Source organism: Cupressus sempervirens, chromosome 8 (assembly GCF_028749045.1).
Source record: "Cupressus sempervirens isolate cs-2001-9-10 chromosome 8, ASM2874904v1, whole genome shotgun sequence".
Lineage (NCBI taxonomy): Eukaryota > Viridiplantae > Streptophyta > Pinopsida > Cupressales > Cupressaceae > Cupressus > Cupressus sempervirens.
In genome coordinates, this window is record NC_143125.1 from 572,773,027 (window position 1) to 572,845,115 (window position 72,089).

The window sequence follows — 72,089 nt, forward strand, 5'->3', positions numbered from 1 at the left end:
TAAGTACTTTATCCTATCCTCATTATCCCTTTTCATCTCCATATTGTTCCCAAATAATTTGTTGAATGGTTGACTTAAAAAATAAAAAAAGAAGACCTTATTTGAAACTGAATGAATGAGATCAAGCCTTTGATTCCACCTTGAAATTACTCTATGCCATATTTGGATATCCATGCATGCTTTTACCTTTCTTCCATTCATGCCAAATAAGGCCAATGATATATTTTTATAGTATATTTCAAAGATTACCCCTTCAAGAGCCAACTACAATGATAAGGTAACCTTTCAAATTTGAAATAGAATTAGGGTTAATAATTCAAAACCCTAGAAGTATAGGTTGACCTATATCGATATAGGTAAATCAAGTTGAATGATTCCCTAAGAAGGCATGTGTGTAATTTCTTTGGAAACTAAGAAATTGTGATCAATACCAGAAATATTATATATAAAGAGGAGGATGCATTCCTCAATTTTTGCATAAGAGAGAAAGGGAAACTAAGGAGAATATCTTAGGTACTACCTAAATTTCACCTAAAAGAAAGAAGAAAAAAGAAGGCGTGTGCTCCAAGTGCAAGTGTATGTTGAAAAATCACTAAATATTATCTAATACATGATAAATTTAAGTGATTCCAATTTAAGATGCCACACGTTCCATCTTCCAAGCATTTCTCATCATTTTCCTTTTCCACAATAACTAGGGGAAGTATACTTCTCTTTTACCTTTTCCTATTTCTTTTTTTGGGGATTTATAATTTGAAATCACAAGACATAATTTGTGACATATTTCATAAAAAAATGGTAGCATTCTCATATAATAGTTCCTAGGTCTTTTTCCTAGTTTTGATTGCAATTCAATGATATTTGGGAGGGCCTTACTGACAACAACATTCACATAGAATCAATAAAATTGTTTCCTTTACTTTGACTTTTTCATGTAGTTTGTATCATCATAATGCTCAAGAATTATTCTTATCCAATTGATTTGTCCCAAAAATCTAGCAAAAGTCTCAACATCCAAACCTACATCAGTATAGTCTTATTGTTGAACTCTAGTTGTCACCTATAGAGGGAAAACTAATGCTTTTCATATATGTCTAAGAATTTTTTTTTTTTGACAACTCCTCCTCAAAAATGAATTTCAACACAAAAAGGCCTCCATAGATAGCACTAGAGGTCACACTCCCCTTAAATTTCCCTCTTTCCATTTCCCATCTCCTTAGTATATTAATCATTGGGTTGGATGATAAATTTTTTCCAACTAGTATCTTATTTGTTAATAATATACTATAGTCTATTACTTAGTATTTTTGATGTGTTGAAGAATTTTGGATCCTAATATAAGATACACCTAATCTTTTAAATTGAAAATATCACCCAGAGACATTCGTGCAGAACTATAAGGATCTATGGTAATTAAACCCCTTGTTCCCTTTACATTTCATTAGTGTGGTTCATTTTTTTGGTAGGATTTTTTTTTTAATGAATAATGAGTATTTTTGAAAAATTAGTTGCCTCTTTGTTGGCCCCCTCCTCTCCAATATGGATTATGTCATTCTATTTGGTAAGTCTGCTATTTATACACTTTAATTAGAATTATAAAAATATAAATAAAATATATTACACTTTGGTAAGTCTATTTATAAACTTTGGTTGACTTCATTGGTATAAAAAAATGAATAAAATATATTACAAATGCTTTACCTATATTCCATATGTTATTGTGGATACTTATCAACATAATTATTGTATATTTAAATATAATTATTCATTTACATAACTATACAATACAAAATATTTTATATAAATATATCCAACAGTATAATTATAAATAAAATATGATAAATATATTATTAATATTATACATTAAAGATTTATGACTTCTATTTATAGTAATGGAAAAATTCCATGCATGTACATTAGAATAAGTTTCTTAAAAGGGGGGTATTAAAATAAAATCAGTACTAGACCTATTCTGATATCTATCAAAGTATAATTCACAAGTATCACTAATATCAATAGGTAAGACAAACTCATCAAGATAATCAATTGGACTTGATGTGGAAGAACACAAAGGAGCCTTAACTTAGAGGATTAGTTAAGGATTGACTTTTAATAGATTTTTGAGATATTTATTTCAAATTGAACTCTATTAGGAGCATGATCCATTTTGCAAGATGTTTTAATAAATGGGTTTTTAAAATAGATGTTTTATTAGATCAAACTTAACCAAAACATTGACTTACGTGATAAGGAGATAATGTCTAAATTTTTGAAAAGTGAAAGCCAAAGCAAGATAATATTTTTCAATCAAGGTATATTTTGTCTCAAAATTAATCAAGCTGCAACTTATGTAATATACATGACATTCTTTACCATTTTTACCATGCTAAACCAAGACAACACTCAATTTCTTTAGGGAATCTGATGAGTAAAGAAAATACATTTTCTCAATTGAGCAGGTTTCAAGATAGGAGGAATAGCAAGATAAGCTTTGAATTGTTCAAAGGATTTTTTGCAATCTTCATTCCAAGAAAGAGTTATATCATTCTTTAGAAAAAAGTGAGGGGAATAGTAATATATTATAGGTGTGAAAGAAAATTGATGGAAATTTGAATAGGTTGATAGCACGGATTTTTCATTTATGGCAACATATACTCAATATAAAGTGAGTGAAGTATGGAGATAAATATTTGGTAGTAAGACTTATAAAATTGTCTTAGTATCATGAAGATGATCTATCAACATAGGAACAATTTTAATTGGTGTGGTTCACAATGATATAATTGCCACATGGACACTTGAAGATAGATAGAAAATAGTATAAGAATTCCACATCTAAGAGCACAAGGCAGTACACATAGTACAAACGTAGTTATGATGGTTTTACTAGTTGCAGTTATGAACCATCTAAACATGACATAATTAAGGAATGGTATATTTTGTGTTAATAAATTATTTTCTTTACAAAAATAATTACTTAACCAATAAGGGATACATCCTAGATGTTAACGCTAAGTGGGAAAATTATATATTTGTATTTTGGGACATGTGTGGAAGCATAAAGTTTGACGATGCAGGATAATATGAAATATTATGGTATAAAAATATAGCTTTGGAAATGTGAAGTTGTGTGAATGTGATGAATAATTATTGTGATATCTATGCTATTGTTATGAGATACCAAATTTTTCATTAGAGAAGTAGAGGTGGTATATGCAAAGCTAGTAAAATGAGCTACAAAGATCATATTGCTACAAGCATGAATGTTGATGATATTCCTATGGGGGAGTATTGTAGATATGTTACTATGATGATATGTTGTATTCATGACTAAGTTTGTCATTGATATCAACATAGAAGTTTTCAATGGTATCTAATAGAAGAATAACAGAAAAATCAAGTTGGTAGAAACAACTAGTTGAGTATTATAACTATCCAAGGTTATGGGAGATACTTATGAGTATCTGGTATGATAAGTCTAGAAGAATTTATGTAAGTTTTGGTGATGTCTATTCTAAGATCGAGTTTACAGAGGTGTGTTTTAGTAAACTTGTTATATCTCTTAGCAGATTTGATATTATGAGGATTGAGGTTGATCACATGAAGAATGCATGTTGATGATGATGTGGCTAAGTTTTATTTTCATTATATTGCATGTACAAAAAGATATTCAAGTTGCAAGGTGGAATATTAATGTTATTGCTAAGTGCAATGTGTTCTAATGTGGTCCTATAATGATTAATTGAGAAGGTCTAATAGCTGACTTAGGGAATTATTTTGAGGACTTAATGTAAAGGAAGGATATTTTCATTATCAAGGTGCACATGTGAATGCCATGGTTCATGATTGATGATAAGCAGGAGTAAGAGACGAATGTGAAGTTAAGTAGAGCAATGTAGAAGTGGAGGAAACTTCATTGCCAAGGTTTTGCTAAGTGATCTAAGGTTTGATAGTTGGATCTAAGGTTTGTGACCTGGTCTACAAGATCTAACAGTGATTGGTTTAGTTGAAAAAAAAAGGAACAAAGAAAATAACAATAAATTGCATGTTTGTGTAGTGAGATCTTCTTGTAGTTGAAATTGCATGTCTAGGCAGTGGGCTCTTCTTGCATACATTGTACTAAAACTCCTAATAGGGTCTCTATGTACTAAATGTGTTGGATACAATTAAGTAATTGTGTATTGTCTTTGATGTTACACAAATGCCATATCAGTTATCAGACAGAGTCTACCGAGTTCTGTCGATCAGGAAAACAGTTTACAGAGTCTACCGAGCTCAGTCGGTCAGTAAAGCCTTTTGCAGTGTATACCGAGCGTTCCTGTATGTCACACAGTGAGTTAGTGTTAATCAAGTTTGCACGGTAAGCTAAGGAAAGTTTAGTTCTTACCGAGATCACTCGGGTATCAAAGGATTTTGTAGCGGACGGTTAGTGTTAACCGAGTTCACACGGTAAGCTAAGGAAAGCTTAGTTTTCACCGAGCTCACTCGGTAGTCGAAGTTAGCTTTTACCGAGTCTAGTTAGTTTCCAAAGGAAGTGGTAGGTTTACCAAATTCCTTGGTAATTGTAGTTTTTACCGAGTTCTGCCGGTTAACACAGGAAGCAGTTTTTTTTTGTTCTGTATTGACCGAGCAGCGTCGGCCAGTGAAGAATTTTGTTTTGATTGTTAGCCGACTTTGGAATATGTTTTGTCAAGTTGGTTGGGCCGACCTGGTATTATGTATAGTATATAAAGAGGTGCTCAAGATGCGGAAAAGTGTGGAATAGAGAGTGTATACGGATAGTGCAAGGAAGTGCAAGGAAGAGACTTGTGTGTGCCTAAGCAGAGTTGAGCAGAGGGAAATCTTGGAGCTGCAAAGATATATTTAATCAGTAAAGATCTTGTGGAGCTAAACTGAGATCTGTATTCAACAAGATAAGTTGCATGTATTTTCAGATCATTCATTGTTGCTTTCTAACCATTGTAACAGTGATTCCAAAATCTCCTAACAGAGTTCGTTTAACAGCCATTCCATAAATCCTTTAACAGGGTGGCAATTCAGTTGAATTGTTCTAAAGACCTCTTACAAGGCCACTCCTAACAGGGTGATTAAATCCTCTAACAGGGTCACACCTAACAGTGTGTTTTGTAACCTTTAACAGGGTTGGCTCCCAATAGGGCTCACTTCAGAAGAGTGAAAATTGGTGACTAGTTGCTGGTGGTTTTTCCCATATTGGGTTTCCACGTAAATCTGGTGTCTACTGTGTTCATGGTTACTTTCTTTTGCATGGTCGCTTATTTTAGTAAATGCTTAATAAATTAACTAAACATCTATCAATTTTTAAGCAGTAATTTATGTGTTTACTGAGTAGCAGCAGCAACTAAGTTTAAGGCATCTTTGGGACTGTTGAATTTGTTTTTGTGGTAACTGATTCACCCCTCACCTCTCAGTTACCCCATCTTCATTTTCCAACAATTGGTATCGGAGCTTTTGATGCTTGCAGGAGGAGATTTCAAAGATCTAAGCCGAAGATCAAGATGTCTTACAAGAGGAAAATCCCAAGGCTTAACTGAAACAACTTCTCAGCATGGCAGGGATTAATGAGACTTCATCTAGCTTCCATTGGTGACACTGGTCTGAAATATCTTGATGAGAAATATGTAGAACCATCAGGTACATTATCAGTCAATGACATTGCTATAAAGAAGACTTATAACATTATGATGATTGATATTGCATCTGCCTTGAGTTATGAAGAGTTTGATGATGTTAAGGACTGCACTACTACCTATAAAATGTGCGAAAGACTGAAAGAGATCTATGGTGGAGATGACAATGTCAGAAGAGCCAAAGCTGAAAGTCTGAGAGGACAGTTCGATCAGATGAAAATGAAAGAAGATGAAAATACTGCCAAATATGTTGAAAGAATTAAAGCATGTGTCAGTGCTATCAAAGCTTCTGGAGGAAGTATCAATGAAGAGACAGTCATAAGTAAAGTTCTTAGAACTCTACTTCCAGTTTATGCCATCAGGGTATTAGCCATTCAAGAAAGAAGGTGTGAGGCCAATCACAAGATAAACCTAGAGGCCATAGTTGGAAGATTGACAGCATTTGAACTAGATAATTTTGATAATTATGTTCCGGCTGCAAAGAACATTGAGTTTTCATTTGAAGCCAAGCTTTCACTCAAGGACAAAGGCAAGAAGAAGAAGGAATCTCAGTCAGAGAGTAAAGATCAATCAGATCAGAGTTTTGACAGTGACCTTGAAGTAATTGAAGCTCTACTTGCAAGGAAATATTCAAGAGGAAGAAGTAAATACAAAGGTAAAGTACCCCTAGTCTGCTTTTCATGTGAAGAAGTCGGTCATATTGCTGCAAGGTGTCCAAACAAGAAAGATAAAGATGAAAAGAAAGATAATAAATGGAACAGTAAGAAAGATCTCAAATCATTTAAGGATAAAAGTAAGAAATCATGTTTTATGGCTAAAGATTCTAATGATTCTAATGATGAAGAAGAGGATGAGATTGTTTACATTGCTGTAAAAGATGAATCTGACAATGAAGAAATGGCACTCATCTCTCACATAAGTAAGAATGATACATGGATCATTGATAGTGGCTGCTCACATCATATGACTGGAGATAAAACAAAGTTTGATCAATTTGAAGAGTATGATGGTGGCAGTGTAAGATTTGGAAACAATGAACCTTGTTGCATCAAAGGAAAAGGAAGAATCACTCTAACCCAGGAACTTGTATGTGATAATGCTTATTGGGTAGAAGGCCTAAAGCACAATTTGTTGAGTGTGGCACAGTTACTCAACAATGGACTCAAAGTAGAATTCATCCAAGGCAAAGCAAGACTGCTGAATGGTAAAGGAAAGCTGATTGGATCTGGTACTCAAACTAAAGGTAACTTGTTCTATCTTGAACTTGATGAACATTCATGTTTTATTGCTCAAGTAAAAGAGAGGTTGTTATGGCATAAAAGGTTATGTCATGTGAATTTTGACAATTTGGTAAAGATAAGCAAATTCAAGAAAGTGAGAGGCATTCCTAATTTAAAGAAACCAGAGGTCGGTTTATGCAAGAATTGTCAAATTGGAAAGATGGGTAAGTCTAGTTTCAAAAGAAAAAATTATCAGTCTAAAGATTTATTAGAAATTGTGCATACTGACTTATGTGGACCTATTGGAACTGAAAGCTATACTGGTGAAAAATATTTTATTCTTTTTGTTGATGATTATTCAAGAATGATGACCGTCATGTACCTAAGGAACAAATCAAAAGAATTTGAAAAGTTCAAATGGTATTTGGCAAGAGTAAAAAAAGAAATAGGGAAAAGATTGAAATGCCTAAGGTCAGACAGAGGTGGTGAATTTATTTCACATGAATTCAATAACTTTTGTATTGAAAGAGGAATCAAAAGATAGGTTTCAGCACCAAGTACTCCTGAACAAAATGGCATAGCTGAAAGAAGGAACAGATCCATCATGGATTGTGCAAGAACCTTGATGATAGAAAAGAATGTTGCTATCAAATACTGGAAGGAGGCTATCAGTACAGCAGTTCATACCTTAAATCGAGTACAGTTAAAAAAAGACTCATTCAAAACTCCCTATGAATTATGGTATGGCTATAAACCCAATGTAAGTTATCTGAAAGTATTTGGAAGCAAATGTTATATCTTGAAAGAATCTAGAAAAGGTAAATTTGATGTAAAAGGTGATGAAGGTATATTTCTTGGATACTCATGCAAGAGTAAAGCATATAGATGCTTGAACTTATCTACTCACAAAGTCATAGAAAGTATACATGTGAAAGTTGATGAGTTTGCAGAAAAGACTGAAGAAGAAAGTAGAAGAGAACCAGAGGATTACAAAAGATTCATCTTCAGTGAACCGGATATAATATCAACTGCATCTGAGAATTAGAAACTTTCTTCTACCGAGTCATCACTAACTGAGTTGCAGGAAACATCTACTGAGCCAACATCTACCGAGCCAACATCTACTGAGTTAGAGAATACCGAGTTAGAGATTATCGAGCCAGAGGTAACCGAGCATGTGCATACCGAGCCAGTTGATACTGAGCCAGACCAAATCGAGCATGAAGGTGAAATGCAAGAAGATAACGACAAGATTCATCCAAAAGGAAAAGAACCTATTCTAGCCAAGTATGTCAGGAGACATCATTCAGCAGATCAGATCATTGGAAATAAATCTGAAAGAACCATCACAAGAAGTAAGTTGAAAGATACTTGTTTACTTGCTGATTTTGAACCTAGAACTGTCAAAGATGCATTAGAAAATGATAATTGGATTGAAGCAATGAATGAAAAAATAAAGCAGATAGATAAAAACAAGACATGGACTCTTGTACCCAAGCCTAAAGACAAAAATGTAATCGGTACAAAGTGGGTTTTCAGAAATAAGTTGGATAAAAATGGTAAAGTATCAAGAAACAAAGCTAGATTAGTGTGCAAAGGATATTCTCAAGAGGAAGGCATAGATTATGGAGAAAATTTTGCTCCCGTTGCTAGATTGGAAGGTGTTAGAACCTTATTAGCATATGCTGCTTACAAAGGATTTAAAGTTTATCAGATGGATGTCAAGTCAGCATTTCTAAATGGTATACTGGATGAAGAGGTCTACATTGAACAACTTGAAGGTTTTATAGATCCAGATAAAAGGAACATGGTTTGCAAATTCCACAAGGCACTGTATGGTCTGAAACAAGCCCCTAGAGCATGGTATGAAAGATTGCATAGCTATCTTATTCAAATTGGATTTCAAAGAAATAATGATAACAGTAGTTTGTATATCAAGGAAGGACCAGAAAATAAGATTGTCCTGGCAGAAATATTTGTAGATGATACTATTTTCACAGGGAATGATGATCTTTGCAAAGAATTTTCAGAACAAATGAGCAAGGAATTTGAAATGTCAATGTTTAGTGAAATCAAATTCTTTGTTGGACTTCAAATTCAGCAGAACAAGAATGACATCTACATGACTCAAGCAAAATACATCAAAGAGATATTGAAAAAGTTTGGTATGGAAGACTGTAAACCAGTTGGAACTCCCATGTGTACTGGACTAAAACTTACCAAAGAAGATGATTCAAAGGAAATAGATCAGACATTGTACAGATCTATGATTGGAAAGTTGCAATATGTAGTTCATACTAGGCCAGATATTGCTCTTGCAATTGGAATTGTGGCAAGATTTTCAGCCAAACCAAGAGAAAATCACATGATGGCAATCAAGAGGATAATGAGATATCTGAAAGGAACTGAAGATTATGGATTATGGTATAAATTTGGAGGAAACCTAGACTTAAAAGTGTTTACTGATGCTGATTGGGCAGGAAACCTTGACGACAGAAAAAGAATAAGTGGAGGTGCATTCTTTCTTGGAAAGAGGTTGGTTTCTTGGACAAGCAAAAAGAAAAATTGTACATCTCAATCAACAACAGAGGCAGAGTATGTTGCTGCAGCAGTAAACTGTTCTAATATTGTTTGGTTCAAGCAATTGCTACAAGGCATGAAGATGGAAATCAAGGAACCAGTTGTCATGTTTTGTGATAATACAAGTGCAATCAACATATCTAAGAATCCAGTAATGCATTCTAAGACTAAGCACATTGCAATCAAGTATCACTTTGTCAGAGAATTGGTGCAGGACAAAGAAATCAGATTGGAATATGTCCATACAAAGGAATAGATTGCTGACATATTCACAAAGCCTTTACCTAAGGATGCATTTTTGTATCTCAGAGGTAAGTTAGGGGTCATTCCCCTATCTGAAGTTCACTAAAAACAAGTTTTAGTGATGCATCAACTCTTACAAAATTGAACAATCATCGGTTGATGCAGCAAATCAAGGAAATATTGCATATGAATTAGTACTAAAGGTACAATGAAATTCATTGAAATTGGATTGTCTTTGGCATGTGTTGTCAAAGAGGGAGAGTTTTACTCTCATATCTTTTCGAAATTTGATTATGTAATTCCTTCACAGAGGGAGATTACTGTAAGAAGGAGAGTTCTCTATCTTAGAGGGAGAATTGTTAATTGTGTTGTGTTGCTGTAGACTTGCTTTCAAATTTCATTTCTGCTATGACATGTTGTTTTGCCATCAATGCCAAAGAGGGAGATTGTTGGATACAATTAAGTAATTGTGTATTGTCTTTGATGTTACACAAATGCCATATCAGTTATCAGACAGAGTCTACCGAGTTCTGTCGGTCAGGAAAATAGTTTACAGAGTCTACCGAGCTCAGTCGGTTAGTAAAGCCTTTTGCAGTGTATACCGAGCGTTCCTGTATGTCACACGGTGAGTTAGTGTTAACCGAGTTCGCACGGTAAGATAAGGAAGGTTTAGTTCTTACCAAGATCACTCGGGTATCAAAAGATTTTGTAGCGGATGGTTAGTGTTAACCGAGTTCGCACGCTAAGCTAAGGAAAGCTTAGTTTTCACCGAGCTCACTCGGTAGTCGAAGAAAGCTTTTACTGAGTCTAGTCGGTTTCCAAAGGAAGTGGCAGGTTTATCGAATTCTCTGATAATTTTAGTTTTTACCGAGTTCTGCCGGTTAACACAGGAAGCAGTTTTTTTTTGTTCTGTATTGACCGAGCAGCGTCGGCCAGTGAAGAATTTTGTTTTGATTGTTAGCCAACTTTGGAATATGTTTTTTCAAGTTGGTTGGGCCGACCTGGTATTATGTATAGTATATAAAGAGGTGCTCAAGATGCGAAAAAGTGTGGAATAGAGAGTGTATACGGATAGTGCAAGGAAGTGCAAGGAAGAGACTTGTGTGTGCCTAAGCAGAGTTGAGCAGAGGGAAATCTTGGAGCTGCAAAGATATATTTAATCAGTAAAGATCTTGTGGAGCTAAACTGAGATCTGTATTTAGCAAGATAATTTGCATGTATTTTCAGATCATTCATTGTTGTTTTCTAACCATTGTAATAGTGATTCCAAAATCTCCTAACAGAGTTGGTTTAACAGCCATTCCATAAATCCTTTAACAGGGTGGCAATTCAGTTGAATTGTTCTAAAGACCTCTTACAAGGCCACTCCTAACAGGGTGATTAAATCCTCTAACAGGGTCACACCTAACAGTGTGTTTTGTAACCTTTAACAGGGTTGGCTCCTAACAGGGCTCACTTCAGAAGAGTGAAAATTGGTGACTAGTTGCTGGTGGTTTTTCCCATATTGGGTTTCCACGTAAATCTGGTGTCTACTGTGTTCATGATTACTTTCTTTTGCATGGTCTCTTATTTCAGTAAATTCTTAATAAATTAACTAAACATCTATCAAGTTTTAAGCAGTAATTTATGTGTTTATCGAGTAGCAGCAGCAATTAAGTTTAAGGCATGTTTGGGACTATTCAATTTGTTTTTGTGGTAACTGATTCACCCCTCCTCTCTCAGTTACCCCATCTTCATTTTTCAACAAAATGTTGCAATAGACTCCTAACAGAGTCCATCCTCTAACAAGGATTATTTATATTAATACATCGTCTCCTGGGCATCATTCCAACTAGGGTTTTCCCTCTGGTCAAGGGTTTTTCTAGTTAACATATCTAGTGCAATTGTCTATGTGCATCTTATTATGGTTGCTATTTACTTTGGTTGAATGGTTAAGTTTTTTTAATAAAATAAATATTTTAATTATCAGATAACTGATTCATTCTAACAATTGGTATTAGAGCGTCGAGTCCTTGAAGATAAAGTTTAACAACTTTTGGAAATCCATGGTGAACATGTTGAGGAAAGATAGTCTGAAGTTTGATGGAAAAAATTATGACACCTAGAAGGAAAATATTAAGACATATTTTTTTTCTATGGGTCCAGGATATTGGATCTTGACAAAATCAATGAAAACAATCATTGCTAAAAAGGATTCGGAAATTTGTATTGAGGCAGAAAGAGAGATCTTTTTATGTGCGACATGAGAGATAGAGAAGCACTATTGAATGCACTTCATAAAATTGAATACAATTAGGAAAAATCATTCGCTACTTCACATTTGATTTGGAAAGCTTTGGAAACTAGTTTTGAAGGTGATGCACATTCTAAGAAGTTGAGTCTTGAAAGTTGGATTTGTGCATTTCAAGATGCTAAAATGATGGAAGATGAATATGTAAGAACATATATAGGCATGATATCAAAAATTACTGCAAGGTATCAAATCTAAAGGAGGAATCAAAGAAGATGATGAGGTTTTGTGGATGATATTGAAGACTCTAACACCACCATTTAAGTTAGCAGTTAAGATGATACAGTTGTTGATATCTTGTACCAAAGATTTCACAAAGGAGTTATTTCTTAGAAGACTTGAAGTAGTTGATAATGAGCTTAGACAGTCTGGAGAATTGACCAAAATAGAGAAAAATTTTAGTGCCTTGAATATTTGACCTAGCCTATCAAGGAGCACAAGTGTTAGAGGAGATTTTTCTAGCAACAACAGATTTGAGGAGGACAAAAATATTGAAGGAGTAGCCCTTCTAGTAAAAGTAGAAAAAGGAGGTAAGAAAATCTTTAAATTTTGGACTTGTGATGACTATGATTATTATGCTTCTAAGTTCCCTAAAAGAGAGAAAAAATCATAAGGTTAATTAAAAATCTAGAAAAGACAGAGAGCTTTTGTATGCAAATGAAGATAATGATTCTGATGAACAAGCAATAAGTGCTAGAGATGATGAAATAGGATTTGTGGAAATTAAAGAAGAAAGTCTAGAGAAAGTAGCTTTGGTATCATAAGTTGAGAAGAAAAATAATTGGATAATTAACAATGGTTGTTCACATCACATGGTTGGTGATATGAACAAATTTGTTAACTTCAAAAATCAAGATGAAGGCATTGTAAGAGTTGGAAACAATGTAGCATGCCAAGTTAAAGGTATTGGATCTATAACTCTTGATGGTAAAACTAACTCTAAGGATGTACACTTTGTTGATGATTTAAAGCATAATATTTTGAGTGTTGGACAACTAGTAGACAATGTTTATCAGTTGTAGTTCATAGAGAAGATATGCATGATCAAAGACAAAGATGGAAAGGTAATTGGAATAGGAGCAAGATCTAGAGGTAATGTATTTCAGTTGAATCCTTCTAAAATAACATGTTTGGTTGCAAAGGTAGATGATAGTTGATTATTGTTAGGAATAAGGTGTCTCAACCTTGTATAATTCCTATTCTTATTATTATTTGTTTTGTAAAATGTATTTTTGCAAATAATATGTAAATGTGAGTGTACATGTCTAGTTTGCATGTTGATCACTTACATGTGTCGGCATCTTGAAGTGTGTGAAGGAGATCATGGCTGAAATGGTTATGACGGATGCCTATGATGCGTAAGAGCTATTTAAGGAATAAGCTATGATAGGTGTAAGAGCATCTTATGACATGAGGCCTATTTGGGCACCCAAGAATGAGTGGTTGGTGTGTGTAAGAGAATATGCCAAAAATAGGTTGGTATGACGGATTCCCTTACACTTCTCTTGTGACCGCTATTTGTGGCGGATTCTATGACAAGCTGTCATTGCCTATTCAAGGGATGGATGCCCTTTTCTTGGTATTGGATGTACATGTGGCATTGTGCATGTTTCTTGGTGGTTGAGCCATGAAAAATGTCCAACTCCTTTGTGGGTATTTTTTTGGGTCTTAAGATGTTCATAAAATGAGTATTGCATGTTGTAATGCAATAGTGTGATAGATGAAAGTTTGCAGGTACTGAGGTGTTGTTGGAGTCTTCTATTGTTGATGTTGAACTTGCATTGCAAGTGTCTTGTAATCTTGTGTTTAAGATAATACATTGTGCAGGTTCTGGAGGGGTAGGGTTGTTTTACTGAAAGGTTTTTCCTCACCAGAAAATCTTTGTGTTGTGTGTTTCTTTCTCTGTCTATTTTCTATATGCATGGTTGGCTGCTATATTGGTGTTTACATGACATTGAATCTGTAAGTGTAGAAGATTTTAAAAGGATTTGCACCATACTTTCCTTATGAGATTAGTGTAGGAAGTTGTTTCCGCACCTGAGTTTCCTTACAAGTGGTATCAGAGCTTGATCAACTTTTGATCCGAGTTGTTGGGTAGGGTTTTTTTGAGCTAATCTCAAGTTGAGTGGGAGTCTTATGCAGAGCATCCTGAATCTTATTTTTAGATTGAGATGGCGAGTTCATCATATGGAAGAATGGAGGTGGAGAAATTTAATGACACTAATTTTGAGTTGTGGAAACTCAAGATGGAAGACATGTTGGAAGATCGTGACCTATGGGAAGAACCTACAAGCACTACAAGACCAGCAACTATAACTCAAGCAGATTGGGATATCAAAGACCGTAAAGCTAAGGGTCTCATAAGACTCTGTTTAACTGATGCAATCCTTCTGAATGTTCTAGATGAGAAAACCACATATAGTTTGTGGGAAAGACTTGGGGCCATGTATAAGGCAAAATCTATGGTGAACATGTTGTTCCTGAGGAAGAAGTTGTATTCTCTGTGAATGGAGGAAGTTGGATCCTTAGTGGATCATTTAAATGCATTTAATCTACTAGTTGCATAGTTGACATCAGCTGATGTCAAGTTAGAGGAGGAGGATCATTGCTACACACTTTTGTGTTCTTTACTAGATTCATGGGACCATCTTGTGATGGCTCTCAGAAGCACATTGGTCACTTTCAAAATGGATGATGTGGTGTCTTCACTGCTATCAGAGGAGATGCGGAGAAAGGCTTCTATTTCAGAAAAAGAAGCCCTTGCTGTTCGTGGGAGATCCACAGAAAGAGGAAAGAAAAATGACAATAAGGGTAGATCCAAATCCCGTGGGAAGTCAAAGACTTCCAATAAGTCCAAAGCAAAATGTTGGAACTGTAAAAAGACTGGGCACTTCTGTAAAGACTGTAAAGAGCCTAAGAAGAAGAAAAAAGCCTCAGATTCTGGTTCTAAAAAATCTCAAGAAGATGGCAATGCATTCATCGTAGCTTTGGTAGCCCACGCTTCTGATGATGTGTGGTTGGTTGACTCGGGTGCATCTTTTCACATGACCTATCATCGAAATTGGATCTCAAGATATAAAGAGTTCGATGGTGGAAAGGTGTACTTGGGTGATGATTCTCACCTAAAGATAGTTGGACGCGAAAGGGTCACTATCAAATTTCCTGATGGATGAGTAAAAGGAATCAATGGAGTTATTCATATTCTAGGTTTGGCATGAAACCTATTATCTGTAAGTATGCTGAATGATGTAGGTGTGCAAGTTGTTTTTTTGAAAGAAGGATGTAAGATGATTAGAGGATCGATGGTGCTTGCTAAGGGTACTAGGAGAGGTACTTTGTTTCAGCTAGATGCATGTATTCCTCTATGTAATAGTTCTTCATCCTCACCATTTGAATGAGTAGTGAAGAATTCTGTGGTTATTGGTTTCGATGGCAATGCAAACACTTTTGAAGGAAAGCTTCCTACAAAAAAGACAATGTTGTGGCATATGAGATTTGGCCACATTGGTGAGAAGGGTCTCAGAACCCTGAAAAACAAAAATCTTGTTGAGGGTTTAAATGATTGCAATCTCAAGTTTGACTTCTATGAAAACTGTGTATATGGTAAAAAAAATTGTGTTCAGTTTTACTCTAGTTCTCACAAATCTTTTGATGTTTTGGATCTTATTCATTCTGATGTATTTGGTCCTGTAAAAGTTCCTTCGATCTCCAAGTCTGTATTTTTTGTATCTTTCATAGATGATTACAGTAGAAGGACATGGATTTATTTCCTTAAAAGTAAGACACAATTCTTTAGTCAATTCAAGGAATTTAAAGCCCTTGTAGAGAATCAGACTAGTAAGAAGATTAAGTGTGTGAGAACTGACAATGGTGGTGAGTTTTGCTCAGCAAAGTTTGAACAGTTATGTAAAGAATGAGGTATCGAGAGGCATAAGACAACTTCTTATACCTCGAAGCAAAATGGAGTTGTAGAGAGAAAGAACAGGACACTGATGGAGAAGGCTAGGAGTAAGCTTAGTGGAGCTGGTTTAGAACAAAGGTTTTGGGCCGAAGCTGTGGCCACTGCTTGCTATCTGGTTAACAGATCTCCTACATCAGCCCTTGTTGGTAAGACACCCATAGAGGTGTGGTCTGGCTTGAAGCCTTCAATTAGACATCTTCGTGTTTTTGGTTGTGAAGCTTAAGCATATGTTCCAAAGGAGAAAAGATCTAAGTTGGAAAACAAATCTGTTAAATGTATTTTCATCGGGTACAGTGCTGGTGTGAAAGGATACAATCTTTGGGATCCTATGACTAGTAAGGTGTTGTATAGTAGAAATGTTATTTTTAGAGAGCTAACATCTTCTCCTATTGTGCTACAACTAGATGAAAAAGAAAAAAAAAAGATGTTGTTCAGTTGCCTCCTATCCCTGAGAAGACTGAACAAAGAGACCATGTTGGGTCTAATAATGAGGAGAGCTCTAGTAGCTCTGATAGTTTAGAAGAAGAGGAAGAAAAACCTCAACCTCAACCCTTGAGGAGATCCACAAGAGAAAAAAAGCAACCAAAAAGGTTTGGTTATTCCATGTTAGATTCTAGTTGTGCTTTTGCTTTGATTACTAACACTGATGAGCTTGGATCTGTGAAAGAGGCTTTGGGCATGGAAGATGCAGGTTCCTGGATTGAGGCTATGGATATGAGATGGCTTCATTAGAGAAAAAAAAAACATGGGACCTTGTACCTTTTCCTAAAGAGAGAAAATCTGTTGGTTGTAAATGGGTGTTCAAGAAGAAATTTTGTGTAGATGGCAGTGTTGAAAGGTACAAAGCTAGATTGGTTGCAAAGGGGTATTCATAGGTAGAGGGAATAGATTATGGTGAAATATTCTCTCCTGTTGCAAAGTTGACATCCATTAGATTTCTTTTATCTCTTGCTTCATCATATGATTTAGAGATAGAACAAATGGATGTGAAGACAACTTTCCTTCATGGTGATTTGGAGGAAGAGATTTATATGTCACAGCCTAAGCACTACATTGTTAAAGGTAAAGAATCCTTTGTTTGTAGATTGAAGAAATCTCTATATGGTTTGAAGCAATCTCCTAGGATGTGGTACCTTAAGTTTGATGCCTTTGTGTTGTCAATTGGATTTGTAAGATCGAAATCAGATCATTGTGTTTATTTTAGAGTTGAAAATGATTGCCTTCTTATTGTTGCATTATATGTTGATGATATGTTGTTATTTTAGAAGGGTAAGGGTATGATTTCTGATTTTAAATCTCAGTTGTCAGTATAGTTTGAGATGAAAGATCTTGGGGCAGCTAGGTACATCTTGGGTATGGAAATCAGTAGAGACAGGTCTAACAGAAAACTTTGGTTGAGTCAGAGTAAGTATGTGAAGTCTATGTTGGACAGGTTCAACATGGCAGATTGTAGACCACTATGTGTTCCTATTTCTGTGGGTACAAAGCTATCTATAGATGATTGTCCAAAATCTCCTAGTGAGGTGGAGGACCTGAGTAGAGTACCTTATGCTAGTGCATTTGGTAGTCTTATGTATGCTATGGTCTATACTAAACCAGACATTGCCCAAGCAGTGGGAGTCCTGAGTCGATTTATGGCTAATCCTGGACGGATACATTGGGATGCAGTTAAGCGAGTATTCAGATATTTGAGGGGTACATGGTAACTCTTCTGGATCTTCACATTTAGTTTGTATTCATGGGTTTATGGATTCAGATTGGGCAGGTGATATTGATCGCAGGAGATCCACCAATGGTTATGTGTTCACTATGTTTGGTGGTGCCATCAGTTGGATGAGTAAGCGACAACCTGTGGTTGCTTTGTCCACTATAGAAGCTAAGTACATGGATTCTACTCATGCTTGTAAGGAAGCCATTTGGCTTAAGAGATTGTGTTCTGATGTTGGTGTTGATGTAGAACAGATTACTATTTGGTGTGACAATCAGAGTGCTATTTGCCTTGCGAAGAATCTAACTTTCCATGCCAGAACAAAGCACATTGATGTGCAGTTTCACTTTGTGAGAGATATGGTGGAAGATGGAAAGGTAAATTTGGAGAAGGTAGATACTGTGAAGAATTTTGTAGATGCATTAACGAAACCAATGGGCACTGAGAAGTTTAGATGGTGTTCGGAGTCTATGAGACTTTCGTCCTATAGCAGTTAGTTCTTGTTACATTCCTATTGCTCTTACAAGGTGTTCGACAAGTGGGAGAATGTTAGGAATAAGGTGTCTCAACCTTGTATAATTCCTATTCTTATTATTATTTTTTTTGTAAAATGTATTTTTGCAAATAATATGTAAATTTGAGCGTACATGTCTAGTTGGCATGTTGATCACTTACATGTGTTGGCATCTTGAAGTGTGTGAAGGAGATCATGGCTAAAATGGTTATGACAGATTCCTATGACGTGTAAGAGTTATTTAAGGAATAAGCTATGATAGGTGTAAGAGAATCTTATGACATAAGGCCTATTTGGGCACCCAAGAATGAGTGGTTGGTGTGTGTAAGAGAATATGCCAAAAATAGGTTGGTATGACAGATTCCCTTACACTTCTCTTGTGATCACTATTTATGGTGGATTCTATGACAAGCTGTCATTGCCTATTCAAGGGATGGACACCCTTTTCTTAGTATTGGATGTACATGTGGCATTGTGCATGTTTCTTGGTGGTTGAGCCATGCAAAATGTCCAACTCCTTTGTGGGCATTTTTTTGGGTCTTAAGATGTTCATAAAATAAGTATTGCATGTTGTAATGCAATAGTGTGATAGATGAAAGTTTGCAGGTACTGAGGTGTTGTTGGAGTCTTTTATTGTTGATGTTGAACTTGCATTGCAAGTGTATTGTAATCTTGTGTTGAAGATAATACATTGTGTAGATTCTGGAGGGGTAGGGTTGTTTTACCGAAAGGTTTTTTCCCATTGGAAAATCTTTTTGTTGTGTGTTTCTTTCTCTATCTATTTTCTATATGCATGGTTGGCTGCTATAGTGGTGTTTACATGATATTGAATTTGTAAGTGTAGAAGATTTTAAAAGGATTTTCACCATACTTTCCTTATGAGATTAGTGTAGGAAGCTGTTTCCGCACCTGAGTTTCCTTACAATTATGGCATAAGATATTTTGTCATACAAACTTTGATAGTATTGTGAAGACTAGTAGTGTGTTTTCAGTTAGAGATTGACCAAATATGGTAAAGCCTACTAACACAATTTGCAAGGAGTTTGTTTTGGCAAAGCATAATAGAACTTCTTTTCCCAGCAAGAAGTTTACCACTATAGTGAAATTAGAGATTGTACACATAGATCTCAACGGTCCTACAAAGACTAAAAGATTCTATGGTGAAAGGCATTTTATAATTCTGGTTGATGACTTTTCTAGAATGATGTAGGTTGCATTTCTTAAAGAGAAATATGAGGAATTATATAATTTTAAGATATTCAAGAATACAGTTGAGAATGAATCTGGTATGAAGATTAAATTTTTAGGGTCAAATAGAGGAGGAGAATTTACTTCAAATGAGTTTAACATGTTTTGTGAAGAAAATGGAATCAAAAGACAGTTGTCAGCTTCGAGAACCCCTAAACAGAATGACATTGCAGAGAGAAGGAAAGAGTCAGTTGCAAAAGCTAGAAGAGCTATGTTAGCAAAGAATGATGTATCCAAGATGTTTTGGAGAGAAGTTGTGAATACAACAGTCTATAATATGAATAGAGTGCAAGTTAGGAAAGACACAAACAAGACCCCTTATGAGCTATGGTTTAGCCACTCACCTATAGTTAAGTATTTTAGAATTTTTGGGAGTAAATGTCATATCAAGAGAGATGATGATATTGGTAAGTTTGATGCTAGAAGTGATGAAGGTATGTTTCTTGGTTATTTATTGAAAAGAAAGGCTTATAGATGTTATAATTAGAGAACTAAGACTAATATGGAAAGTGTAAATGTGATAATTGATGAGATATTCAAGATACATGGAAGAATAGTTATTTACAATTTAGATCATGATGTTGTTACTAAGCCAAGGAATGATGAGGTATTTCTTGAGACTAAAAATGATTTGTATAATGAAGGAGAGTCAAGGCAGGAACAAAGCTCAGAACCTTCAGTAGAGCCAAGAGTTGAGATAACAACTCCTACTTCAGGAAAGAATATGATAAAGAATCACCCATTCAAGTAGATCATCAAAAGTAAAGACAAAGGTGTGATTACAAGAAGTAAAGTGAATGAAGAACTATGCTTGATATCTCAAGTTGAGCCTAAGAATGTAGATGAAACATGTAAAGATGATAATTGGAAACAAGCTATGAAAGAGGAATTAGATTAGATAGTAAAGAATGAGACATGGGAATTGGTTCCCAGAGCAACATACAAGAGCATAACAGGAACTAAATGGATATTCAAAAAAAAAGATGAATGAACAAGGTGAAGTTGTAAGGAATAAAGCAAGATTGGTGTGCAAAGGTTACTCATAGTAAGAAGGGATAGATTATGAGGAGACTTATGCTCTAGTGGCTAGAATAGAAGTAATAAGATTATTCTTAGCCTATATAGCACAAAAGATATTCAAATTATATTAGATGGATGTCAAGTTATCATTTCTAAATGGAGAACTTGAAGAAGAAGTGTATATTGAGTAGCCTAAAGGATGTCCTTTGACATATGACAAGGACATAGTATGCAGATTGAGAAAAACATTGTACAACTTGAAGCAAGCACCCAAAACTTGGTCTACAAGGTTGGACAAGCATTTGACAAAGCTTGGATATAGAAAAGGTATAGAAGATAGTAATCTTTAGTGGAAAGAAATTGATAATGGTTTGATAATTTTGGTAATTTTTTTGATGATGTCATAATTGGAGGAAATGATGAAGAAAGTGAGAAGTTTGCTAAGGACATGAAGAAAAAACTTGAAATGAGTATCATAGGAGAGATGAAATATTTTCTAGGATTGCAAGTTATACAGAATAAAGAAGGAATCTTTATTTCTCGGACTAAGTACTTGAAGGATTTATTTAAAAGGTTTGGTTTGGAAACATACACATTCATTGGAACACCCATGGCAACTACACACAAGTTATCTACAAAGGATGAGACACCTACTATTGAGTAGAAAAAGTATAGGTCTATGATTTGAGGATTGCAATATCTGACTCACACAAGGCTAGATATAGAAAATGTAGTTGAAATTGTTGCAAGATTCTAGGATGATCCTAGAGAAGCACATTATGTAGTAGTCAAAAGGATATTTAGATATCTGAAGGGAACATCTAAGTTTGGATTATGGTATGACAAATTTAATTGTAAGGAAACTTAGGTGCAGAAACAACTTCCTACACTAATCTCATAAGGAAAGTATGACACAAATCCTATTAAAATCTTCTACACTTACAGATTCAATATCATGTAAACAACAATATTGCAACCAACCATGCATACAGAAAATAGACAGAGAAAGGAACACATAACACAATGATTTTCCGATGGGGAAAAACCTTTCGATAAAACAACCCCACCCCTTCAGAACCTGCACAATGTATTATCTTCAACATGAGGTTACAATACACTTGCAATGCAAGTTCAACATCAACAACAGAAGACTCCAGTAGCTACTCGCAGTACCGACAATACACCTTTTTTGCATCGCATCTCTTCACAACCCTAAAAATGCTTATAACATGCGCTTCACTTTAGGACTACTCCCAAAAGGTAAACCATATTAGGGTTTTACCATTCTTCGAGAAAATAGGAACCCCAAAAAAATTTTCCCCACTATTGGGGTAGAGTTTATAGTACTCAAATATCTTAGTTGCCACATGTCTTCACCTATCATTGAATCTTCCTAACATAGCTATTACATGTCATAGGAATTTTTCATAACCATTTTAGTCATGATCTCCTTACACACAATTAAGGATGTCGACACATCAACATTATTTGCAAGAAATACATTTTACAAAAAAAAAAAAAAATAATACAAATTATACAAGGTTGAGACACCTTATTCCTAACATTCTCCCACTTGTCGAACACCTTGTAAGAGCAATAGGAACATAACAGCAACTAACCACTATAGGTCGAAAGGCCCATAGACTCCAAACACCATCTAAACTTCTTAGTGCCCACTGGTTTCATTAATGCATCTGCAACATTCTTCAAAGTATCTACCTTTTCCAAATTTACCTTTCCATCTTCCACCATATCTCTCACAAAGTGATATTACACATCAATGTGCTTCGTTCTGGCATGGAAAGTTGGATTCTTTGCAAGGAAAATAGCACTTTGACTGTCACACCAAATAGTAATCTGTTTTGCATCAACACCAACATCAGAACACAATCTCTTAAGCCAAATGGCTTCCTTACAAGCATGAATAGCAGCCATGTACTCAGCTTTTGTAGTGGAAAAAGCAACCACAAGTTGTCACTTTCTCATCCAACTGATGGCAGCACCAAACATAGTGAACTCATAAGCACTGGTGGATCTCCTACGGTCAATATCACCTGCCCAATCTGAATCCACAAACCCATGAATAAAAACTAAATTTGGAGATCCAGAAGAGTTACCATGATAACATATGGAGTAATCTGATGTACCCTCAAATATCTGAATACTCACTTAACTGCATCCTAATGTATCCGTCCAAGATTAGCCATAAATTGACTCAGGACTCCCACTGCTTGGGCAAAGTCTGGTCTAGTACAGACCATAGCATAAATAAGACTGCCAACTAGACTAGCATAAGGTACTGTACTCATGTCCTCCACCTCACTAGGAGATTCTGGACAATCATCTACAGATAACTTTGTTCCCACAGGAATAGGAATACATAGTGGTCTACAATCTTCCATGCTGAACCTATCCAACATAGACTTCACATACTTACTCTGACTCAACCAAAGTTTTCTATTAGACTTGTCTCTACTGATTTCCATACCCAAGATGTACCTAGCTGCCCCAAGATCTTTCATCTCAAACTGTGCTGACAACTGAGATTTAAAATTAGAAATCATACCCTTACCCTTCCCAAATAGCAACATATCATCAACATATAATGCAACAATAAGAAGGTGATTATTTTCAACTTTGAAATAAACACAATGATCTGATTTCGATCTTACAAATCTAATTGACAACACAAAGGCATCAAACTTAAGGTACCACATCCTAGGAGATTGCTTCAAACCATATAGAGATTTCTTTAATCTGCAAACTAAGGATTCTTTACCTTTAACAATGTAGTGCTTAGGCTATGACATATAAATCTCTTCCTCCAAATAACCATGAAGGAAAGTTGTCTTCACATCCATTTGTTCTATCTCTAAATCATATGATGCAACAAGAGATAATAGAAATCTAATGGATGCCAACTTTGCAACAGGAGAGAATATTTCACCATAATCTATTCCCTCTACCTGTGAATACCCCTTTGCAACCAATCTAGCTTTGTACCTTTCAACACTGCCATCTGCAAAAAAATTTCTTCTTGAACACCCATTTACAGCCAATAGATTTTCTCCCTTTAGGCAAAGGTACAAGGTCCCATATCTTTTTTTCTCTAATGAAGCCATCTCATCATCCATAGCCTCAATCTAGAAACCTGCATCTTCCATGTCCAAAGCCTCTTTCACAAATCTAGGCTCATCAGTGTTAGTAATCAAAGAAAAAGCACAACTTGAATCTAACATAGAATAACCAAACCTTTTTGGTTGCTTTCTTTCTCTCATGGATCTCCTCAAGGGCTGAGGTTGAGGTTGTTCTTCCTCTTCTTCTAAACTATCAGAGCTACAAGAGCTCTCCTTATCATTAGACCCAACATGGTCTCTCTATTCAGTCTTCTTAGGGGTAGGAGGCATCTGAACAACATCTTTTTCCTTTTCTTTTTCATCTGGTTGTAGCACAATAGGAGAAGATGTTAGCTCTCTAAAAATAAAATTTCTACTATACAACACCTTACTAGTCACAGGATCCCAAAGCTTTTATCATTTCACACCAGCACTGTACCCGATGAAAATACATTTAACAGCTTTGTTTTCCAACTTAGATCTTTTCTCCATTGGAACATGTACATAACCTTCACAACCAAAAAGATGAAGATGTCTAATTGAAGGCTTCTTACCAGACCACACCTCCATGGGTGTCTTACCAACAAGGGCTGATGTAGGAAATCTATTAACCAGATAACAAGCAGTGGCCACTGCTTCAACCCAAAACCTTTATTCTAAACCAGCTCCACTAAGCATACTCCTAGCCTTCCCCATTAGTGTCCTTTTCATTCTCTACACTTCCATTTTGATGTGGGGTATATGGAGTTGTCTTATGCCTCTCGATACCTTGTTCTTTACAGAACTATTCAAACTCTTCTGAGCAAAACTCACCACCATTGTCAGTTCTCACACACTTAATCTTCTTACTAGTCTGATTCTCTACAAGGGCTTTAAATTCCTTGAATTGAATAAAGACTTGAGTCTTACTTTTAAGGAAATAAATCCATTTCCTTCTACTATAATCATCTATGAAAGATACAAAAAATATAGACTTGGAGATTGAAGGAACTTTTACAAGACCAAATACATCAGAATGAATAAGATCCAAAATATCAAAAAATTTGTGAGAACTAGAGTAAAATTGAACACAATTTTGTTTACCATATACACAGTGTTCATAGAAGTCAAACTCGAGATTGCAATCATTTAACCCCTCAACAAGATTTTTATTTTTCAGGGTTCTGAGACCCTTCTCACCAATGTGACCAAATCTCAAATGCCACAACATTGTCTTTTCTGCAGGAAGCTTTCCTTCCAAAGTGTTTGCACCCTTAGGTACACTTGTTGCACTACCATCAGAACCACTAACCACAGTCTTCTTTACTACTCATTCATATGGTGGGGATGAAGTGATAGCTACTCTCTTCTTTGAAATAGAAGAACTATTACACTGAGAAATGTGTGCATCAAGCTGAAACAAAGTACCTCTCCTAGTACCCTTAGCAAGCACGATAGCTCCTCTCATCATCTCACATCCATCTTTAGAAAAAACAACTTGCACACCTACATCATTTAGCATACTTATAGATAATAGGTTTCATGCCAAACCTGGAATGTGTATAACTCCATTGATTCCCTTTATTCGTCCATCAAGAAATTTGATAGTGACCCTTCCGCATCCAACTATCTTTAGGTGAGAATCATCACCCAAGTACACCTTTCCACCATCAAACTCTTCATATCTTGAGAACCAGTTTTGATTGGAAGTCATGTGAAAAGATGCACCCAAGTCAACCAACCACACACCAATAGATGCATGGGCTGCCAAAGCTACGATGAATACATCGCCATCTTCTTGAGATTTTTCAGAACTAGAATCTGAGGCTTTCTTCTTCTTCTTAGGCTCTTTACAGTCTTTACAAAAGTGCCCAGTCTTATCACAGTTCCAACATTTTTCCTTGGACTTATTTGAAGTCTTTGACTTCCCATGAGATTTGGATCTACCCTTATTGTCAGACTTATTGTCATTTTTCTTCCCTCTTTTCGTGGATCTCCCACGAACAACAAGGGCTTCTTTTTTTGAAACATAAGACTTTCTCCGTATCTCCTCTGATAGTAGCGAAGACACGACATCATCCATTTTGAAGGTGACTAATATGCTTCCAAGAGCCATCACAAGATGGTCCCATGAATCCGGTAAAGAACACAAAAGTGTGTAGCAATGATCCTCCTCCTCTATTTTGACACCAGCTGATGTCAACTATGTAGCCAATAGATTAAATGCATTTAAATGATCCGTTAAGGATCCACCTTCCTCCATTCGTAGAGAATACAACTTCTTCCTTAGGAACAACTTGTTCACCAAATATTTGGCCTGATACACAGCCCCAAGTCTTATGAGACTTATGAGACCCTTAGCTTTACGGTCTTTGATATCCAAATCTGCTTGAGCTATAGTTGTTGGTCTTGTAGCGCTTGTAGTCACTTCCCATAGATCACGATCTTCCAACATGTCTTCCATCTTGAGTTTCCACAACTTGAAATTAGTGCCATTAAATTTCTCCAGCTCCATTCTTCCATATGATAAACTCGCCATCTCAATCTACAAATAAGATTAAGGATGCTCTACACAAGACTCCCACTCAACTTGAGATTAGCTCAAAAAACCCTACCCAACAACTAGGATCAAAAGTTGATCAAGCTCTGATACCACTTGTAAGGAAACTCAGGTGCGAAAAAAACTTCCTACACTAATCTCATAAGGAAAGTATGATGCAAATCCTATTAAAATCTTCTACACTTACAGATTCAATATCATGTAAACAACAATATTGCAGCCAACCATGCATACAGAAAATAGATAGAGAAAGGAACACATAACACAAGGATTTTTTGGTGGGGAAAAACCTTTCGGTAAAACAATGCCACCCCTTCAGAACCTGCACAATGTATTATCTTCAACACGAGGTTACAATACATTTTCAATGCAAGTTCAACATCAACAACAGAAGACTCCAATAGCTACTCACAGTACCAACAATACACCTTTTTCGCATCGCATCTCTGCGCAACCCTAAAAATGCTTATAACATGCACTTCACTTTAGGGCTACTCCCAAAAGGTAAACTGTATTAGGGTTTTACCATTCTCTGAGAAAATAGGAACCCCAAAAAAATTTTTGGGTGATGCCCCGAACCCCACTATTGGGGTAGAGTGTAAAGTACTCAAATATTTTAGTTGCCACATGTCTTCACCTGTCATTGAATCTTCCTAACATAGCTCTTACGTGTCATATGAATCCATCATAACTATTTTAGTCATGATATCCTTACACACAATTTAAGATGTCGACACATCAACATTACTTACAAGAAATACATTTTACAAAACAAATAATAAGAATAGGAATTATACAAGGTTGAGACACCTTATTCCTAACATTAATGATTTCACTCTAAGTGCTTATACTAACACAATTGGGTAGGTAGTATGGATAATAGAAAGAGCACCAGTGGTGGAGCCTTCTTTCTTGGAGGAAGATTGGTTTCTTGGCTACGCAAGAAGTAGGATCGTACATCACAAAGTACAATAGAAAATAAATATGTTACAACAAAAAACAATTGCAATCAAGTCATTTGGATGAAACCAATGCTGAAGGATATAAGGATAGAATAAATGAACCTATTATTACATATTGTGACAACAAAAGCATGGTAAATAAGTCTAATAATCCAATGTTTCTCTCTAAGACCAAGCACATTTCTATTAAGTATCATATGTTGAGAGAGAAAGTTACAGAAAATAAATTTAGATTAGAATATGTGAACACTAAAGAGAAGATTATAGATATATTCACTAAGCCCCTTCCCAAAGAGACTTTTGAGTATTTGCAAGGTATGTTTGGGGTTATGCTCCTTCCCACATCAAAGTAGAAGATGCAAGAGTGCATTAGTCTAGTGTAACAAAGCACAATTTTTTTCTAGGACTAAATGTTGATGCTTCCTATATGGGGGAGTATCTATGATGGACAGAGTCATCTAGAGCTTTTTTGGGATGTCATTTTGAACAATTTCTTTGGACACTTGAGCTAAGTAAGAATCAATTGTTGAATAATTTGATGTAGTAAAGTTGATTGCTGAAACCTTTGACATTGATGTCAGTGAGGGATATATTCAACAATAAAAATAGCAAGCATAACAATTAGAAAAGTTTGGCATGAGTTCTATATGTTTGAAAGAAGTATAAGATGGAATGAGTTTGACAAAAATCACATTAAGGTATATCAATGGAGGAGAATGATTGATGAAGAGGATTTGAAAAGATGAACTATATTTTTTTGGTATCCATGGAACTGATGTTTTTCATCTATGTTGCCATCAATGCCAAAGGGGGTGATTATTGTGAGAATTAATACTGATGATATTCCTATGGGGGAGTATTGTAGATATGTTACATTCATGACTAAATTTTTCATTGATGTCAACATAGTAGTTTTTTGTGGTATCTAACAAAAGAACAATAGAAAGATCAAGTTGGTATAGATGGCTAGTTGAGTGTGTAATATATGGGAGATACTTTTGAGTATCTAATATATGTAGTTAATGTTAGAAGAAGAAATGATAAGTATAGAATAAGTTATGTATGTTTTGGTGATGTCTATTTTCAAATAGAGTTTACAAAGGCATGTTCTAGTAAGCTTAGTATATCTATTAGCAAAGTTGGTATTCTGAGGATCAAGGTTGAGGATATGAAGAAGACATGTTGATGATGACATGGCTTAGTTTATTCATCATAATATTGCATGTATGAAAATATATTCAAGTTGCAAGGTGGAAGATTAATGTTATCACTAAGTGTAACATGTTCTTAATATGGTCCTATAATGATTAATTGAGGTCTAACAACCAACTTAGGGAATTGTTTTGAGGAATTGGTATAAAGGAAGGACATTTTCCTTATCAAGATGGACATGTGAATGACATGGTTGATGATTGATGATAAGAAACAATAAGAGTGGAATGTGAAGTTAAGTAGAGCAATGCAAAAGTGGAGGAAACTTCATCGCCAAGGTTTTACTGAGTGATCCAAGGTTTGATATTTAGATCCAAGGTTCATGATCTAGTCTACAAGGTCTATAAATGATTGGCTTGATTGAAAAAACAAAGAAAAGAAGAACATAACATTAGATTTCATGTTTGAGCAGTGAGCTCTTCTTTTAGTTGAAATTTCATGTTTGGGTAGTAGGCTCTTCTTGCATATATTGTACTACAACTCCTAACAAGGTTGGCACAACCCTATTCTCCTAATAGGGTTGTAATCTCCTAATAGGGATTCAAAGTCTCCTAATAGGGATTTTATGTAATAAATGTTGTAATAGACTCCTAATAGGGTCCATTCTCTAACAAGGAATATTTATATTAGTACATCTTGTGGGAATCATTCCCACTAGGGTTTTCCCTTTGATCAAGGGTTTCCCTAGTTAACATATCTAGTGTAATTTTCTATGTGCATATTATTATGGTTGTTGTTTACTTTGGTTGAATGGTTAAGTTTGTTTAATAAAAATAAATGTTTAAATTGTCAAATAACGGATTCACCCTCCCCACCCCCCTCTTAGTTATCTTGGTGGACTATTGTTTCTAACACATATCTAATATTGAAGATATAAAAAATTGTAAAGAGGCTTTTTATGTGTAATTTCTTTATACCAAATATCATTTTAAATTTCATGTTTGGGTAGTGGGATCACCTTGAATAGATTATGTAATTATAATAATGAATCCTAATAGGTTTGAGGCTTCTAACAAGGCCTAGTCCTCTAACATGGACTAAGATACTATACATATGTAATATACTCCTAACAATGTCAACATCTTTCATAAGATACTTTTTAATTAAGAGATCATTTTTTGGGTACCATCTAACACAAAGGTTTTCTCTTCCCTAGGTTTCCCTATTTATGAAAATATGGTGTTATGTGTTGCATTTCTTTATAGTTGTTTTTTCTATTCAGCTTAATTAGTTTATTTATTTATGAAAGTTATAATATTGTGAATGATATCTATAGTTGGAAAGAAGTTTGTTAAATACTAATTGACCCCCTCACTCTCAATATTTCTTATTTCTAACAATTGGTATTAGAGCATAGTTACTCTAAAGATTCCTAACATCTTATGTAAGATCTCTATGGACATGGATCAATTATAGAAGAACCTAGAGGAATCTCTTGAGCAACTTCATGTACTCACTGAAGAGAGAGATACTCTGAAGGTTAAGTATGAAGATGCAAAATATTACATTGAGAAGCTAGGGTACAAGATAGGACATATCATATCCAGGAAAGAGACTAAAAATCAAGGCAAGGATTGTAATGAATTTTTTAAGCTTAAGAAATAAAATGAGATCCTAAAGCATGATCTAGAAATTATAAATATGAAGTAGAGCCTGAAATGATGACAAAGAAACTAAATCAGATTTGATGTTAGAGAATGGAGATTTGAAATCAAAACTTGTGAAGATAACATCTGAACTTGAATAATCAAATTTACAATATGAAGAACTTGATAAGTACAATGTGATTGTAAAAGGTGAACTTACATAGTTTAAGAAACAATTTGAGAAGTTATATTCAAGTAGTGAGAATCTTGATGAGTAGATCTATATGACAGAATCCTTATGATAAGAGTGGTCCTAGATACTTTGGAAGAGAATCATCTAAGAGATCTAAAGTTACTAAGGAACCAAATCTTATGATCCAACAACCTAAACTAGAACAAGAAGATTAGAACAAGGTTGAGTCAAGTCAATTTGAAGATGTACCAAAACATGTTGAACCACCTAAATAAAGAAGAAGGCAATTGAATAGAAATTTTTATGCATGTAATGAATTTGGTCATAGAAAGAAGGACTCTACAAGTATACTAACCCTATTTTTGGTTATTTTTATAACTATTATGGTTTTCTACATAAAGCTAGTGAATGTATGAAACCTAGATTTAACCATAATAATGGTAGAATGTTTAGAGATACTAACCCTATAGATAATAGACCTGTTGGAGGAAATAATGTTGTAATAAATGGTATTATATGTTATAAGTGCAATAAATTTAGACATATTTCTAGAGATTGTAGATTAAAGATCAATCAACCAAGACCTAGATATAGAAACAATGTGATAGCATACATTAGATTTACAACAAACTAGGGCATACAACAAGATTTTGTAGGATGAACAATGTAAGAATTCAAAATAACATGAGGAACAACATGAGAAACCCAAATTTAGAAGGAATATAAATAATGTTAGAAGGAATGAGAGTAACAACAATAGTCAAAAAGAAAATTTGAAAGAGCATGTAGATGATCTTAACGATGCATTTGTTAGAGCTAAGGATCCAAAAAGTTCACATATTCTATTAAAACATTACTCAAGTGAAAAACCTAAGAGTAGGATATAGTAAATAATTGTTGCTAACCAACCCTTACATATTTGAGCAACTTATTTCATATTTAACCAAAGGAATTAGCATGAAAAAATTATTTGTACCCTTAGGCGAAGAGTTGAGACTTGTGCAATTAATATGAGGTAGAAAATGATGCAAGTAATCTATGGAAAAGAATGTGTAAGTTTTGGAGTTCACATGTGTGTGTGAAAAGAGAAATATGTTCTTTGGTTGATAAGAACAACTTGTTGATGCATATGTACTTGTATAACTAATACATAAGTTAATTGGAAGTGATTTAAGGATCAAAATTGGATTTTTAAGTACCATTTGTTAATGGGAAGATTTAAGGATAAATTAAAGGAAAATTTAAGAGTGAATTGAAGTGGTTTTAAGTGAGGTTGAAGATAATTACAATGTTCCCTAATTCCATGATTTTAAGGTCATTTTTTATCTTGTCTAGTTGAATTGTGAAGTAAAATTGAGTAATTTGTTAGTTAATATGGAAGGAAACATGATTAATTATGTAGAAGTTATCCCTAGGCCTAAGGTAAAGATAAGCCCTATACCTCCATTGGAAGATGACCTTACAAGTACATTTTCACAAACCTTAGATGGAGTTCTATACTTAGAAGACATTGGTAGTTACACCAAGTGCAAACTTGAAATAATAGGAGAGGGAAATATTTCAAAGGAATTTGACAAAGGTTACAATTAGGATATGACATTTATGGAGTGTATGGACATTTAGGTCAGAGTGACTTAGTTAAATATATATTTTACAATGAGTTTGACAAGGAAGAATTGATCAAGATAATCCTAAGAAAAATCCATGGTAGAACATTCTAGATGGAAGATAATGTGATTGAAATTTAAGCTAATCTGATACATAAGGTCACTAGTTTGAGAAATAAAGGTTCCATTTCTTTAAATGAGAAAAATATTAAGAGAGTAGTGCTTGAGAACACCAAGTCAAAGTAAAATAGCATAGGTATAGTCCTAGTGAGATAAAACAAGATGATGTGAGATTTTTCAGAAAAATCATGGCAACTAAGATTTCTTCTAGTTCTAGAGATGATGATGTGGTAGTAGGATTTTCTCATGCAGCTCACCTAATGTGTATTGACAAAACCAAGGTAAATTTATGTGAAATATTGAGAGCATAATTAATAGACAATCTAGAGAGAGACAAGAAAGTGATGAATGGTTAAATTAGATTTTAAACCTTGATCACTTACACATTTATTTACCTATTGAGAAGATTCATTTTCATGCCTTTCTTAAAAAATTATGGTGACAAGTGCACAATGGAAAAAATAATAGATTTGTATAAAAGGTGCCCAATAGACAAGATTGAAAGTAGTGCAAAGTTAATTGTTAAAACATTTTAGACTGATATGAAATAAAGAATCATAATTCCAACATCTACTGTGAACAAGTATAAGGAATATATTTGTTTCATATTTGACACATATTTCACTTATATTGAGGTAGTTGAAGCTAGGATGTTGTATGTATGCCCTCTTGATTACAAGGTGAATGAGGAAGAAGTTGAAGGATATGTTAAGGTTATTATTGAGTGAGAAAAGGATGAAGGATTTGATAGATTTGGGACATTTGAAGAGAACATGCAGTTGACTTATCAAGATAAGCTTGAGAAGTTAGTTAAGAGGAATATTGATCAAACATGGAAGAAGGTTATGGAGGAAGTAAAAATGACTTTGCAAGATGTTTTAGTAGTAAAATAAACTATTTCTAGTATGAAGAAAATTGGATAGGAAAATGTCATGTATTTATCACCATTGGCAACAACACCATCAGAGATAACACTACCATTGGAAGAGGGAGTTATAGTTGTTCAACCATCACCAAAATAATCATCTAAACCATATCTAGCAATTGGACAAATGCAACCACAAGTTATTCCACCTTCTCTAATGCAAGACAATGAAAAAGAAGAAGAGGCGAGTATAGTTAAACTTAAAAGGAAGTCTACAAGGTTAGAAGAAATAAAGAAATATCTAAGAAAAGCCCCTTGATCCAAGAGATTTAAGAAGAGAGCTATTGTACTAGGAAAGGAGTAGAAGGTTATGGTCACATATGTAGACAAGAATATGAGAGGTCAAGTTTTTACAACTAAGTCTAGAAGATAAGAAGAAGAGAGCAAGAAAAGAATGAAATAGAGACACCAAAAAAATGAATGAAATAATGGTAGCCTTATATTAAGAAGTTTAATTGTGTAATTATTGATGATGGAAATTTTGTAAAATTTAATAAAACTATGATTTGTATAGAAAAATTGATAATTTTTAGTTGGAGAATGCAATTATTAGACACTTATATTGTCTAGTAAGAAGTTTGTTGATACTAAAAATAAGATACCTAGAGATTTGTATTAAAGGTTAGTAAACATAAAGAGAAGAGGTGTTGAGGAAGAAAAGGAAATCAAATAAAGCATGGTAAAAAAGATTTGTGAAGCTGGAAATGATGATCATCTAGAGAGTAAAATGAAGAGCATTTACACAACAAGACAAGAACCATTCTTATAATGGGGGGAAAATATGAAGAGATTAATAAAGAAATTGGGCAAGATATAGTCAAGGTAATGACAAAGATGAAGAACACTAAAGTGTAGAAGACTTCATAAGAAAAAATAATGTCTTCATATGAACCTAATAAGTAAGAAGAAAGCACAACACCAAGGGAAGCAACTAAATTATCAGCTCCTAGAGTAGCAACAAGAAAATTAGAAAAAAAAGAGAGACAAATGAAGAAGCACCAACATCAAAGGCCCCTTAAATGATTGTTGGAACATACACTATGAGAATTGATAGCACAAGTTTAACTACTGATACAACAAAAGATCCTTTTAAGGATTATGGCCTTATTATTGACAATTTGGTAGGGTATACAAAGTTAGAGAGTGGAGAATAAGAGAGATAAGATAAAGAAGAATAGGAGAGGAAGGATGAGGAAATAGAGAAAGAAAATAAACATGAATATGAGAATAGAGATAAGGGGGAAAAAGATGAGGAGAAGGAAGATCCAATAACATGACAAAATGAAAGAAGTAAAAACAGAATTAGTCATAATTTACACTTGGAGTTAGTCACTCCTATCAAAGACATGAGAAAGAAGTACCAAGTTCCTCAAAGTCACCTTTAGAGAATTTGATGGTGAACATAATGATCTCTACACCTATTGAATCAGAAGAAGATCATGAGCTGGAAATGCTCAAATAATTATCTATTTTAACCACTACTAAGATAACTGAGAAAGGAAAAGGCATAAAAGGAACTCAAGAAACCCTTGAGAAGATGATAGAAAAGATGGAAAAAATTAATAAGTATTCAAATTAATGAAGAAAATCCCTAGAAAAGGCCTGCAAGAGTATTAGTAGAATTTAATAGCCACTTTTAGACATTGGCAAAGGTAGCAACTACAAAGGCCCAAGAAGAGCATGATAAAAATATTTTTGCAAAGGCATGTCACAATGTCAAAGATGATTTGGTAAATCTTGACACATGCATCAAAGAATTACAAGGTTACATACATGAAGGAAATGATCTCTATTATTGGAAATGTATGCTAGCACATGAATATATGAGAACCTTTAATGTATAGATAAAGGAAAAAGAAGATGAGATAATGTTTGTAACAATTGAGATGAAGAGTACAATTATTCTAGTCATCTAGTCGGAATAGAAAATAAATAAAATCTATGATGAGAGAAGAATACCTGAGAAAAGTAGAGAGAAAATATTGTGGAGATTTTGTTTTTGAGAGAACACCTATCACTAAATATTGATACAACTCAAAGGTAGCTAGAGGATTTCCTTAAAGCAAAGAAATCCTATGAGAAATTTAGCTACATATCTTTTTAGTCCACTAAGTTAGTAGCTTATGGGTTATGTGCACTATTAACAATTTTAGATTTAGTAAAGGAAGCATGAAATGAAGGCTTAACTGGATTGAAAGGAAACTTTGTTGACTGTATTTCATTGTTGCACAATCCAACAACATGAAGACAAGGAAGGTAGTAGTACAATCTTGTTTTTAGTTTTAGACTCGTGTTTGTCATTGATGTCAAAGGGGGTTTAAAGTAAGGAAAATTGTATGTATATGTAAAAGGAAGTATAGTATGTTATAAAATAAAGTCAAAGGGAGAGTAATAAGTAATTAGGAGATATAAGGATGTAAGATAGTATAAATAGAGAATGATCGATATTTTGAAATTTTATAATGGCCTTGTGAAGCAATTCACTAGTTTTAAAATCTTGCTTTTTGAGACTTAGCCAATTTTCCCATACGTTGCCCTCAATGAAAATAAGGGAGATTTTTGGAAATTTGGCAAGGTTGATAGTATGGAGTTGTCATTTATGACAACATATGCTCTCTATATAGTGAGTAAAGTATGGAGATAAATTTTTGGTAGTAAACCTATAAAACTATATAAGTATCATGATGATTATCTATCAAGACATAGGTTACAACAATATAATTGGCATGCATGCACTTGAGGAAGAATAGAATAGAGTATGAGGATTCAAAATCTAAGAGTGTGAGGCAATGCAAAGAGTATGGATAGAGTTATGATGATTTTACTATTTGCAATTATGAGCTAACTAAACATGATAGAATTAAGGAATGGTATATTTTATGTTAAGAAATTATTTGGTTTACCTAACTAATTACTTAACCAATTAGAGAAAACATCCTAGATCTGAAACCTAAATGGGGAAGTACAATTTTTAATTTATATTGGGACATGTGTGGAAACATGGAAGCCGAAAATGCAAGATATTATAAAATATTATGGTATAAAGGATAGTTTTGGAAATGTGAAGTTGTGTGAATGTGATGAATGATTATTGTGATATCTATGCTAATTTTTTGATATTAAAACTTTGTAATTAGAGAAGCAAAAGTAGTATATGAAAAGATGGTACAATGAACTACAAAGACCATATCAGATATATGTAGTTGTAAAGAGGTTTTCGTATCTATACTTTTGTATACTAAATATCTTTGTATATTGAATTTTTTGGGAAGTTGGATCATCTTTTTCATTGTGTAATTATAATAAAAACTCCAAAAAAAATTCTTCAAAGCCTCAAAACTCTTATCAGCTCCATGTATCCACTTAAAATCATGTTTATCTCCCCTCATTGTCTCAATCATAACATTACAAATAGAACTATTTTTTTATTATAAACTTCTTGTAAAAACTAGCTAAACCATGAAATAATCTTACCTCACCAACACTCTCAGGTTTAGGCCATTCCAAAATTTCTTTAACCTTCTTAGGATCCTTTAACAAACCATCAACTAAAATCAAAACTCCCAAATACTTCCCTTGCATAAAAGAACATTTTTTCAAGTTAGTCGTCAACTTTTCCTCTTTTAGTCTCTACAATACTTGTCTAACATGCTCAAAATGTTCTTCCTTAGTCTTACTAAATATCTTAATATCATCTAAATAAATAATTACAAACTTACCCAAGAAGCTATTGAGAAATTCATTCATCAACCTAATGAAAGTACTAGGTGCAATTCATACAAACCATCCTTTTTCTTGAAAGAAGTCTTCCACTCATCATCTCCTCAGATTTTGATCTGATGATAAACACCCTTCAAATTAATCTTGGTATAATACTTTGCTCCACTCAAAAAATCCATTATGTCATCCGTCCTCAGCATAGGAAACCTTTCAGTTTGATCTTGTTAATAGCTCTAGAATCAATACACATTCTCCATTCTTTATTTTTATTAGGTACTAATATAGTAGGTACAACACATGGACTCAAACTTTCTTTGATCAAACCTTTCTACAAAAACTCATGCACTTGTCTATTAAGTTTATCATTCTCTGTAGGTGTAAATCTATATGGTGCTTTATCTAGAAAAATAGCTCTAGGAATTTGATCCATATAATGACTTATACTTCTTACTAGTGGTAAACCATCAAGTATATCTTCTGCAACAATATCTTTATACTCATTCAACAAATTTTCAATTTTTGTTGATACTTGACCTCTACCAATTTTTATTGTCACTCGGCTTCCACTAGTTGTTACTCAATCACCACTATTTTCTATCACTTAGTTGCTACTGGTATAACTCAACCTCCTAGGAATTATGACAAAAAAGACTAGATTATTCTTCACTTCTCTTTCCCATTGACCATGCAAATTCTCATAGTAGTACGATTAACCTCATCAAGACTTTCAATAAAAGGCAACAATATTTTCTTTCACCCATTCACCCAAAGAGTGTATTGATTAAATCTTCAATTATGTATAGTTTATCTATCATATTGCCAAGGTCTACCCAACAAAATATGACAAAAACCCATAAGCACAAAATCACATAGAACTTCATCAAAATAGTGTCCAATCTTGAACTTCACAATACATTGTTCATTTACCAATATCTTATGCTCATCTTTGATCCATGAAATATGATAGGGTTTACAATGCTTCATCCTCTACATCTACAACTTTATAACCAACTCTTCTAATGCCAATTTTTTGAACTTCCACTATTAATGGTCACCTTGCATCATTTCCATCCATCTTACATTTGGTCTTGAAAAGAATTCTCCTTAGGATAGGTTCCTCATCACTTCCCTTATTACATAATGTCCTTCTCACCATCAAATTTTCTCTAGACTTAGGTCCATTTGGTGAACCCTCAATGTCTCTTTGAACTGTAGAATTTATGTTAACTTGTTCATTCTCAGAGGATCTACACTCAAAGGATCTATGCCCCTTTTTACCATATTTGAAACAATTACCACAAAAGCCACCTCTAGAATGATAAGTATTGTCATATCTTTCATTCAAATTTTATCTTATCTTGCATAGTATTGTCATATCTTCCACCTTCTCCATAAGATCTACCTCTTCATCTCTAGAATTTACCACCTCTACCTCTTTTTTTTGTTCATGCTTCTTTGTCAAGATCTCCTCAACTTTCAAGGCATATTAATATGATTCCTCCACACTTTTTGATTTTAAAAAACATCTTTCATCTTGAATCCTAGATCTCAATCCATTTATGTACCTTGCAATTTTCTCCACATCATCATCCAAATGTCTAGATTTGATGACCAATCTATAGAATTCTTACATATACTCCTTCATAGTCATGTCCCTTTGTCTTAAATTTTACATCTTTCTCAACAAGATAACTTGGTAGTCAGCAGGAAGGAACTTGTTCTTCACATTGTCTGCCATTTTAGTCAAGTCTTGATCTTCTCCTTTCCTCTCCTTTGTCTATCAATTTGCAAATTCTCCCACCATACTGAGGCATGACCCTTCAACCTAGTAGCTACAATTTTCACCTTCCTATTATTAGAAGTTTTTTCATACTCAAAGAACTTCTCCATATTAGAGATCTAATCCAACACAACATTGGTGTCTAATTTTCCATCATAAGGAACAACTTCTTAAATAGGTTTTTAATGTTCTCTAAACAACACTCTCAACAATCTTGCATCATCTTGATCTTCTTCAGGTTCTAGATCAGGTTCTTACAAGATCGTAACTCTCTGTGAGTTGTAGGTCAAATCCTTAGATCTTCTACCCTACAACCAAATCAACTTAGGGTTCTACATGATCCAATATCCACAAGGATGAACCTAAAGCTTTGATACCACCTAACATAGAGAGGTTGATGGAAACTAGGGCCAAACACACACCCAGCTACCAAAGCCACCTACAAGAGTAAATATAGTAGAAACACAAGTTAGAGAACAACAACAAAAGGAGATTAAAGGGAAAAAAAAACTTGCTAATTGATCAAATCATCAACATAGATGCTTAGCTGTGAGGCCATCTAAGTTATGGACAATAATATAATTCAGTCTTTGATCTTCAATGATGATATTCACATGCTAACTCTCCAGACAAACTATCCTTCCACTCTAACTCCTACTTCTTTTTTAATCATTAAAAATTGATAAAAGACCTCCTTAAATATGTGTGTGGCCATAGGTTGGCCTATCACATAAATTAAATCATACATGAAATGCATGCACAACCAAAATTCATCTAGTAATAGTTATTAAATAAAAATTAAAAAATTAAATACACATAAATTCAGCCCAAACTGGAACTAGACATAGAGAACTCAATCAAAGGACTAAGAAAAAAACTAGCACTCAATAATGCTCAACATATACTGGAGCTCAGAACCAATAGGGACTTGGAATCAACAGGGAACTCAACAATGCTTGTCACTACAACTTGGTCAAAGCTATGAACACAATAAAAACTATAAAATCAACAACAACAAATAAACATGAAAATGTGCAGGATAGAAATGTAACCAAAGATGCTACAACGTCAAGGTCCAACTCAATTTCACTATCATCATTCTTTAAAATTAACTTTAATTCATGTTTTAGGATCTCATATTCTTTTTTCAATCTTAAAAATTCATCACTAACCTTAATCTTATTTTTAGGTTCCTTTCTAGATTTGAGATGTTGATTTTTTAAAATCTTATTAATGTAGTATTTTGCATCATCATATCTTTCTTTCAAATTACTTTTTCTTTAGTGAGAATTCCAATCTTCTCAAGATCTTCTTATAGGTTCTTTTGTAACTATTTCATATCCATAGGGATCTTACTTAGGTTGTTAATCCTCTTCTGAGTAATGGTACTTTAATGACAATTGTTTGAAATAGGAAATACTAAGAAAGTGTCATGAAGTAGTATTCTACAATATTCTATAACCTTTAACCCAAAACTAGACATAGATAATTACTTTCTAAATTCCATAAGAAATAACAATAATTATGTTGAATAGAAAAAATAAATATGCAATAAGAGAATTTATAACACCATATATTTTAAACTAGGGAAAACTAGCCAAGGGAAAACCTTAGTGAGGATGGTACAGACAAAATGATCCATAAAAAAACTATCTAGTGAAAGATATTAACCTTGTTAGGAGTATATGACATCCATATAATGGCTCAGCCTTGTTAGAAGCCTCAACCCTATTAGGAGTTGTTATATACAAATATATACAGTGTAGTTCGTTTATTAAAAAAGATAGATACAAAACCTCTTTGCTTGTTGCTGATATCTCCAATATCTAACAAAGCTCTTGCTACTCTTCACAAAACTTGTATATCTTAGATCATACATTAGAATTCACATATCATATAGTTCACACATATAACACACATTGCACACTTAACTATGCATTTAGAAAATTTCCTTTATACCTTTACAATTCTCAAAATACTATCCAATTGGCCTTCATTCCTTTGCATACTTAAGAAAATACAAAATTAGCTCTTTCCCTCTTAGGGTTAAAATCTAGGATTTCCTAGCTAATTATTCAAGTAATTATTTTGTAAATAAAATAAATTGTATACTATTGCAACTAGTAAAACTATTATATCTTCTTCCATACTGACTATATCGACTTGTGCACTTGAACATGTCATACTGAGACTCTATCCTATCTATACTTAAGTGTGCACATGCCAATAATGCCTTTGTCAATTATGCATACAAAATTATATCTACTTTTCTAAATAAACTAACTAATACTTAGATAATTTTCTAAGTATAACTATTTTACCTTCATCTTCACATCGTGCTCACTTTATACAACAATATATTTTACCATAAATGATAACTACAACTCAACTACTTAGCTAAATTTCCAATAAAACCTTGTTAGTGGTATCTTATCCCATTTAAGAGTTAGAAATTCATCTTAAATACTACCCTTCTAAGATATTTACAATACAAGTAAATGTGGCACTCTATTAAAGAACTTGACCTTTAGATCCTATAGAAGATCTTGCTCATAAATTGTTAAGTATGACCCTATTAAGGATTTTGGGGGGGGTGGGCGGGGGGGGGGGGGGGGGGGGGGGGGGGTTGTGAATGAGTGTGACAAAAAACTTATAAATTAATTTAAGAACTTCCAAAATAACCTACTTACAACATTGAAAATGATATAGTACACTAAAACATCCAATGACCACATAATACAAAATACCAAGATTTTGGCACTGTGGAAATATTGGTTACAGAGAAACAATAGTATGGGGATTGAATGCATAATATTTTGCTGAGGTCTATGAAATGTGGCTTGTTAGGACTAATTAGAATCACCTTTTTCAAGGAATTTCTTTTTAGGAGTATCCTATCCCATTTGAGGATTAGAAATTCCTCTTAAAGACTACTGTACTAAGAGATTTACAATGCGAGTAACTATGCCATAGATGCAATGGAACTAGTAGTGGGTTTGAACAAGGTTCCTAGAATCCTTTTCACTAAATGTTATGAAACAATACATGTCTTTGCAAGCAAGTATACCCAAAAAAACCAATCACAAGTGTTTGATAATATGTTTATGGTTATTCCAACCTAAACTACTCTGAGGAATTCCCAATCACAAGGAAAACCAACCTCAAAGACAACTAATCACTAGTTTCTCTTAAGGGCATAATTGTTGGAAATATTATGATAGGCTAAGTTATTGAGAGGGGAGGGGTGAATTAGTAACCAAGAAAACTTAATCCTTAATTAGCAATTAATCCTTTGTGAGTATTCTTATCTAATTGTATGCATGAGAAACTAAAAATATTAAAGCATTCATAACACTTTGACACACAATTTGGAGATCTAGAAACCTTCCCAGTAGAAAGTAAATCTAGGGTGGGGATGATACCTGAAAGCTTTATTATTGTCATATAAAGTTGGCCTATTAAGGCTTACAATGATCAGTTTTGATGATCTGCCCTATTAGGAGCAATAGTGACTGCTAGGTCCACCTTGCAAAAGGATTTACAAACATACAATGAAGTATGCACTTGGTAAAGAGATTTACATAAGACTATTAAGTCTACCTTATGAAAGGATTTGATTGATCCACCTATCAGGATGAAATAGTAGCTAATCTCTTATCTACAACTTGGTTTGTTGAATGAGATTCATTTGAGTATAGTAATCACCTTACTGTGATAGATAAATCTTTACTACTCGTTATACTGTTCTAGACTTTGCAATTTTCCCTTATGCTCTTTCTACTTATTTCATTACTTCCATACCATACATTGTATGTGATACAATACATTACATATATACCAATCCAATTTACAAATTACAAAGTTAGGCACAATACAAGTTTACAAAAAAAACACAAAGTCAACCCAACTGTAGTAATGTGGGTTCTAAAGACTAGGTCGGTGAGGTTCTGATACATGAAATCCACTATCAATGCTCAAAATCATCATGCACTTAGTATACATAAAATTTCAATCCATACTGATCACTTCTAAGTAGTCTTGAACTCAGTTAGCATTGGTGACTCAGTGAATACTATGAAACTTGGCATATAAACTGAATCACTTGATTTACACTGCATAGCTCAGTCAATGCTATAATTATGAGCTTGATATAAAATGAGTCACTTGGTTAACATTCAGTGGCTTGCTTAACACTAGACTTGCAAAAAATATTGTCCCTTGGACTCAGTAGCAACTATAGAACTCGGTAGATACTAAAATGCTTGGTTAACACTGTTAACTATATAATGTGCTTAGTATATACTTACAATCTAAATAAGTGTATGTCACTAATAAAAAAAAAGACTATAATGTCATCAATTTCCCCCTTTGGCATTAGTGACAAAAACATTTATCAGTCAAAACTAAATTCAAAATGTTTGAGAATAAATTTTATCCATCACTTTATGTCTTTGACTGGGTAGAGTATACTATTTTTGGGATTTTTCAAAATTGGTTTTGTAAGAGATGTACCTCTGAGTATTTGTACATGAATAATATTATAATTCTGCCCCATATATATTATATAGTATACTATACATCTTTTCACATCTGATATATAAATATTCTCCTCTGTTCTATACATATTCTCCCCTTTACACAATATACGTTTTCTCTACAATATACATCCCCCTTTTTGTCATTATTACCAAAGATGTATGCTTTATATATTATACAGTAATGCCAAAATGTGACAAGAAATTTGAATGTACCTTAAAAATTAACACCAATTTCTTGTCCCAATTCTCTTGCAACAACTTTCATGTGTGCAATGAAATTTTCACTTCTATTGATAATTCTATCATGTGATTTGCAATGGAGAATTTGTTGTCATGGATGACTATTTTAGCATGTGCAATGTGTTTCTGCAATGCATCCATGTTTCAAAGAATCATGCCCTATATATCTATCAATGTAGCTCTTATTCTTGTCTCTTCTCTCAACAATTCCACCTACATATCACTTAGGAATATGATCTTTTTGTAATGGGAAGAGATCTATCTCAGGTCAAGTTCTATCTCAGGTTAACTTGCAACTCTTGTGCACTTGCCTTTAGATATTAATTAATCTTCAAAAATTTATCTTTTATTTCCTTAGTGAAATTTGAGATATCACAAAGTTTACCAAATAGTGAATACACATTGTTGTAAGAGATCTCCGATGAACCAAGAATAGTAGATAATACTACTTGATGGATAGCAATTTGTTGAGCAATAAGTTCCAAAACTTTATTCTCAAACTTCTTCTCAGCTCTTTGCAACAATTTCTCTTGTCCATTCATATCATTATTGAATTTTTGGACTACCTCCACTAACTAGTTCAAAATTGGTTAAGAAGTATCGACCTCTGTATTTAATGCCTCTGCAACTTGGATGTTCTTTGCATCTTCTATTTTTTGGAATTCCTTGTTCCTTTCTTTACTTAGCCTCTATTTCTTGGCTTTCTTCTGAAGAATTTCTCCAAAATCATCCATTTGATCAAGATTGAGATTTGAGATGTCCTAATTTGGAATTACAATCCCCTCATCAAGATCTTTGACTTCTTCCTTCTCTTTTCCTTTACCCAAAAATTTTGTACTCAGTTGAGAATTGGTCTCAAATATCTTTGTACTTATTAATTGCATGCCAAGAATGGAAAAAATTGTAGAAATAGTAGGGCTAGCTGTAGATACTATACTTATTGTAGAAATTCTTATAGTAGAAATATTGAAATATTGAGCTAGATGGGTGCAAAAATTGATTAAGTGCTTGCATTTTAGTGTTAGTCACAATCAATCTTGTTGAAGCTTTCTTTGGGCTTGATGTTTTCAATGTTTTTCTTGGAGAATAAGGAGCAAGGCTATGAATGCTACAACAATTTTCTCTAGGTTAGTTTGTTCAGTATCTTGTACATCTATTAAATCTTCCTTAGTAGCTTGCCGACCCTGATCCTCTTCATCATTATCTACATTGTCATAATGAGTAACTTCTTCATTATCAATTTCCTTATCTTTTTCTTTTTCATCATCACCTTCATCCTTGTCATTGACATTGACAACAAAATCACTTTTCTTGTGAAGAACATAAATGTTCTTCCATGTGTTTGTAGCATTCCTTACCACATGTTCAATGTCATTCAATAATATAAGTCAAGTGTTGAATCTCAAAGTAATCTTTTCTTCATTTTTCTTCAAAGATTCCTTTACCTCCTTGTCATCCAAACTTGGCATGAGTTTCTTTAGGGTCTACTCATATATGTATATTTTAGTTTTCATGGCATTCTCTCATCTTGGCCTGATCTTCTCCATTAGATCACTCAGAAGTTGTTGAGCAAGCTGTTCTAGGGAATACTTCCATTTACTCATTTTAGACATTAACACATCTTCTATTTTCCTTTTCTCTTCTGCAATTCTAGTCTCATACTTTAGTGCTTTCAAATTTGGTATGCATGATCCTAATTAAATATCTTTTAGCCTTTCCTCAAAAGTAGGTGGAGGCCTCTTGAAGATTACATCTCCTCCTTCTTTATCCACTTTCTTCCTAGATGATATTCTTGTAAATGCGATAGTAGATGTCTTTGTAGGCTTGGTAATAATTACCTTATCTTTCTTCTTTAGTGGCTCTTCATCCTCTAATTTATCTTCATCTTCTACTTCTTAACCCTGAATATCATCTCCTTTTCCTTTAGTCAACAAAAGAGTGGAACTAGTTTTCAGTTTGACAATTCTCTTGTTTCCTTTGTTGACTGCCAAAGGGAGTTTTATTTCAAGTTCAATTCTATCCTTTGGTTCATCATAAGTGCCAAAATATGAAGCTTTAGGGTTAATAGGCTCATTAATCAATGCCTCAATAATGTCCTTAGTTTCATCTATGTTTATCTCATAACCAAGAGGTTTTACCCATATTGTCCTTGGTCTAATTGCCTAAATATATACTTTGTCACTATCAACCATGAAACAAACATCATCTTTGTAATTTTCAACTATTTTCTTGGGAATCTTGAATCTATTATTTATCTTCTCTTTGAATGCATTAAAGTAATTGTCCATAATTATCACATAGTTCTCTCCCATTTCAGCTATATACTCATTAATCTAATAAAGAATAGGTACATCCTTCCTTGAAACTACTGTACCTTTAGATGGGAAAGATTTTTGTAAATAGAGAAATAGACAACTCAAAAGTGAACCAAACTTACAAGGATTGTTCTTGGAAGTTCTTATACTCTCCATGTTCTTGTTGAATTGATTCAGCATCAACTCAACAAGGTCAAGTGACAAATAATTCTTGACCACTTTGTATGTTAAATCCACTACCTCACATGACACAATGTTTAGTTTCCTCAAGTTATAAATCTTGTGAGGAATGACATGTATCCTAAAATTGAGTTCCATGTAAATAACATAGCTGATTTTCATTCCCCTTCCATCCCACTTGGTAAGGATTTTCTTCTCTAGTTCAACCCGACTTAGGGTTTTGGTAATTTTCACTTTTGTCAACATGGAAAGACCAGTGATCCTATGGATCATCTTCTTAGCTATCAAAATAGGTTGTTCCAACCATAGTTGACCATTGTGCACATGAATAAGAATATATCTTATCCATTTTATTTAAAAATACCATGGCATATGCGAAATGTGAGTTAAACCTTTAGTTTCAAGATGTTGATGTTCAAGTTTCAACACACCATTAACACATAATTCTTTCAATGATTCATCTATCTCCAATGTTCAAATATCTTGAATAGCACATTTAAAATGAGAATGGATATCATTGATCAATAGTACCTTTGGTGGAATTTGCGACTACACTCCACTTGGATCTAGGGATTCTGCAATGATAGGACTCAGTTTAAAATTTGGTGCCTTCCACTCCATGCCTTGAACTAACATGTTTGAACTTTTCTTTGACTTTTTGCTAGTGGATACCATCTTCACTTGTTATGGTTTGAGAGAATACAAAAATATTTAATAAAAATTCACTAAAATCACTTGAATGCTCTAAAGATTACCTTGGACAGATAGCTCTCAAAAATTTGCAGTGAGAAATGACTTTGATTTCTCCCTTTTCATCAAGTTTTGCCATAAATGCCTAGCATGATTTTTCACTCAAACAAAAAACTGTCATCCAATTCACTTACATTGAATGCTTGGTAGAGTCTTCCATGACTTGATAACCACACAAATATAGTAGCTCCAAACCTTGCTTGGTAGGGTCTGCAACCTAACCTCGCTTGATAAGGTCTTCAACCTAACCATACTTGGTAAAGATAGGCATCAATTTACTTGATGATTCCTTTGCATCTTGAATGCTAATTTGGATCTTTCATTCTCCTAACTAGAATTGATGTGAGATATTCTCAAAATCCTAGTTCCAATTCTCCTATGAGAGATCAAATGGAAATGGTGGTGTCACCCAATTCTTGAGTGACATTATCATCAATGCTCAAACTTGTATTCTCAAAAGATTTTGGAACCCATTGTTGTCTCATTTGATTTATGATGTTATTAGCTTCTACCTTCCTTTTATCTTGAATTCTTATAGTACTCATATAGTTCTTGGCAAGATGAGCAAGTTATGTACAAATAAAACATCTTCTAGTAGTGTCTCTTGTCCTCATGTGATGCTTTACACAATTCATTCCAATGTGTCCAAATTCTCCACAGTAATGAAATCTACACCAAGTATTATAGTCCCAACCAAATATAGCTTTCACAATCTATTCTATTGGGTTCAATATCTTAGTTTTTCATTTTAAGAATTTGTGCCCATGCTTGTAAGTTTGGTTCACTTTTGACTTGTTAAGTTCCTTGTAAGTTTGGCACACCTAGCTACCAAAGCCACCTACAAGAGTAAACATAGCATAAACACAAATCAGAGAACAACAAAAAAAGGAGATTAAAGACAAAAAAAATTAATGATTCATCAAATCATCAACATACATGCTTAGCTATGAGGCCTTCTAGGTTATGGCCAATAATACAATTCAGTCTTTGATCTTCAATGATGATATTCACATGCTAACTCTCTAGACAAACTATCACTCCTCTCTAACTCCTACTTCCTTTGTAATCATTGAAACTTGATCCTAGACCTCCTTAAATATGTGTTTGGCCATAGGTTGGCCTATCACATAAATTAAATCATACATTAAATACATGCACAACCACAAGTCAGCTAGTAATAGTTATTAAGTAAAAATTAAAATTAAATAAATGCAAACTTGGCCCAAACTAGAACTAGACACAGATAACTCACTCAAATAAGGACCAAGAAAAGAACTAGCACTCAATAATTCTCAACATATAATGGAGTTCGGCACGAACAGGGACTCAGAATCAACAAGGAACTCAACACAAATAAGGAACTCAACAATGCTTAGCACTATAACTCAGTCAACACTATGAACTCGACAAACGCTATGAACTTGGCAACAACAAATAAACATGAAAAAAATGTAGGATAGAAATGTAACCCAAGACGCTCCTGCATCAAGGTCTGAGTAAATTTCACTATCATCTTTTTGTAAACCTTACTTCAATTCAGTGATCTTCAATTCATGTTTCAAGATCACATATTCTTTTTTCAATCTTGAAAATTCATCACTAACCTTAATCTTATCTTTAGGTTCTTGTCTGGATTTGAGATGATGAATTTGTTTATATCTTACTTATGTAGTATTTTTCATCATTACATCTTTCTTTTAGATTATCGTTTTCTTGAATAAGAAATTCAACCTTCTCAATAGCTTCTTATAGGTTCTTTTCTAACTATTTCATATCCATAGGGATCTTACTTAGGTTGTTAAGCCTCTTTCAAGTATTGGTACTTTGATACTGATTGTTAAAAATAGGGAATACTGAGAAAATAGCATGAATCGATATTCTACAATATTCTATAAGCTTTAGCACAAAACTAGACATAATTAATTACTTTCTAACTTCCATAAGAAATAACAATAATTATGTTGAATCTTAAAAATACTATAAAATAAGAGAAATCATAACACAATATTTTTTTAACTAGGGAAACATGGCCAAGGGAAAACATTGGTGGGGATGGTACCCACAAAATGATCCACTAAACAAAAGTATCTAGTTAAAGATATTGACATGTTAGGAGTATATTACATCCATATAGTAGTTCATTCCTTGTTAGAAACCTCAACCCTATTAGGAATTGTTATATGGAAATACACAATGTATGCAGGAAGAGCCCATTTCCCAAACATGCAATGTATAATGTAGTTCCTTGATACAAAAAGATAGATACAAAACCTCTTTGCTTGTTGCTGATATCTTCAATATCTAACATAGCTCTTGCTACTCTTCATAAAACTTGCATAGCTTAGATCATACATTATAATTCACATATAATATAGTTTAGAAATATTACACACATTGCACACTTAACTGTTCATTAAAAAAAATTCTTTTATACCTTTGCAATTCTCAAAATACTATCCAACTGGCCTTCATTCCTTCACATACTTAACAAAATACAAAATTAACTCTTTCTCTCTTAGGGTTAACATATAGGATTTCCTCCCTAATTATTCAAGTAATTATTTTAAAAAAAAAAAAAATTTTTTAACCGATAATTAACCTTTTCTTGGGATGCTCTATTCTATCTATATACTACTACAACTGGTAAAACTATTATATCTTCTTCCATACTGACCGTATTGACTCATGCACTTGAACATGTCATACTAACACTCTATGCTATCTATACCTAAGTATGCACATTCCAATAATGCCTCTATAAATTATGCATACAAAACTATATCTACTCAACTAAATAAACTAACTAATACTTAGATAATTTTCTAATTATAACTATTGTACCTTCATCTTCACATCGTGCTCACTTTATACAAGAATGTATTTTTCCATAAGTGATAACTACAACTCAACTACTTAGCTAAATTTCCAATAATAACTTGTTAGGGTATATTATCCCATTTAAGAGTTAGAAATTCCTCTTAAATACTACCCTTCTAGAAGAGATTTACAACACAAGTAATGTATCACTCTATTAAAGGATTTGACCTTTAGATCCTATAGAAGATCTCACTCATAAATTGTTAAGTTTGACCCTATTAAGGGATTTGGGGGGGGGGGGGGGGGGGGGGGAGGTGAATGAGTGTGACAAGAAAAATTATAAATTAATGTAAGAACTTCCAAAATAACCTACTTACAACACTGAAAATGATACAGGACACAAAAATATCCAATGACCACATAATACAAGACACCAAGATTTTGGCATTGTGGAAATATTGGTTACAAAGAAACACTAGTTTGGGGATAGAACCCATAATATTTCACTGAGGTCTATGCAATGTAGCTTGCTAGGATTGATTAGAATCACCTTTTTTAAGGAATTCCATTTTATGAGTATCCTATCCCATTTAAGAGCTAGCAATTCCTCTTAAAGACTACTCTACTAAGAGATTTACAATACAAGTAACTATATCACTAATGCAATGGAACTAGTAGTGGGTTTGAACAAGATTCCTAGAATCCTCTTGAGTGAAGGTTATGAAATAATAAGTGTCTTTACAAGCCAATATACTAAAATACACCAATGACAAGTGTTTGATCAGATGGTTATGGTGATCCCAATCTAAACCACTCCTAGAATTTCACAATCACAAATAAAACCAAACTTAAAAATAACTAATCACTAGTTTCTCTTAATGACATCATTTTTGGAAATATTATGATAGGCTAAGTTACTAAGAGGGGACTCGTGAATTAGTAACCAATAAAAATTAATCCTTAATTAGCAATTAGTGCTTTATGAGTATTTTGATCTAATTACATGCATGAGAAACTAAAAATATTAAAGCATTCATAACACTTTGACACACAATTTGGTGACCCAAAAACCTTCCAAGTAGAAAATAAAATTGGGTGGGGGATACCCATAACCTTTAGTATTGTAGTACAGAGTTGGCCTATTAAGGCTTACAATGATCACTTCTGATGATTTTCCCTATTAGGAGCAATAAGGACTACTAGGTCCACCTTGCAAAAGGATTTACAAACATACAATGAAGCGTGCACTTGGTAAAGAGATTTACATAAGACTATTAAGTCTACCTTTTGAAAGGATTTGACTAATCCACCTATTAGGATGAAATAGCAGCTGATCTCTAAACTACAACTTGGTTTTTTGAATGAGATTCCTTTGAGTATAGTAATCACCTTACTATGATAGATAAATCTTTGCTACTCCTTATACTATTGTAGCCTTTGTAATTCACTCTTCTACTCTTTCTGCTTATTTCATTACTTTCATACCATACATTGGATGTGATATAGTATGTTATATATATATATATATCTCAATCTAATTTACATTTGACAAAGTTGGCCACAATACAAGTTTATACAAAAACCACAAAGTTGACCCAACTTCAGGAACTCAGGTTTTGAAGATTGACTCGGTGAGTTTCTAATACTTGGCATCCACTATCAATGCTTGACATCATCATGCACTCGTAGACATAGAATCTTGGTCCATACTAATCACTTCCAAGTAGTCTTGAACTCGGTCTGCACTAGTGACTTGGTGAATATTGTCAAACTCAACATATTAACTTAATATCTTGATTCACATTGCATAGCTCGATCAATTCTATCACTGCGAGCTCAAGATAAATTGTGTCACGTGGTTAACACTAGACTCACATCACATCAACTACAAACTTAGTAAGCACTAAAAAACTCATTTTGCACTGATAAACTTGACATACAATGAGATGCTTGGTTTATACTACTGATCAACACCTTGGTAATAGCTACTCGACACAAACAGAATACTATCCCTTGGACTAGGTAGCAACTATAGAACTCGGTTGATATTAAAATGCTTGGTTAATATAGTTAACTATAGAATGTGCTTGGTAGATACTTACAATCTAAATAAATGTATGTCACTAATAATGAATGTAACTATAATGCCAACAATCTTCCCCTTTGGCATTAGTGACAAAAACACTTATCAGTCAAAGCCGAATTTAAAATGTTCAAGGACATCTTTTATCCATCACCTTATGTCTCTGACTCAGTATAGTATACTATTTTTGAGATTTCTCAAAATTGGTTTTGTAAGAGATGTATCTCTGATTATTTGTATATGAATAATATTATAATGCTCTCCCATACATAATATACAATATACTATACATCTTTTCACATTTGATATATACATTTTCTCCTTTTTTGTATACATCTTCTCCCCTTTACATAATATACATTTTCTCTACAATATACAACTTCTCCCCATTTTTGACATTAATGCCAAAGATATATACTAAATATTATATAGTAATGCCAAATGTGACAAGAAATTTGAATGTACCTTCAAAATTAACACCAATGTCTTGTCCCAATTCTCTTGTAACACCTTGCATGTGTGCAATGTAATTTGCACTTCTGCTGATAGTTCTATCATGTGGTCTACAATGGAGAAGTTGTTGTCATGGATGAGCATTTTAGCATGTGCAATGTGTTTCCATAATACATCCATGTTTGGGAGAATCATGCCCTATATATCTATCAATTTAGCTCTTATTCTTGCCTCTTCTCTAAGGAATTATGCTTGCATATTGGTTAGGAATCTAATCTTTTTGTAATGGTCAGAGCTATAGCTTAGGTCAAGTTGCAATTACTGTGCAATTTCCTTTAGATCCTCATCAATCTTCAATAGTTTATCTTTTATTTCCTCAATGAACTTTGAGTTATCATAGATTTTACCAAATAGTGAAGACACATTGTTGCAAGAGGTCTCCAATGAGCCTAGAATAGTAAATAATTCTACTTGATGGATAGAAATTTGTTGAGCAATAAGTTCCAAAACTTTATTCTCAAACTTCTTCTCAAATTTTTGCAACAATTTCTCTTGTCCATTCAAATCATTATTAAAAATTTGGACTACCTCTGCTAACTGGTTCAAAATTGGTTGAGAAGTATCAACCTTTGTATTTAATGCCTTTGTAAGGATATTCTTTGCATCATCTATTATTTGGAATTCCTTGCTCCTTTCTTCTCTAAGCCTCTACTACTTGGCTTTCTTTTGAACCATTTCTCCAAAAACATGCATCTAATTAGGATTGAGATTTGAGACATCCCAATTTGGAACTACAATCTCCTCATCAAGATCTATGTCTTCTTCCTTCTCTTTTCCTTTACCCAAAAATTTTGTACTCAGTTAAGACTTGGTCTCAACTATCTTTGTACTTATTAATTGTATGCCAGGAATGGAAACAATCACTACTACATTTGGGCTCATTTTTTGACCTTTATTGGTTGAAATTTTGACCCAGTTTTTGACCAAACTTTGACCAAATTTTACCAACACATTGGTCAAAATTTTGACCAATACATTGGTCCAAAACTTTTGAAATTGCTACCACATTTTCTACCAAGCATTGGTCAAAATTTTGACCAATGCTTGGTAGAAAACTGTTGGGCATTGGTCAAAATTTTGACCAATGCTTGGTAGAAAATTGCTGGGCATCGGTTGAAATTTTGACCAATGCTCTATCAATCATTGGTCAAAATTTTGACCGATGCTCTATCAATCATTGGTCAATTTTTTTTGAGGCTCACAGTTATTGAGGTCCACTTGAGCAATGGCCCTTCCTATGAAATTTCCATCTAAAACCTTTCTAATGAGATAATGTGTTATGAGCTCTTCATCAGTGGGATGGAACATGAATCCAGGAGGTAGTTGTGCATCACCCATATCAATTTCAGTAATAGAGGCTCTTAACTTTAGTTATAGTCATGATATGGGTGATGCACAACTATCTCCTAGATTCACGTTCCATCCCACTAATGAAGAGCTCATAACACATTATCTCATTAGAAAGGTTTTAGATGGCAATTTCAAATAAAGGGCCATTGCTGAAGTGGACCTCAACAACTATGAGCCTTCAGGAGGGTTCAATTCCCTCCTTTATTATTCACTATGCATATAATCCCATACACCCATTTGATCTCAAATGATGATATGTACTGAATGTTGAGTGTCTATGCTGAGTGCTCCAAAACCATCCATTTCATGCCTTCATCTGCACACAATGTCTTTCTAGTTTCTTTCTACTTGCACGCCCATTTCATTTCATATGATCATCTAAAAATTGTGTCACTCTAAGCTCTCAATTGTTTCCTCCTTATTGATCATCTCATAACTATTGAATGAGAGCTTAGGGATAAGCCATAGGCATCCATCAAAAGTTTGGCCAGATTTTGATCTAGGATATAGTACTAGAAGCAATATTTCATGCCAGTCAAAAAATCTTCTTGGCCATGGCTTGGGGCAATATGAACCGGCCAGATGAATGCCACATTCATGTTTGATGGAGAAACCCTTCTTGAGAAAGGGGGAGATTTTTTTTTTACCACTTAGTTGTTGTTCTCCTAAAGCTAGATGCCAAAATTAGAAAAAAATAGACTTGTCTTTGGAGTTGAATCTACTTCTGCTACACACTATTTTTTAAAAGCTGCTAGAATAGGCATATCTATTTAGCTTGTTCTTTCACACATATCTTTTAGCTCATTGCTTCGTAGTCTTTTAGTCTTTATTTTTGGTTTTTCTAGTGATTTAGTACGGGAAACACCAGAATTGTGTTTTCTCAAAAAATTTGCAAAACTCAAGGGGTAAGCATCAAGACTTCCCAAGAGGTGACATATCTTGGAACTACTCCAACTAAGAATCATTAAAATTGTAGAAGGATGGGTGACCTTGTGATATATCATGATGTTTCACCCTTGTGAGCATCACCTAGATGCAATAGATGGCAGGTTGACCATTCATGCCCATAAGAACACAATTGACAAAATATGGATCAATTAGTTTGACTTGAAAGATACATAGTTGAATCCTGATAGAATAACATAAAAATAAATCCTTTAAAATACATATATATGATATCATTTGTTTTTATTGTATGTGTCTTCTTCCACACCATTCTATCACTTTGTACATATGATGTTATTTTCTTGTATTGTATTTGTCTTCCTCCACAACCATAGTAAATACCATATTGCAACATAAGACCTTTACATGTATGTCATACATAGAAACCCATAGAAATGCAAGAACAATTTTCTAATTGCGAAAAAAATGTACAAAGATAATTTTTAGAATCTTAAATAGTGAAGAAAATATATATTGAGACTAAGCCATGCGAAAGCCTCATATACAATTAGCTGATAAGTAGGATATGTAAATTGATCTACAATAGTATATCTATAAGCATGCTTAAATAGGAAGGCACCCTTATAAAAACTTAGCCTTGCTAAGGATGCAGTTTCTTTATTGTCAAATGAGATTTCAACTTGATGTAATTTAATGACATTAAATATGCTCTATCACAAATCATGCAACACAAGAAGCAATTTGAATTGCACAAAACCTTACAACAATTAGGAAGGTCCTAAAATCAATCAAAATAATTATTCACATGCTTGCAATAATTAGCCTCAAAAGAGCATTCAAATGCTAATGAAAACTATTCAAAGTGTTGTATAACAAGAATGACATATTGAGCATAATAGTAAATTTAACAGTTGGAAAGTGACATAATATAAATGTACCTCTTCAAATATGGGCATTTTGGTAATTCTTTATCTCTTGTTAGATAAATATGTAATCATGTTTAGCAAACAAAAATCCAAAACTAGTAACTTAAATTGCAAAAACCAAAAAATTCCCAAAGCGATGGGAATAAAAGGATCCCTAATTTCAGCATCCCAACATTTTTAAGTTCCATTCCATTAGAAGTGAGCTATTTGTGCATAGTAAACAACTTTTCCCTACCTCAAAGGATCGTTTCAATATTATGATACATGTAAACACTATATCCATTGTGACACATATTTGAGGGAAATGAGAATAATTTAAGATACAAGATAGATAAATAGTCATTACCCAAAATCTATATTAAATTGATTCTGTACTAGGAACCATGCTATTAATTCACTCCCTAATATGTCTAGTTTTTGTACCCAGCAAAGGAGCTAGCTATTACTGCATCAAAAATTGCAGTTTCCTAATCATGTGTAAAAAGAATGATATAATTAGAGGTATGAGAATAGGATAATACCATCACAATGCAATTTTAATAGGTGTTGTGAGACATGAAGTGAAGATATCAGCTAGAAATTCAGCACTTTGAGGAAGAATCTCATCTACTTCACAAGCTACAAGTAATATACAATCCTTCATTGTGACTGTAGAAAAAATACTAGAACCCTTGTCTTGATGCTACACATCAACCAAAGACACTGTCAAGAAATATATTATATATACTCAAACAAAAAATTAACTTATAAAGGGGCATATGTATCTGTTTGGATTAATCATAGAAGATTCCATGCGCTTCACAATTTATTGAGTAAAACTTACCTCCAAAAAAACATTCACAATCATACCAACAATAGAACAATTAAACACATAAATTGAGGGTGTCCAAAGCCATGATTCTAATTCATAAACTAATAGGGGAATGTATTGTGTATAATCCTACACTCAAAAAAAGAAAAAGCCTTTAGCCACCTAACAAGATTATAAGAGATACTGAATTATGTTCTACTAAGCAATTAACATTAAATGTAACCTTGTTAAACATCCATATTTCCCCATTTGCTGTGGGCTTTGGAAATCCATGTCCATTATAATGGAAAAGAACCTACTCTGATTTAGCATTCTTTTGGCATTGGCCACAAAGCTTCTTTACCTCATCAAAAATAGGATCAAGATGGAGCCTATATCGAGCCTACACATGGAAAGACAATATTTACATCACTGGTTCTAATATGCACATTTTACATCACTGTTGAGGCCTATTCAAACCTTTGAGAAGCACCATGTATACCTTGTACATCAGTCACTGGAGACTGATGCTTTGCTAGAATGTTAGCTGCGCATTAAAAAAGAAAAAGAATTATTCAATTGACAAGCTTAACCATCACCAAACTACATAAAATTCCTCATTACTAAAAAATTGCAAATGATTAGGGTGTGCATCAGTGTGAAATAAGAAATAGTAAAACTCATTCTAAAGACAATTTTATTTCCCAAACAACTGTTATACATGTTGTCTCTTATATACTGTTAAAAACAATTAAGCTCTAGACTTATATAGTGAAAGTTACAACCATACATATCATTAAAGAAAAAAGGAAAATTGCATACAGATGTAAATAATTAACACTTGATGTAATCTACATTATCCAACATCTCTCTCCCAATGTTCATACCTTATTACTTCCTTACACCCCAACACCATGTTCGACATTAGCTACCAAATAAAGAGCTTTATCTTATTCTTACTACATCGACATCCTCACACTAAGCATGTGATAAAATCCTCTTGCTTGAGATGCATGAGAACAATATAGATGATAGTTGGTTCAGGAAATTTCTTTAATAAAAAGGAAGTCAGAGCCATTGATTTGCATCATGTTAAATGAGAAAACTCAAATATTGTTGATGCCAACTAAAGAAAGAAATTATACCAATGTCTAGCATAAATAACTAGAAATAGATTAAAAGTAGTGGAATGTATAGTAGGTACAATAGTAAGGGAATGAAGAAAAATAGCTATAGCCATGGGGCAAAGAGAATAGAAAAAAAGTGGGCTTAATTAAAGCATGGGGTGAACCTGAGAAGATTAATTGCTAAGCCAGTACAACGATAAATAGAAAGGTAAGGAAAGAGCATAGAAAAAAGTAGAAACAAAAAAAGGCCACTATAAATGGGTGTGTGTATAATAGTAGTGTTGTGACCTTTTCATATATTTCACCATTGCAAATGGGGACCCCCTCACTTGCTTAGTGGTATGGTCATTTTAGGCTTAGTTTTGGTAGTTTCTTTGGCCTTGCTTTGGCCTCTAGGTCCTCTCCTCAGGAAGTGAGTGAGTCATTAACCCACGATCTAAGATTCATTAAGGATTGGAAGAAAATGGTAGAAAGTATCAAGAAAATCACCAAGGAAGTTGTTAACAAGTTTCCCACAAAGTGTCATGGAGACATTGACAAGAGATTCGTAAGGGTGGGTCATGGAAATGTAGAAATCGTGAACCAAGTCAAACTAAAAACACAAGTAGCGGTGGAAATTCCTTTAGTTTGTAAGTCAAGTGGGATAGAAAGATGCAAATGTTAAAGACAAAAGTGTTTAAGAATCTTATATAGAACAAGGGAATGCTTAAGGATTCTTGCACATTCAATTGAAAAATCAAGTTAAGTTCTAGACAAATGAATGTCTTAGGCAAAAACCTTCCACATTTCTAGCTCATTTCTTGAAATTTGGTCAAGATAAGAAGAATTTATAGCTCCCCTTCTAAATTCCATCCTCCTTTAGAGCCCACTTCTAGCTCTTTGTCCAATTTCTGACCTTATTATTGCATTTCAAGCTTGTGTATGAAATCTTGGTCTTTCTCCTCAACCATTTCAAGCTCCATCACTAGAATCCACCTAAGGAATAAGAGGAAAATTTAAAGTATAGAGATTTGAAGTTTTAAAAAAAAATTTTGAGTTTATAGTTCAAGGTTTAAAAAGGGAAACATGAAATTTTCATGTTTCAATAAAGAATTGAAGATTTTATAGGTAGAATGTGGAAGGTTTATGTAAAGTTGTTTGCTCATTTCTAGCTCTAAGCTAGAATTGAATTCTGTAAGAAGCATTTCCAGCTCTCTTGTGGAATTTGAACCTTGAGGGAAACATTATATTTTAAGATAAAGTAACGAAGTCAAGTTGAAGTCCAATTCAAGATGAAGGCAGCATTGAGAGTGGTCTGAGGTGACAACGGCTATTACTGTCTGTTGCTCCATAATGTCATGTATAGGCACACGGTCTTGATTTCTCATCTTCTCAAATTCATCAATGCAAACAACACCGCAGTCTTCTAAAACTATTGCTCTAGCTTCCGAAGCAGTTGATGTAGCAACTATACCAAATTGGTGATTTTCCATGTAAAGAAAGAATTCATTGCTAGAAGTAAGAGGAATGGAATATAGATGAGAAAAGTAGCTCTCAAAATTCTTTTCCTTTTGGGGGAGATCATTACATTCACAATCCTCACCCTTGTAACAATAACTTAGCCAATGATGTCTATATACTATCATTTCCTGATAACTCCTGCTGAAACATATAAGATAGTTGCCATCACTAGTAAACTTCCTAAATGAGTGGTCTGGACATTCAATGTCATATATTGTATAGCTTGGAACCAAATTCTCATAAAATTGTCTTGCTCTATGGATCTGCAAGTGAATGTAACAGTGTCAAAATCAAAATGTTGAGAGGGAAAAAATATTCCAGTAGCTAATTATGCATATTGTTTGATCTGCAAAGGTAGAAATCAGGATAATTTAACTATCAGTACAAAATGTAAGAATGCCTAGAATCCTCAACCTATATATAAATAGATATAATTATTTATATATGATAAAGATTTCTAACATTTTTATTAATGCAGGTTGATGCAGTCCATGCAATTCTAGTTTTTGCTATTGGTCTTTATCAACGCAACACTTTGAGGCTAGATCCCCAAGAATTAGAGTCTCTCTAGTTTTGTCTTCTTGACATGTAAGCTTTTTTACTATAAAGTCATTAGCTTGTGATTGAATTCAAAATTAACATTTCCATACATATTTGTGCCTTTAATTTTTACAACACAGATCTATAAATTTGTATGTCTTTAATGGTTCCCCATTTAATCAACTTCTTCTCAATTTTTGATTGCTACATATTAATCTTGAAATTTATTGTGTTGATTGATAAGAGGTTATAAATTTAGCTCTAGTCAGTAGTACCTCATTTACAAGGAATATGCTACTCTAATTTTAACTCAATTTTTTTGTTTGGATTTGTAACTTATATGTAGTTTTAGTGAACCTTCACATGATCTATACTACCTTGAAAAGTATTTTAAAGATGAAAAATAAATTTTTAGAAAATCTCATAAAGAGGAGCTTAATTTAAAAGTCTCACTGAGATGGAAGGTCATAAATGTGGGCAATTCTGCATACCACTTGCGAAAGGTATTTGGACATTTCATAGGAGAGATTATTGAAGGTATGATGGGTTATGTGCCCTTGCTAGTTATAATGAGCAAGATTCTATTAGATAATTGGATCCAAGAATTGCGGACTTCAAGGCAACCATTCTGGGACTGTTAAGAACATATGGATATGAGCGGACAATTCTGGTATTGAACTGAAATCTTTTCCTCAAAAATTTCTTTATATCATTGTTGCACTATATTGCAATGGTCTAACCAATAGGAAACATTAGAGAATGATAATTTGGCTTTTACTAATTAATAATTGTAGTTGTAGAAGTAAAGACATGTTAGTTACAAGTTATAAGACTTTTTATGAGTTCCATATGATGGATGGTTGGTCAAAATACACACAGTTCTCTTCTTTAAATAGTTAGAATGGGGTTAAAAAAGGAATAAATTTAAGAATCAATTTATTAACTACAAACTAATGCATGCATCAAAATGAAAAATTTTCTGATAATGAAATCTGATTTTGCAGCTTTGACATGTGAGCTGAGATGTGATTTAAGCACGTTAATGTATGGTTAATTTAAAATTGACTAAACTTGGAAAAACTTAAATATCAACTATTAGATTCAATAAAGTTGCAAAGCATGGTTCAAATATGTATAATCATGTTTTACCTATAGATAGTCCTTATTTGAAGTGTCTTTTGTATGCATTCCTCATAAATGGTGATGAATTCTTGGTGTTACAATGCATGTGATGTCCCCACCCCTTTTCATGCCATCTCCATTTTTTGAAGTCTTTGGAGGAGACAAAATTGAAAACGTGCATCAAAATGATCATACAAAAGAAATCATCAATCACCCAAACTTGAAATTTCTTGTGGAAAAGAAACTTTGGGAGGGGCAAGTTGTCATGCCCTTGTCATGACCTATGATGTCTTCATCCTTAAACAAGTAAAGGTTAACCACTGTACATAGCAGGTGAAAATTCTAGTAGATAATTTGAGTATTGGTTATTACAGTGATGGTTGCACATGCCTAAGAGAGAGGAGCACAAAAAAACATCATATGTTCTCTTGCAATAATCTCAAATATTCAGAACAATGAACACCAAAGGGAATTCACATTGAAGAAAAATGACATGTTGAGCATTCCATGACTATACGTTGTGTTTTCCTTATGCATGGGCAGTGACTATTTTAGTGTTTGGGCTCTCTAAGGAAACTCATGGGAGACTGGAATGACAACTCAAACAAGGCTTTACATGATCTATGGAATCTCTCTTGCTATGTAGAGGATGTAATATTTTTTGACATAAGTATGAGGGAAGGTTATGTGTCTTAAACTTTGAGAAAAATGAAAGACGAATCTCAAAGATCAAATCTATATAAACTTACGATTCCCAGAATTGCCACCTTGGATTAAAACAACAACTAATAGTTATAAAGGAAGGATGTGATTGACTGAGATTTATTGACATCCACTATAACATCTATTCACTACCTAAGGAGACAACTAATGAATCAAATACTAAGAAGTTTAAAGTATGATAAACAAAAGTCAACCACTCTTCAACCAAAAGATACAAACTATTAAGGTAGAGACACAACTCTCAATGGAAGGACCAAAATTATCATTTATAATTGGTATCCATCGAAAGGGAAGAGACCAGAAAGGAACTTATATCATTTGTATTCATCATAGGAAACAAATCATATTATATAATAGGCGAGCATCATGCAACATCAAATTATGCTACAACCTATGTACAAATAAAATGCTGATTGGCATAATGTCATGACTGAATTCTATTAGGAATAAGGGGTCAATATATGGTCTAGTTTATATACTATAATACCCTACCCAAGAACAAATGGAAAATACGGATTAAACATGCGTTGAATAATTTTGTTTTGTTAAATTAAATTGCAATAGCATTATAAAATCCAATCACAACAAGCATAAACATAATATAAGGAACAAGGTGTGCATTCATGTGAACATAACACAAGAAAAAGACTTCAACTTTTTAAAAGGTTCCCAAGCCACTAACCCACTCAATCAGTCCCATAGATGTTTTTTTAAAATCCAAATTACAAATTCTTACAATGATTAAGCATTCATGTTCATTTACCTTTTAAAATCACATCTCATTCCATTCAACTAATTAAATAATCATAAGAAGGTATGAGAAGGATCCTACAACACTAAGGAACCCTTGGGAATCCAACCTAGAAGCTCACTAATCAAGCCTACAACTCAAAACTGGAAGCCACTCAACACCTAGTAGAGACATTGATTAGTCAAGGATAGATGACGATTAGTTAGTGTAGGTGTTGGTTAATGCCGATAGGCATTCTATAGTAGCAAAATGAGGGAGTGGGATGGTGTGAGCATGTTAATGTTAACCTTTCAAGCCCTTTTTGTGTTAGAAAAGAGATCTTGACCATTAAGATATCTTACAAATTCAATTAGCTGAATTTTATCAACATGGAACCACAAGATGAAGGGCAGAAATTAACATGTATTTCACTGTGAAAGGTAGACCCAATGAAGTAAGGTAAGGACATGCCAATATTGGTTCCTACCATTATTATCAAGAATCCAATGATGTATCCAAATGTCATTCTAGCTAGCCACATTGAAGGTGTAGAAGGTAGCAAAAAAAAAGGAAACGAACCCATTGACCCAATAAGCACAAATACAAGTGCTTTCACACTAAAAGTTGCTACTTCCCAATCCAAGATTGGTATAATTTGTCTTCCAAGACTAATGCAAGAAGAAAATTAATTCCAGTCTAGCTAGTCACAAACAAATGATCATAAACTCTAGCAAAAGATGTAGAGCATTTTACACTTCAGATATCTTGCTCCTCCATCTACTTCTCCAACACTTTCAAATATATACAGAGCACCTAGAAAATGATAGTGATTCACAATCATTTTCAGCCAAATAGGTAGAAACAACTACAAGCATACATGAATATACATTCACATTAACACAAACAAAGAAATGTCAATTCTTCCCTCCCTTTGACTTATTCTCATATTATTTTCCATATCAAACTAAATTATGTCAAGAAAAATTGTCAATTGCAGTGGATAAGTCAAAAAACTATCATAAAACGTACTCAAAAAATAATACCATCTCAATTAAGCTATATGGTATACCAAATTTATCAATCATGAAAAGAAAATGAAAATTAATTTCATAGATCTCCAAAGAAAAGCACGAGTTAAAACATTTCAAAACCTGGTCAATTAGAATTGGCATTCCCCAGATGATGAAAGTAGCTACAAAGTGCCAATAGAGAAAAGCATAATAAAACTACCTTAATCCACCAACATATGCAATACTTGTTCCTATCTTTATTATGAATAGGCCAATCCAGTTACGTGTATCTATACACATAGATCACAAAAGGAAAAGTTAATGAGAATGATTTATATGACCATAAGTGTATGTAAAATAGCTCAGTTTAACTTATTTCAATAGATCAAAATGTTATAAAAATAGCACATCGTGATCCTAAAAGAGAATTTAGAATAATTACACTCAAAGTGAATTCTTGTTGCTATACAGAAAGAGGATTAACCTAGAAATCATTGGAGTATTTGAAGAATATTTATCATAGAGCATTAATACACCATGACATTAGCCATTGCAAGCTTGTTGCTTGTCTTCAACCATTTTTCCAAAGCCAAATAATCAATCCAATTAAGGTGGATAACTAAGCATGTAACCCTCATGATTTATTACATGCTCCAAAAGTGATTGTAAACACTGTGATTTCCATACAACATTTAAATTTAAAAAGATAGAGGTGAGCAATTCTAGTAGTTAAAATTCTCCCAAATCATTTTTCTTACCTACAATTCATATGCATACATTAAATAAAGTTTCACAATTGTGAAGGTCAGTTATCCACTTATATAGATGAACCAGAGAAAAGTTAACTTGGTTTGAAGGATCTAAGAAAATCATCTAACAACCTCAAGTACAGTTCAAAATTCAAATCAACATAACAAATTTAGTTTCGGTCTGCACTCCCATAGGTAAACTTTCAGTTTGAATGTACTAAGGAAATAAACTTAACAAGCCCTAAAAATCTAGCATTGTGAATGATATATTCCTTACTTATTTAATTAAGGCATTTATTTAATAAATACTCTAGTTACCTAAATAACATAGATATTTATGTAACTGGTTTATTTTCCCTTGCAAACACACATTCATATAAGTGTACAGACACTAAAGTGAGATAAAGATTAAACGTTCAAATACATTCCACATTTAACTTTAGTATTTAATTCATATATCATATATCTAAATTAGTTGTTTTTTCCAATGTTTTATTCATTTTATTATCCTATAGAAATTTCATTTTATGCTCTATTTGTTTGATTAGCCTAGATATTTTTATTTTATACAAGCAGTTTATTTTCCCTTACAAATGTATGCAAATGTCATCCAAAGGAGTGTGTGTAAAAATAAATAATCTTTCATCTCAATTTTGAACTCAATTTGATATGTGTATCTGTGCACATGTAAGCATGTGCCTCAAATAATTCACATGCCTTGTCTATGTTTCCACAATTTGCATTAGTCTACCAAGGCAATTTGAACTTCAACATCTCACAAAATGCCTCTATCCTTTGTACTTTGATGGATGTCTATAACCTATTCCAAAGCTCCCATTTCAACATAGGAAGGTTAGATGTTGGTAAAGGTTTCTATGTTTTCCTTTGAGACCAAATATCTTGTAATCATGACATGTCATCAGACTGCATTTATTTGAGTTAATCGGTCAAAAAGTTCTGATGCCTTCTGCATGCTTCCACATTTTGCATCCATATATGTATGAATGCACATATATATGCATACAACATGCATGCCCATATAAATATACATGCATATGTGTGTGTATATTGTACATACATGTTTGTACATATGTATCCACAAGATTCTATTTAACACTAGATACATGCAAGCATGTGTATACAAACATACATATATACATACATATATGCATAAATATATATACATACATACATGTTTGCACATATATAAACTTTGTATATACATGCACAAATAATAATAATGCTATCCATCTTGACCACTAAGGACAACAAGATCTAAGATCAACAAACCTACCCACCTACCTGCCCTATCAATCTCCAGTAGCACTGGTTACAAACTCCCACCAACAATCATTAATCAACAATCATAAAAATGATAATAATAGCATCAAACAATGCACTTTTTAAGAAGAAGATCCTTATCCTACTCTATAGTTTCTTCATCATCTTCTTCTTCTCCATTCCTTTTTCATCATCACAAGAACAACTGTGTAGTTAATGACCAAAAATATAACTTCCTCTCACGCAATCGCCCCATGGTTATCTAGGCTTGAAAGAAAATATGTGTAGGAAAAGTATGCCTACTCCTTGAAACCACAAAAAAATGTGCAAAAGCACCATCAATTACACATGAAGAACACTATGACTCTCATTGCATTTGAGTAGAACAATTTGTGGCACCAATCTTTTTGGGATGACTTCCTGACAACACTCAGTTGCAGCACAAACAAAACCACCTATCCCATTGGTACAACATGCCCATTCCATGCCATTCGTATATTCATTTAGTACATCCTCTGATTTTAAGCCACACACCAAATAAGAATGTACATCCACAATGTATATATACAAAAAAAAAGCATATATACATGCCCCATCTTATAGGCCTCTACCCACTCTCTTCACTTTGTTCAACTCCAGCTGTTGTTTGTGATCCATTCTCTCAGCATCTTATACAACATTTTTCCAAAAAAGTAGAATAAAAATCATTTTTATCAACAAATTAGGGGATTTGGTTGCACAAGAATATAACTATATTCTAAAATTCATGTTCATCCACTTGCAAAATCTAGAATTTCCATTGTTGAATAGTCATTGATATCTAGTATTGCAAATGCACTAATACCATTTCATGATTCCACTAAAACAAGATTGGTATCCCACCCTTAAATCTATCTAGTCTTTGGAAAAAAACATTCATGAACCAGTTTCCTAAATTAAACTCATGGTCTCCCTATGTTCCCATACAACATATAGTATGTTCCCTCACTGAGATTTGGTTTTTTTTTTCCAAAAAGTTAAGTGGAGAAGCTAAATTGCAAGGGATGAGCATTATATATTGACTGATCACTCTTTAATTCTTACAAAAATGGCCTTTTCATTGATTCCAAAATATATTTAGACAAGTATGGCTATGATTCAAGGACATATTATTATCTGTAACATCAATTTCTTAGAATCAATTGTAGACAAGGGATACCATCTAAACTACAAAATTTGTGAAGCATTTTGCACGTAAACACATTGGAGGAGTAAAATAATGTTGAACTCCACTAAACATAAAACATGGTCCAAAATATCTTGCTTTTCCATGAATCTAGATCAGTCACTCCTTGGGTTTCTTGCTAAGTATTTAAGAGAACCACAAAGCTCTAGTAGAAAGTATCCTCTATTTACAATGGCTGACCCTGGACTGCTAGCTATTTTCTCTGTAGCCAAGATCATTGATTTAGTTTTCTTTGAAACATGAGACCATTTTGGTCAGCGTTCTCCCTGGGTAGGCCGAAATGAGAACTGCATTTTCAAAAATTAGATTTGCTGAAAACACTTCAAAAACTTTCAAGAAAATTAAATTCATATTATAAAGCCAAATTATGCAACCTTTGTTGGCATCTTCCCCCCCATGCCAAAATGGGAGCTCTAGAATAGTTCATGGACATCCATCAAAGTATGATGAGAATACTATTATCGTCAAATAATTTTTATTGTTGGAAATGCAATGATAGATACATATGCAAAATACATAAGAATAGACAAGGCACATTATTCTTCAAAGTGATGTCATCTCATGGAAATCCATGATTGTGGGTTATGCAGTAAATGGATATATTAAATATATGTTGTTCAAACTTGAAATATAATAGAATTGGTAATGGTAGCTATTAGATACATATGCAAAATACAGAATAATAGACAAGGCACATTATTCTTGCTTTAAAGTGATGTCTCATGGAAATCCATGAATGTAGGATATGCAATAAATGGATATAGTCGTTGTTCAAACTTGTAAAAAAATGGAATTGGTAATGGTAGCTATACAAAAACATTTCACTACTTCTTTAGCCTACTTCTAAGTTGTGGTAAAATGGCACCTTGGGAACATGGTATGGACATTAAGCAAAACATAGAGGTTAATGGTGGAAGTCTCCCTCTCCAACCAATAGAATTCTATCAAATCCGCAACTGTGCATCAAGATGGTCTAAAATGGGAAGATCGCTGTAGAAATTTGGTGCATAAAGAACTTATAGTCAGCTCATATTTAAACCAATATCAAGATTCTAGAATGTCCCCACACAGGACAAAGTGATTCTCCACATCTCAACAAAATTAACAACTAGAATGAATTTTTAAGGCTCACCATTCTCAAAACCTCCAAATATTTTGCAAATAAAGCTATTGACTACAATAGTCTGAATCGAATTGTCTTAATCAAAAACACTATAAATCTATTCCCTTCACCCTCAAAAAAACCTTTAATGTGAACAACCCTAAAATACAACCTATTATACATTTTTTGGTGCATTTACATCCTTGAGGAAATCAAAATTACACACATCTTACATTGATTAAATCTTCATCTCTTGTGCATTTTTTCAAACAATTTTAGCGCCTTTTGTATGTTCACATTTTGACGCCTTCTAACTTAGTAGTACTTATATATTCTAAGATATTCACTTTTTAATTATAATTTGATGAACGTTGATACCATGTCATAGAGCTCCCATTTAGAAAATGCATTGTAAGGATGTTGCAATTATAAAGTAGGTCAAGTATATGTATTTTTGTGCTTTCTCCACTATTTTGATTCTTGTAAGTTGAGCATTAATCCTTTTAAGTCTAATTATTTTAGAGTTTTATTTTTTCTTTAGTTTTTATCTGGTCAATGATGGCATTGCTTTCAAATCAATGGCATCTATGACTATGTGAAATGGATGGATGTAGCAATAGTAAGGCAATACTTATCTTAGTTTATGGCCCCAACATAAAAGTCAACATGTTGATCACAATGTTCCAACTCTTTATAGGAAGCAAACATTAGAATTGTGAATGACATGGTTTTGGCTAATGTCTCAAATTTTGCCCCATATATCTCTTTGTTTAATTTAGGCTAGTTGTTTATTATTATTTGGATTTATATAAAGGAGGTTGCCTTCCCTATCAATAATACACACATATTCATATGCAAATACATATACAAACATATATAATACTCATAAGTATACGTATAGATTATATACATATATAAAATAAATTGCGCTCCCTCATAATGGAAATAACTTAAAATGTAGTCATTGGATGGAATTAATAAAAAAAAAATGGTTTTCATACAACAAATAGTAAAAAATTGAAATATTGATAATTGTGGAATTGTCTTATGCCTGTGTTTGTCAATCAAATATCAAATCTAAATCTCGTAAAATTTTATACACTCAAGATGTATTAAATTAACTAAAAAAATATGTCTACACAGTCAATTGATGGAATTAAATTTTATTTTCTTAGGAGATACATGAATAGGGCCATAAAAGAATTGCATTTCTTGTAAACCAACACTAAATATTGTTTACTTATGACATCTATAGTTATAGAACATCTTGACTGACAAAGTTTCAGGCAACCAAGAGTTAAATCCTGAACTTTTCGACAATATTGAGTTTACTGTTCAATCGTATAATTCAACCTAGTAGGGATGAAATTTGATTGCCATCACACTTTGCTTCTTTCAATCACTCCAATGCAATTTCATTTTCAGTAACTTAACTTCAAAATATATACAAATATAACAACATTTACAATACATAACTGCATTGTCTATAAATCAGCAGTAAGGCAAAAAGTTTTAGTTTACAAGAAATTTTTAGGGTCACATAAAGTCATTCTGGACAAATTAAGTCTAAATAAAACCTACTTCTAAAACCTCTACTATAATTATTGTATATTACAATATTCTTATCGATAGGCAATAAATTATTGGTAAAATACAATTATACAAAATATAACAACATTTTTTGCAAACTAGATCTAAAGCAAGGGTTTCCTATTGAAATTACAGCAACAAAACTACATTTCATCTTAATTACCTTTTCAATCCCAAAAAGTGACTTAATTAATTTGTTTTTGTTGATATCTAGCATGGGGGTTTGCTACCAAGATTTGTAACATGACATTCCTAGCAGCAAATAAGAATACAAGCAATTTAAGAATATTCTCTACAAAACAACTCTACATAGAGGGTTTGATGCCAAACATTAGAATGCCTCCGGTGTGTTCTCTACAAATCAACAATAACACAAGGTTTTATTGCCAAAATGTTTAGTAGTATAGCTACATTTTCCCTAAATTAAATTTAAATCGAGTACAGACTACATTCCTTCCCCCATAACCAACTATGAAAGGCTTCCTGCCAAAATATACCCTTGTATTTCAAAAGCTCCACCACCCAAAACTCCCCGCATTGTTCTAAGAAAATGCAAGTAAAATATAAGGTGAAAAGGAAGACAAAATGAAAGAAAATGAAAAATAAAACTAACCCGTGCAAGAAAATTTGGAATAAATCTCTGATTGAGTCCATTAAAAGCCAAATGCTGCAAGCCAATAGACTCCAACCATCGAGACATGGTAGCATCATCGACTTCCCCCAAACCACCTGCGTGATAAAAAAAAACTACACTACTTTTCTGCATATGTCCCCCCATTCCTACTCATAAACAAAAGCTAAAATCCTATTTTTCATGCAATGCTCAATCCTTGTGGCACTATTAATGAGTTATGCAAACAGGCTTGTAGGATGAATGAATGAGTAATTGAAAATTGAGATGCATGAGCCCTACAAGCCATATACCTCCCAACTTTTTCATTTTAATATGTTCATCTCATGTTGGTCAAAATTTCAACCAACACGAGCATGGATTTAAAAAAATAGATATTTTTCCTTTAATATTCCAACCAATCTAAAACATTTTAATAGATGGAAAAAATTTTGGGCTAAAAATGGGGCCAAATGTACTAGTGTATGTACATACATAAAAAAACATGCATACATTCACACACACATAAATTGCATGTGTATTCTTCCACAACTTGCATACATGTCCGCTAGGCTAGTGGCAGCTGCAACATGCAACAAATCTTTATTATTTATGCTTTGAGGGACATCCATACTCAAACTAAAGCTCACATTTTGGTACAACTAGTGAGGATACTACCAAAAGTTGTGAAATATTTAGACCTCCCAACTCATTTTCTCCAATATAAATCTAACTTCGTTACATAAGTACACATACCCAAGTACTGGGTACATGTACCCCAAGTACCAAGTACTCATTGGAGAGCATCGCAGCTAAGGACCTTAATTAAGATTTTTGAATTAATTTCAGTTTCTTGTTTTCACATCAGCCTATTGTTTATCAAGCTTAATTCAATATGTAATCAGTTTGAAACTTGATACAATATTGATTAACAAAAAAGTCTACCACTTGTAGAACTTGTAGACTGCAAGTACCCAAGTATCCATACACAAGTACCAGGTACAAGTACCCCAAGTATCAAGTACTCATTGGAGAGTATCATAGCTAAGGACCTTGATTAACATTTCTAATTTTGTTTCAGTTTTTTGTTTTTGTATCAGCTTGTTGTTTATCTAGCTTAATTCAATACATAATCAGTTTGAAACATTAATACAATACTGATTAACAGTAAACTTTATCACTCATAGAACTCATAGAGTGCGAGGTGGTCTACAAGTGTCATTTTAAAACATTTAGTGTTCATCCCATTTTCATGAATGCATGTTTGCCCATATATATGTTTTCCCATATTGACAATCCAAACAATTGCCTAGGGATCTACAAGGCGAAATGTAAGGAAAGACAACATATGTCCACTATGAACTTTGACAAGCACAACAATATAAGAAAAATTGAATACCTCTACTTGGCACTCCTCCATGACAACTTTTCTAGCTTCTGCTTCTAGCTCACAAGCCTTCCTCCATCTGGTTATGTCTTCTTCTGCCACTGTAATATCCTTCATGAGACTTTCAACCTTTCAAGATGATAGAGAGGATCAATTAATCATTTGTTCCTAATAAAACCTATCCCTACAAACTTCATAAATAAACATCTACCAATTACCACCATATAAATTGAAGATTAAAATGAAAACATTGATATTTTTTCATTTCTTTTAAAACTAGCATATGAATACATAGAATATCCAAAAGTGTTATTACACTTCCTGTTAGTGCATTTTCCCTCTCTTCAAGTTCTTTAATGCATAACTTATTTTTTGCATCAAGGAGGAGACCCAACCCCTCACAAAAGGGCAACCATCACAAAGGTCACACATCTTGAGGAGAATGAGAAGATATAAAGCAAGGACAACTTTTATTTAGAAATACCATTCATAATGTTATTTCAATAGGTAATACCCAATATTGTGTGCCCATTATGAATCCCACTGGGAAAACATCACTACAAATATACAAGCAACATCGCTAATTCAACTTATACTGAATTACAAATAGGAACCTGTATAATATGCAGAGTTTGTGGCACAAATGATGCAAGGATCCACCTAGCCACAACTCCTAGTCTCCACATGGCTCCTCACAAGCAATGCAGGCCCTGATATTTCCTTTAGGTATCCATGTAGGAAGACTTAAAGCATTCACTGCATTCCAATCTAAATCGCAGCCCCTAGAATGTGTAGTGTGACCCCTTAATCCTTCAATGTGGACTCCAAAAGCTAAACACAAGCCCTTAATATTGGAATGCAGGTCTGTAGACTTGATCTAAGCCCTAGAAAAACATGAATTGATGCCTTAGATATCAGTAAACAACCACTCCATTTCTACAAAGTTGATTCATTAAGGTGATCACCCCAAGCATAGAATAACTATGTGTCCAATATAGAGGGAAATTGTTGCCCATTTGCAAACATGATAATGGCTCTAATAGAAGACACAACATCTAAATTTCTTGATTATAGATCACCCAAATATGCAGAGAAAACCAATACCCCAAAGACCTCAGACTTGGGTGTTCAAATGTAGATTAGGAGCTCCTTGATTATAGGTTAAATTATAATTCAATCTCAGCTAAGTAAGTCTTCCTAGCAACAACAAATACAAAAGGGAAGACACTATAGTTCAGATTTGTCAAAACTAAGTTTAACTTGCTTTACCTCAGCAGTAGATTAATGGCACAACTCAGATTCCCAATCACCAAATTCCTCAAAAATCAATTGCTTCTTAGCCACAATAAGAGAAAGCACCAAAACCTCACTCCAATTCCATTATACTTCAGTAATGGATTGAATTCACAAACTCAACACTAATCCTAACAAAAGATAATTAAAAAGCAATAGACAATTGGATATCAATTCCTCACAATTGGATTCATATTTATTATTTATAATTGAATTGTGCAACTTAGCTTCCTCTTTATACTGCTCACTTAACAAGCTTCAACTTCACAACACAAAATTATAACCCAAAGTACCATGAAGTACTTTATAATAATCAAGCCTCATTAATAATTTAACAAATATGAACTCCATCAATTAAATACATCAACCATGTGCAGATGGCAACCAACTGCTAATGCCCGCACTACACTACCAAATATAGAAATTACCCAAAATAGACTTACTATAAATAGCAAGTCCACCTCAGAGACCCTCAAAACTAATTGTTAGCTCACAAAGGT